The sequence below is a fragment of the Miscanthus floridulus genome, chromosome 4 (genome assembly GCF_019320115.1).
Source record: "Miscanthus floridulus cultivar M001 chromosome 4, ASM1932011v1, whole genome shotgun sequence".
Classification (NCBI taxonomy): domain Eukaryota; kingdom Viridiplantae; phylum Streptophyta; class Magnoliopsida; order Poales; family Poaceae; genus Miscanthus; species Miscanthus floridulus.
This window is the reverse complement of record NC_089583.1, coordinates 119,553,165-119,623,853: the sequence shown is the minus strand read 5'-3', so window position 1 is coordinate 119,623,853 and position 70,689 is coordinate 119,553,165. Positions and strand designations below refer to the sequence as shown.

The following is a 70,689-nucleotide window of genomic DNA, read 5'->3' as shown; positions in this document are numbered from 1 at the left end:
GCTTTTAGTGTATTCTTGTCATGTAGGAACTATTTTCTCAAAACTCTAGTACTGATATTTATTTGTTTTATCATTTATATGCCATGATGAAATAACAGTTTTCAGTGAATTATAGCAAATTCCATTTTGAGTTTACCTAGAAATTTCTCTAATTATTCCAAAACTTGACAAGTGCCCTGTTCGCTTGGCTGAAAGTACCGTTGGCTGATTTGTTGTGAGAGAAAAATACTAGCTTATAAGTCAAGCCAACAGGCCACTTGACTTCACATGACCACATGGGAATTTATATTCTGGTTATCTGTCCTGTAGACTGTAGTTAGGAGTATCTTTAAGTCCTTTGGGCTCTGATGAAACTGCCCTTGCTTCAGAGTTCAGTCGTAGAGTTACACATCTTGCTTACTGAAGAGACTATTGTGTTTGTCCCTTCCCTTCGATGAGCAGAGCTGGATGACAAGACCAAGCAAATGCTGAAGCTGATCGACCAAGACGCGGACTCGTTCGCCCAGCGTGCTGAGATGTACTACAAGAAGCGGCCGGTGCTGGTGGACATGCTGGGCGACCTGTACCGCACGCACCGCTCGCTGGCGGAGCAGTACGACCTGCTGAAGCACGGCAGTGGCACGCGGCACACGGTGTTCGGCCTGTCCTCCTGCACACAGAGCCGGCCTCAGGCGTCCTCGACCAACGGCAAGACCACGCCTCGCTCCTCCAGCTCGGCGTCCATGTACGACTCGGAGTCTGAAGTCGATGACCCCGAGCTAGATGAAGACAAGGCAGAGCAACTGGCGTGTGCGGGGATCACCAAGACGGAGCCGCCGTCGTCGCCGGAGCAGCAGCAGCAAGAGCGTGAGCAGGTGGAGCAGCAGATGCGCGCGGAGATCGAGAGTCTCAAGGCGCAGAACGCGGCGCTGCAGAAGGCTGCCGAGGAGAACGCGGCAGCGCTCAGGGCGGAGCTCGCCGTGAAGGACGAGGAGAAGAGGGAGGTGATCAGGCAGTTGGCGTCGTCCATGGACGTGATGAGGCAGGAGAACCTGACGCTGCGCGAGCACATCGTCAGGGGATCATCGTCCAAGTATTCCTCATCTGCACCCCGCGCCGCGGCGTTCGATCTCAGGAAGGTGGCCAGGGGCCTCTTCACCGCGAGGCTCTTCACCGCGCACTGCAGGCCTACGGGCCCTATCGTCGCGCTCTGATTCATTCAGGATGTGGCGCGGCGCGGGGCTGCAGGATCGAATCGTGAAGAGAGACAACATAACTGCATGTGGTTGATCATGGTATGATATGCATTTGTTGTAGGTGAGTGATGTGCATATAAGATGGCATCGGTGTCTCTCCCCACTCTGATGCTCAGGTTTATAGCAATAGCATCTAAAACTGGGAGGAGCACTCGTTTTGTTGACTAGTAGTGCTGTAGTAGTAGTTAATTATACCCAAATATTTATTAGCCATATGGATATGCATGTTTGTGTGATGGCGTTAATTATAGTTAAGTATTCTTTTGTAAGTTCCTCCTGCGCTGTGACAATAATTGAACTAGGTTCAACATATGCCCTGGCTTAGCTTATAAGCCATACTTTTTTAGCCAATGAATAATATTTTTCTCTCATAACAAATCAGCCAACAGTCATAGCTTATCAGCCAAGCGAACAGGGCAATTTCAGTCAATGAATAGTATTTTTCTCTCACAACAAACCAGCCAATGGTACTTTCAGCTGACTTATCAGCCAATCGAACAGGGCTTTGCTGATAAGCCATGACTAGAAGTACTGTTGGTTGATTTGTTGTGAGAGAAAAATAATGTTTGTTGGCTAAAAAAATACGACTTATAAGCCAAGCGAACAAGGTGTGTGTATTGAACCTAATTCAATTATTGTCACAGCATAGTCGGTCTAGTGGCCACAGCCCACAGTAGTCTGATCTCAGGCCCTGTTTAGTTCACCCAAAATCTAAATTTTAGCACTATGCAAAAAGAAGATTTTCCATCACATTAAACTTGCGGTACATGCATGGAGTACTAAATGTTGACGAAATCAAAAACTAATTGCACAATTTGGTTGTACTTTACGAGACGAACGTTTTGAGCCTAATTAGTCAATGTTTGGACAATTATTATCAAATAAAAACGAAAAGCTATTGTAGGTACAGTACCTCCATTAAATCTGGCGGCGCTGAATTGGGGACCAACTAAACGTGGCCTCAATCTTAAAAGCATTAGGGCCTCCGCAACGGTGCTAGGTACTAGCTACGTAGCTAGTTTATGTGGATATGAGAGACAAAAGAAAAAATTATTTTATACATGTTTATTTTTCTAGGTACTCTTGGACCTTGTTGACCTTGTTAGACTATTGCTGCAGTTGTCTTCCTGTCTTAGAAGATTAGAGCAGCACCTTGCAGAAGCTGCCAAGTTAAGAGTACCTTTCGCCTGAGGTACACAGAAACCACGAAATCCTAATTAGGGTTCTAATCGTTTGTGGATCGAGCAACCCAGCAGCTACTGCTGCATCTTTCACCTCTGTATATGAAGCCCATTCACATGGTTCCTGCACCAACACATATATTGTTCTCACGGCAGAGCTAGCGTCCGGACATTCAGCCGGACACCCATGTCCGAACGCCCACGCTTGCACTCCATTTCGCACGCACACATGGGGGCCCGCATTGTCCGAACGCCGCCCACGCCTCCTGACCCCACACGGAGACTGCTCGCGCCCCCTCTACTTCCCCCGCTCAGACGCTTGTTAAGGTAGGTGGGTCCCCAACAGCAACACCCGATTCGTTTTTGATACATACAAATGAAACATTTTGCAACATACATATGAAGATAGATGAAACACTTGAAACATACGTCAGAAACACTTGCAAAAACACCTGAAAATACTTAAAAAGCCATTGAAAAACATATCCAACATCAAAGTAAAACACTTACAACGTATGTGTGCAATATTTGCAACATCCAGATAAACACACTTTTAACATACATTTGAAAATTTGATGAAACATTTGGAGTACACGCTTGTAACATACATGTACAACCATTGCAACATATGAACTATCCCGATCTACTTTTGCAACAACCATATGAAACACTTGTAACATACCTCTGAAAATATCTAAAACACTCAAAACATACTCTTGCAACATTCGATTTCAAGCATAGCATCTACTTGCTGCTTGTACGAATGGAGGTTCGGTGTAGGGCCGGCCGCGCATACCAACAACATGCCAGAGGCGGCACTAGCGGCGGCGATGTCCCGGTAGATATCCACCCTGTCGAACGCGTGCAGGGGATGGAGGGAGATGAGGGGAACGCGGAGGTAGCGTGGCTAGTTGGGTAGAGGGCCACCACGGTTACTGTCCTATGGCCGCGACGAGCAAGAAAAAGGGGGCGACAGGGGATTTGCTCGGTGAGCATACATAGGGGAACTAAGAGCCTAAGGCGGTGTCGGTGGAGCTAGGAGTGGGGCGCGAGATGGCGAGAAGGAAACGGAGCAACGACAACTAGGGAGCTCCAGGCTCGACCGACCCTATCTGCGTGTGCAAGCAGCTACCAGAGAGGGAGAGAGAGCGACCCGACGAGAGAAGGGAGCATGAGAGAGAGGGAGGTGGGAGCAGGCATATTGGGCTCCGTAGGCCTAGGAAGGTTGGTGAAAGGACCTAGGATGCCGCCTAGAGAGGGGTGAATAGGCGTTTCTGATAATTAACACCTTTAAATGTGGAAACAATTAGAAAGGGGAGTTTCCAAAATGGAAACTCTAAATTAAGAGTACTACCACCCCTCACAAGTTAGGCACAAAGTAAACAAGGTATACAGAATATATCTAGAAGCTACAACCCTGCAACACGAAGTTAGAACAGAGAATAAATATTTTCAGTGCAGGCAGGAAATACCGGACGTGTCCGGTATGAATACCGGATGTGTCCGGTATACACGATTTCAGCAGATCGGCCCCGAACGTGCTCCTTTCGATTTCTATCTTCAAACCAAACAGCAGGCACCTAATGGAGATGACAATATACACAGAGAACCTGCAGAACAGCTAGAGCAACACAAATATCAAATGAAATGCGAATTTAGACACGATATTTGTTTTACCGAAGTTCGGACTCGTTTGAGTCCTACTCTTCGTTGAGGGGGCTACGGGCGACCCAGCGAAGGTCAGCCCTAAAGGGTACCACGAAGGTCACTCTAGCTGGAGTCTTTTCCAACTCCTTTTTCTCCTTCCACTAATTTGATTCCGAGGCGGCGGAATCGACCGTTACAAACTTTCCGAAGCAACCACAATGTCTCGGTTGCTCTCCGACGACGCCTAGCCGTCTAGGACCGAAGAGTCCAAGAGTAACAAATGCGAATCACGAGATTGACAATATGCACAAGTGCTCAAGTGGTGGCTTGCTCTCTTTTTCAAATTCTTTCTCAACCCACAAATTGATTTTGCAATTTGGATCACACACTCACTAAGAGAGGGTTTAGGAGAGTTGGCAAGGCTCAAAAACGTGTGTCTCTCACGACAGAATTAGCAGCCTCCAAAGGTGGAGGCTTGGGGTATTTATAGCCCCCTTGAAAAACTAGCCATTTTATAGCCGTTGCAATACCGGACACGTCTGGTATGACTCACACTGCGCCAACGGTAAATAAGTTACAGTGATGTTGTGAGGCGTCGGAACTCCCGAAGAATGCTGGGACTTCCGACCGTCGGAACTCCCGACTCAAGTCGGAACCCCCGACCCTCAGCAATTTTGAAAAACATGTAACTGAGTTAAAGTTAGTGAGGTGTCAGAACTCCCGACGTATGATGGAACTCCTGACCCTCAAGGCTTTTAAAAACTAGCCATTGGCTTCTGGTCATCCATACCGGACACGTCCGGTATGAATACCGGACACGTCCGGTATGACCAGGATAGTGAAACCTCCAAGTCTGTCGAAGTGCGAGACGTCGGAACTCCCGACCCATGCTGGGACTCCCGACCATCGGAACTCCCAACCTACGTTGGAACTCCCGACGAACCAACCCGAGAACAACAATTTTACAGCTGCTGGACAAGTACCAGACACGTCCGGTATGAATACCGGACACGTCCGGTATTGCCAGACCAGCAAGAAATCAGTTAGCACTTTTGTCGCTCAAATAATCAAACCTCACATGGGTTGGCTTGAGCACTTATGAAACATTATCTATCAACATGATGCATCTCTCTTAGTAGTACGGCATACCTATTAAACTCAAGATCAAAACAAAAATGAATTTATACCACTTGAGTTGATTTCTTTTTGAATTGATGCCGTCCCTTCCAATCTTCATCAAGTAAGGGTGCTTAACATGTTGATGTTGATCTTTTCACTTGAGCATAGCCATCTTGAGCATGTGACTTGATTCCATTCATCAAATTTGAATAATCCCAAATGTATCAAGACACTTCCATCAAATACTTCATTATAGATTTGATTCTTCACATTAATATGACCATCTTTAGCTTGATTAGTACCTCAACTAAATGCAAGTACTTTCTTCTTCACCCTAGCTAGGTTCTTCGGCCGCCAAGCCGTCGCTTGCCCTTCACCCTTGCTTAGTACCTTGAAGCCTTTCCTTGCTATCTTCACCATCTCAAGCCATCAAGTCACATCTTGTTGTTGAATCATCCATTCATATGTATTGTTATCTTTTTCATTTTAATTTAGCAAGCTTCAAATATGAGACCATTCCATATGCAATCCCTCATGTCTCATTAACTAATAATCACGAGCTTGCTTTCACATAGTACATGGAAATCTCACAATAAACAAGTCTTCACATGAATTTCATTTGCATTGTTGTCTTGTGCTTGAACTAGATTGTTTATGCAACAACACATCATTTTGGCTTTCACTAAGTACTTATGAGATAACCTATTACCTGTCCACACTTAGCAAACGGGTTAGTCCTTTTAATCACGTTGTCATACAATCATCCAAAACCCACTAAAGGGCTAGATGCACTTTCAATCTCCCCATTTTTGGTGATTGATGACAACTTGATTAAAGCTTATAAAATGATATGAACATTTAAACTTTTGGGTTCAATGATTTATGAGAGGCTCCCCCTTAATATGTGCTTATGATTAGAATTCACAAACTGACCTCAAATGTCAATTGCACATACTAAAACAAATAGGAGACTCCCCCTAAATCATTACATCCGTGGGGTGTATGTGTGTGTGACAAAGAGAAACCGTGATGCATATGACAAGATATATCATACAAGAATAAATATAAATATAAAGGCATCACATCAAATATTTCATTCTAGCATGCATAGTCCTTATGAAAATAAATATGACACATGTAATTCACACATAGCACTCATTACAAATTTTCTCAAGTCCAGAAACCACTGATATATAGATATAGATCATGTCTCAAGAGATACATAGATAAAGCAAAAGTCTCATCTCTCACAATATATAATCAATGAAGCTCAAAAACAAACTACAGCCTGTAGTACATATCTTTAGGTACAAAGATAAGCAAATGAAACTATCCTAAAGCTTTAATCAGTCTCTCTCCCCCTTTGTCATCTATCACCACAAAGGTCCAACAATGACATACTAAGGACAAAGGGGCTACAAGCTGTCACGGAAAGCTGAAATCACTCATCATCATCATCATCATCTCAACCAGCATCCTCATCATCTGAGCGTGCAACACCGGCTGGACGAGAACCACCCACACCAGATGGGTCATAGCCACTAGACCCGTAGAAGCCACCACCACCTGTCAGGTCACTCCACCAATCTGTAGCATAGTGGTCGATAGTGCTGGGATGTGGCTAAGAGTGAGTAGGCACACGAGCCTGAAGTGGTAGAGTGTCAGGGTGCTCAGGTGCCTGCTGCTGCTGCTGTCACTGTATGAACTCAACATACTCTCTATCATATCTAGCCTGCTGCTACTCCTCAGTCTCAGGCTCACTAGCTGCCTCATCTGATAGAGGAGACCTAGGAGGATCAAGCTCAAGATTAGAAGCAATTTGCTTCAAAGTTTGAGTGTCCTTCCTCCTAGCCTTCCTCTCCTTCTGCTGCCTAGTCTGGATGTCATGGCACATCCTAAATATGGAGCTGAAAAGCCTACGGATAGGCGAAGGAGGACTGCCATGGTGTGAAGTAGAATGTGAGGGAGCACGTGGTGAAGGTGAAGCTCCTACTGGTGCACCACTCCCAGGTGCATCTGCCTCTGGTGCTGCTGCTACTCCTAGTCCTACTGGAGGTAACCCTGTCTCAGGCAGATCTGCAATAATCTTCAGGGCCTTGTGAATCTTATCATACTCGAATGTGTGCCCTGTCACCTGCTCAATCATATGCATGATATAAGGAGCAAAACCACAGCCCTTGAGGGGCCTCTCTCCAACACTCCTGATCTCGGACCAAATAAAATCAAACACGTTGAAGGGCTGAGCATCAGGTGCCATCCTGTGAAGTAGGTTCCTGGAATAATCTGCAATGTTGCCCTTGTCTCCACCCTTGCAGTCAATAGTCTTCCTGAACATCCGGTCTAGGTATCTGTAGGTAGGGTGAAGACCTAGAACCTTCCCCACAGCTCTTCTCTCACCACCTGGAGGATACATATATGCGAGCTGCTCAGGGGGTAACACCTGCTCGGTGTGGATCCTGTCCCTCTAGAGATCATCCTCTGAGAAGCCAAGGTGGGCGGGAAAAACATCATAGTCAACATTGTACCACTGGCCCTCAAGCATCGAGTGCATCCACCGCTCATCCTCCTCAACAAACAGAGTAGCATAGAACTGAGCTACTACCTCTGTGTTCCAGTCATGCTGGAACTCCATGATCTCATAAACCCCAGTGCGCTGGCAAATAGCAATGGCATGATCAACTAAGGCCTTCTGCAACTCTCTGACGTACTGCTAGTCAATCCACTGAGACCTGGCAATCATAGGGTTCCTAGTGAGAATCACACTGGAGTAGAAGTCCAGGTGAAAGGCTATCTGGAAGCGGTGATCGTACTGAACCTTAGGTAAGCCTCTCGAATCAACCCTTCACTTATCTCTAGCTCTCTTGGTCATACCCTTTCCTCTGTAATCAACCCAGGAAACATAGGAGGGTACATTGGGCAGACATGTCTCAAGAAGACCATAGTGCATCCCCTGACTAGGCTGGTGCTGAACTGGAGGAACTGGCTCCTCCTCAATCTCCTGCTCCTCATCTGAGCTATCACCATCTGATCCTCTGTCAGTGCTCTTCCTCTTTCTTTCATCTCTAGACTCCACTCTGAACTCATCAGTATCTGTGTCAGAAGAAGAGCTCCCGGACCCCTCTGCATACTGAGCTGCTGCACTAGAGGCAGCCCTGGTAGGCCTCCTGTTGCTCGGCTGGAATCCAGGATGCATATCCTGTCTCGCCTTCTTGTACTTCTCAAGTGCTGGATCATGCCTGTGCTTGGACCTCGGCTCCTGTCGTCCACTCATGGCAGCTGTCCTATATCCAAAGATTTCCAAAGAATTTTAGATACATGCCCATAGCTTATTCTTGAATTATAATTAGACATAGATTCATTTATCCAAGGTTTTACAATCACCTCGACACACCATTATCACAAGGTTTACAAAACATAGATACAAAAGAAACTAAGCCTAACAAACCATTCAGATAGGATTGAGTCAGAGATCAGCAGGGAGTCTGCTCTGCTAGGCCATACCGGACACGTCCGGTAGCATACCGGACACGTCCGGTATGGGCGATCAGCAACCCTAACTGGGGTTCCTCGATTTAAACCACCACGGATCAATTCCAAACTTTGGGCATTGCTTCTATATCACCAATGTAGCATATTGACCAAAGAAATTTTAAAATCATGCATTGACCATGTAGATCGAACAAGGTCCGTGATTAGGGTACCTTGAGAGGAGAGAAGAGAGAGCGATGTGAAATCCAAATCCATGGGCCTTCAATCCTTAATCCAAGCCTTCTCCAATGCAATCTCCCTCTCTCTCTTTTCCTTGGTGAAATCCTTGGTCGCCCTAGGTGGGAAGAAGGGCGTCGGCTGGTTGATTTGGAGGAGGCAAGTCTGTTTGGGCCAAAGGGGTATGCTCTATTTTTATAGTCACGCTCATACCGGACACGTCCGGTATACGCGGACTGGCCCAAATAATTCCAAAATGTGTTCTCACTCTTCCAATCCCTTTTCTCTATTGTTGCTCAGTCCAAAAAGGTGTATGATCTTGATCCAAACCGAGTACTATCACTTTTCTTATTGAATGCCATCAATTTATTTTCTCTTTTCCAAATATATGGCATAATCAATAATTTGCTTGCTTGAGAGAGATAAAGTGAGACAAAGTAGATTGTGGACTTAAGAGAGCCATGTCATGTGTGATTAGCTGATCAAACAATCAAGGAGAGCTATAATCATCACATGGCAAGGCTAGGTCACAAAGACCAAGATTCAAATAGTTTTTCAAATTCACACTTCTTACTCATGCTAGTTAGGGGTTTTGAAAAACATCTCTCCTATGTCACACAAATGCACATTCTAACATATAAAGGGCCTTAGATGCACTTACAATGTATGTATGTAAACACATACCTTTGCTTTGAGCCCACAAGAATACCACTAAGAAGATACATGGCATGATAATCTTTATGTTGACCTTGATTGCCAAGTAATCATGCTTGATACAAATTCAATTTTTCATCCAAAGGACTACAAAGAGTGCTAGATAAATTTGTTAGTCCACAATGGTGCAAAATAGAAATTTAGCTCCCCCTAAATAAGTGCTCCAAGTAATTTGAATGACTTTCAACAAGCACATTGTTCTATTGAGAATTGGGAGTCAATTTTCTATTTTAAACCACAACCAAATAATTTGCCATATTTATATTTGAGTTGAAGAGATGCTCACAATCCACTTAGATTTGGTAAACCACAAACCTCTGAGTAAATTGAGTATATATGAAAATTTATGAATCCAAAAACTCAGTTGCTTATTCAATTAGTGTTCTGATTCCTACAATACCGGACACGTCCGGTAAGTGCAGGACAGACACAATTAATTCGCTACTTATGATTCTTTGTTTAGCTTTATTATTTATTGTATACTAGCATCTCAACAAATAAATTACTCTACTAGAGAGCTAATAAAAGCATCATATGGCAAATATGATAAACATCAAGTAAAACTTATTAACCACTTTCAAAATTTCACAAATATGTCTATTTGTGACCTTTTGTACACAAACCGAACAAAGTGGCTATGATATAAAGTTTAGGTACTTGTACCAATGATGAGGATGAAATATATGATATGTTCTTTGAATTATCTTTGGGTCAACCATATAAGAGATTATTATGAGAATTGGTTGATAGATTGAGTGAATATTGTCAATTTGCTTGCTCAACCACCCTGAAGCTTTTATCTCACCACCAAGTACCTACATTATCAACCTAAGCACATTTTGGTACCCAACTATTGTTGGGTCCTTTTGAGTTAGTTAACAAGTGCTTAGGTACCCAAATGGCTTTAGCATTAGTTAGTGGTGAATACATCACCTTACTAGTGCTAACTCCATTTGTGGTCTTCCTAAGTATATCATTATAAACAAATGTGTTTGGCTTAGGAGTTTTACCGTTTGGGCATTCATAGCTTAGATGCCCCTTTCTTCTACAAGCATAGCATATGCGGCCTTTGTGTGCTCTAAGCTTGCTTTGCTCGTATGGACATCTATCAACCTTGTGGCCCAACTCATTGCACCCATAGCATCTTCTAGTTGCAACTTGGGCTTCCTTTCTTGTTTCTTGGTACATTGAGCATTTCTTGGTAGAATGCCCCAATTTCTTACTCATGAGACAAGCACTTTGTCCATGACTCTTCATTTGCTTGGCCTCCTTGGTAGAAGCCTTTTGATTGGCGGCTTCAACCTTATCGGCCCAACTCTTGTGTGGACACATAGCCCACTCATGTCCATACAATCCATAACCATAGCACATCCTTTTTCTATGTTTCTTGCTTTTGGTTGTATTGGCCTTGCTTGAGATGTGATTTTTTTATTGGGCTTTGGAGGAAGTAAGGTTTGAACCCTTCTCAAGCTTCTTCACCATGTTATCACGGTTATCTTGAGAAGGTTGTGCTTTCTCCTTACCCTTCAACCGAATCACATCTTTCTTTAATCTTTGCACTTCTTCTTTGAGCTCTATGTTTTCTATAAGATTTAGCTCAATCAAAGATTGGCTAGCTTGAGGAGCACATTCATTAGTACATGAAATATTTAATTGAGATGGTGTACTAGTGAGTGGATATGTGAGAGGTTGAGAGAATTTTACCGATGTAATCACAACCTTATGAGCCACCTCAAGCATGATACTTGATTCTACTACTTCCTCATGAGAGCACTTTAGATGAACATAATCTGCTTGTAGCTCATTATACTTGCTTGATAGTTCATCTAGCCTTGCCTTGAGCTCAAGGTTTTCCTTCTCTAGTTGTGAAACACTAGAAGAGGAGTTAGTAACTAAAGCATGCTCAATTGACAATTTTTCATACCTCTCATTTATTGCCTTTAGCTCTTGCAATTTGGAGATGAGAAACTTTTCTTGATTTTTAAGCGATTGCTCTTGCTTCTCAATCTCTTCTTCAAGCTCATCATTCTTTTCAACTATCTTCATGATGATGAACTTGTCTTTATGGTTGAGATGATCAAGGTAGTAGTTGTCTTCAACTTCAATATCACTCTTATCTTGATCATCCACTTGAGCCTTCTCCTTTTCTTGATCTTTCTTGTTACTCTTTTTCTTGCTTTTCTTGGCCATGAGACACAAGTGATGAGTATCATGAGATACTGAGATTGACTCATCACTTGATTGCCACTGGGCTTGAGCATCGTTGTAAATAGCTGCTTGCTGGTCTGCTGCCTCGGCCATACCAGACACATTCGGTAGGCATACCGGACATGTTCGGTATGTGCAGGCAGACAGCTGGTCATGCGCTGCTTGCACTTCTTGCTCTGGCTCGGCGCTCTTGAGGTTTTGTGAGGCTTCTTCGCTGTATGATGACACAATGGACATACTTTCCATTGACTCGATCTCAAGTGCATCATCACATTTGGATTTTCCATACAAATCAAAAAGTCTAGTCCAAATGAGATGAGCACTCTCCGGAGGTGGTTGTCCATTGAAGATTGCCTCATCTTGAACCTCTACACTCAATGTACTCAAAATAATATTAATAGCTTGAGCATTGAGTTGCACGCATATCGCTTCCTCTTTTGACAAATTTTTGTAGTTGCTCCAATCAACTAAAGAAAGAGGTGTTCTTACATCCACAATATGCTCAACAAGAGGACTAATATCTCTAAAAGCATTGAGTATATGTATTGACCAAGTTAGAAAGTTTGAACCATCATTTTAGAGAAGCACCGGCTCCAACTCGATAGGCGTCGACATCCTTTTCTCACGGCGGTGAAGCTTTATGTGAGAACCTTTCTTTGATACCAATTGAAAGGACCTAGGATGCCGCCTAGAGGGGGGTGAATAGGCGTTTCTGATAATTAACACCTTTAAATGCGGAAACAATTAGAAAGGGGAGTTTCTAAAATGGAAACTCCAAATTAAGAGTACTACCACCTCTCACAAGTTAGCCACAAAGTAAACAAGGTATAAAGAATATATCTAGAAGCTACAACCCTGCAACACTAAGTTAGAACAGAGAATAAATATTTTCAGTGCAGGCAGGAAATACCGGACGTGTCCGGTATACACAATTTCAGCACATCGGCCCCAAACGTGCTCCTTTCGATTTCTATCTTCAAACCAAATAGCAGACACCTAAGGGAGATGACAATATACACAGAGAACCTGCAGAACAGCTAGAGCAACACAAATATCAAATGAAATACGAATTTAGATACGATATTTGTTTTACCGAAGTTTGGACTCGTTCGAGTCCTACTCTCCGTTGAGGGGGCTACGGGTGACCCAGCGAAGGTCAGCCCTAGAGGGTACCACGAAGGTCACTCTAGCCAGAGTCTTTTCCAACTCCTTTTCCTCCTTCCACTAATTTGATTCTGAGGCAGCGGAATCGACTGTTACAAACTTTCCGAAGCAACCACAATCTTTCGGTTGCTCTCCGGCAACGCCTAACCGTCTAGGACCGAAGAGTTCAAGAGTAACAAATGCGAATCACGAGATTGACAATATGCACAAGTGCTCAAGTGGTGGCTTGCTCTCTTTTTCAAATTCTTTCTCAACCCACAAATTGATTTTGCAATTTGGATCACACACTCACTAAGAGAGGGTTTAGGAGAGTTGGCAAGGCTAAAAAATGTGTGTCTCTCACGGTAGAATTAGTAGCCTCCAAAGGTGGAGGCTTGGGGGTATTTATAGCCCCCTTGAAAAACTAGCCATTTTATAGCCGTTGCAATACCGGACACGTCCGGTATGCATACCGGACACGTTCGGTATGACTCACACTGCGCCAACGGTAACTAAGTTACAGTGATGTTGTGAGGCGTCGGAACTCCCGAAGAATGCCGGGACTTTCAACCATCGAAACTCCTGACTCAAGTCAGAACCCCCGACCCTCAGCAATTTTGAAAAACATGTAACTGAGTTAAAGTTTGTGAGGTGTCGGAACTCCCGACGTATGTCGGAACTCCCGACCGTCGGAACTCCCGACTCACGTCAGAACTCCTGACCCTCAAGGCTTTTGAAAACTAGCCGTTGGCATATACCGGACACGTCCGGTATGACCAGGACAGTGAAACCTCCAAGTCTGTCGAAGTACGAGACGTCAGAACTCCCAACCCATGCCGGGACTCCCGATCGTCGGAACTCCCGACCTACGTTGGAACTCCCGACGAACCAACCCGACAACAACAATTTTACAGCTGCTGGACAAATACCGGACACGTCCGGTATTGCCAGACCAGCAAGAAATCAGTTAGCACTTTTGTCGCTCAAATAATCAAACCTCACATGGGTTGGCTTGAGCACTTATGAAATATTATCTATCAACATGATGCATCCCTCTTAATAGTACGGCATACCTATTAAACTCAAGATCAAAACAAAAATGAATTTATACCACTTGAGTTGATTTCTTTTTGAATTGATGCCGTCTCTTCCAATCTTCATCAAGTAAGGGTGCTTAACATGTTGATGTTGATCTTTTCACTTGAGCATAGCCATCTTGAGCATGTGACTTGATTCCATTCATCAAATTTGAATAACCCCAAATATATCAAGTCACTTCCATCAAATACTTCATTATAGATTTGATTCTTCACATTAATATGACCATCTTTAGCTTGATTAGTACCTCAACTAAATGCAAGTACTTTCTTTTTCACCCTAGCTAGGTTCTTCGGCCGCCAAGCCATCACTTGCCCTTCACCCTTGCTTAGTACCTCGAAGCCTTTCCTTGCTATCTTCACCATCTCAAGCCATCAAGTCACATCTTGTTGTTGAATCATCCATTCATATGTATTGTTATCTTTTTTATTTTAATTTAGCAAGCTTCAAATATGAGACCATTCCATATGTAATCCCTCATGTCTCATTAACTAATAATCACGAGCTTGCTTTCACATAGTACATGAAAATCCCACAATAAACAAGCCTTCACATGAATTCCATTTGCATTGTTGTCTTGTGCTTGAACTAGATTGTTTATGCAACAACACATCATTTTGGCTTTCACTAAGTACTTGTGAGATGACCTATTACCTGTCCACACTTAGCAAACGGGTTAGTCCTTTTAATCATGTTGTCATACAATCATCCAAAACCCACTAAAGGGCTAGATGCACTTTCAGTTGGCGCTTACGGTAGGGCATGGTGGAGAGGGTGGCCGGCGCCGGACGGCGAGTAGTAAGTCGAAGCGAGCTAAGCCAAGTGAATGCGAGAGAAAAGCGGACCATTAATATGAATATTTAGGAGATAAGCTGATACTGTACATCCCATGGATAAAGAGATATGAGGCTATTAGGACAGTCCCAATGCTAGAAAACTATATGTAGTTTCTATACGTATTAATTTCTATAGACACTACATATAAAAACTATGGTCTCAATGGATATTTTCTACAAAACAATTTTCTATCCAATCACATACATTCTCTACCAGTCACATCCCTCCATGTCTTGGCTTTTGTGTAGAAATGGTTTCTAACTTAGACCCAGTTTTTATAATTTTTGCTCTCTCTCTTCAATAACTACCCTACTACATCAGCAAAATGTTTAAGTGACAGTACAATTAATGTCTATAGAAACTATAGTAGTTTCTGCATTAGGAGTGCCCTTAGACCGCCACGTTGCATCCAGACGGCCTAATCCTATCAATTCCGTTGTTGTCATGGTCGTTCTCGACATCGGCCTAAAATGAGTCGTCGAACATTATTATTCGATGGGCGTGATGACGATAACATGGATCTCATCCATCCTTTGCCATTATTATTACTCTCACTCACTGCAGTACATAATACCTTACCAGGTCATTAATTCACCACGATGGGCCAACATGAAGTGGCGGTGGTGGGCCTCCAGCGTGCTAGGCCCCTTAGGCAGCAAGTCTCGTCCTCTCTAAGACTGTCTCCAATAGAAACAACCCAAACACGATACCCATTCAATAGTATATGTCACCTACAGTGAAAGGGTCACGGGCCCAAATCTTGCCTTCTTCAATAGTGAAAGTGCATCTAGCCCTTTAGTGGGTTTTGGTTGATTGAATGACAACGTGATTAAAGGACTAACCCGTTTGCTAAGTGTGAACAGGTAATAGGTTATCTCACAGGTACTTAATGAAAGCCAAAATGGTGTGTTGTTGTATAAACAATCTAGTTCAAGCACAAGACAATAATGCAAATGGAATTCATGCTAAGGCTTAATTATTGTGGGATTTCCATGTACTATGTGAAAGCAAGCTCGTGATTATTAGTTAATGAGACATGAGGGATTGCATATGGATTGGTCTCATATTTGAAGCTTGCTAGATTGAAATGAAAATGATAACAATACATGAATGGATGATTCAACACAAGATGTGACTTGATGGCTTGAGATGGTGAAGATAGCAAGGAAAGGCTTTGAGGTACTAAGCAAGGGTGAAGGGCAAGCGACGGCTTGGCGGCCGAAGAACCTAGCTAGGGTGAAGAAGAAAGTACTTGCATTTAGTTGAGGTACTAATCAAGCTAAGATGGTCATATTGATGTGAAGGATCAAATCTATAATGAAGTATTTGATGGATGTGACTTGATACATTTGGGATTATTCAAACTTGATGAATGGAATCAAGTCACATGCTCAAGATGGCTATGCTCATGTGAAAAGATCAACATCAACATGTTAGCACCCTTACTTGATGAAGATTGGAAGGGATGGCATCAATTCAAAAAGAACAACTCAAGTGGTACAATTTCATATTTCCGTTTATCTTGAGTTTAATAGGTATGCCGTACTATTAAGAGGGATGCATCATGTTGATAGATAATGTTTCATAAGTGCTCAAGCCAACCCATGTGAGTTTTGAGTATTTGAGCGACAAAAGTGCTAACTGTTTTTTTGCTGGTCTGACAATACCGGACGTGTCCGGTATTTGTCCAGCAGCTGTAAAACTGTTGTTCTCGGGTTGGTTCGTCGGGAGTTCCAACGTAGGTCGGGAGTTCCGACGGTCGGGAGTCCCGGCATGGGTCGGGAGTTCCGACATCTCGCACTTCAACTGACTTGGAGGGTTCACTGTCCTGGTCATACCGGACGTGTCCGGTATTCATACCGGACGTGTCCGGTATGGATGACCAGAGGCCAACGGCTAGTTTTCAAAAGTGGTGAGGGTCGGGAGTTCCGACATCTCACTAACCTTAACTTAGTTACATGTTTTTCAAATATGCTGAGGATCGGGAGTTCCGACATGAGTCAGGAGTTCCAACGGTCGGGAGTCCCGACATTCATCGGGAGTTCCGACACCTCACAACTTCACTGTAACTTAGTTACCGTTGGCGAAGTGTGAGTCATACCGGACATGTCCGGTATGCATACCGGACATGTCCGGTATTGCAACGGCTATAAAACAGCTAGTTTTTCAAGGGGGCTATAAATACCCCCAAGCCTCCACCTTTGGAGGATGCTGATTCTACTGAGATAGGCACACATTTTTGAGCCTTGCCAACTCTCCTAAACCCTCTCTTAGTGAGTGTGTGATCCAAATTGCAAAATCAATTTGTGGGTTGAGAAAGAATTTGAAAAGGAGAGCAAGACACCACTTGAGCACTTGTGCATATTGTCAATCTCGTGATTCGCATTTGTTACTCTTGGACTCTTCGGTCCTAGACGGCTAGGCGTCGCCGGAGAGCAACCGAGAGATTGTGGTTGCTTCGGAAAGTTTGTAACGGTCAATTCCGCCGCCTCGGAATCATTTAGTGGAAGGAGGAAAAGGAGTTGGAAAAGACTCCGGCTAGAGTGACCTTCGTGGTACCCTCTAGGGCTGACCTTCGCTGGGTCGCCCGTAGCCCCCTCAATGGAGAGTAGGACTCGAACGAGTCCGAACTTCTCAAGATAACCGTGATAACATGGTGAAGAAGCTTGAGAAGGGTTCAAACCTTGCTTCCTCCAAAGCCCAACAAAAGAATCACATCTCAAGCAAGGCCAACACAACCAAGAGCAAGAAACATGGAAAAAGGATGTGCTATGGTTGTGGATTGTATGGACATGAGTGGGCTATGTGTCCACACAAGAGTTGGGCCGACAAGGTTGAAGCCGCCAATCAAAAGGCTTCTACCAAGAAATGCCCAATGTACAAAGAGGCAAGAAAGGAAACCCAAGTTGCAACTAGAAGATGCTATGGGTGCAATGAGATGGGCCACAAGGTTGATAGATGTCCATACAAGCAAAACAAGCATAGAGCAAACAAAGGCCGCATATGCTATGCTCGTAAAAGAAAGGGGCATCTAAGCTATGAATGCCCAAATGGTAACTTACCTAAGCCAAACACATTTATTTATCATGATATGCTTAGGATGACCACAAATGGAATTAGCACTAGCAAGGTGATGTGTTCATCACAAACTAGTACTAAGGCCATTTGGGTGCCTAAGCACTTGTTGACTAACCCAAAAGGACCCAACAAGAGTTGGGTACCAAAATGTGCTTAGGTTGATAATGTAGGTACTTGGTGGTGAGATGAAAACTTCGGGGTGGTTGAGCAAGCAATTTGACTATATTCACTCAATCTATCAACCAATTCTTATCTTAATCCCTTATATGGTTGACCCAAAGATAATTCAATGAACATCTCATATATTTCATCCTCACCATTGGTAACAAATACCTAAACCTTTTAGTATAGCCACCTTGTTCATTTCATGTTCTATATAGTTCACAAATAGGTACATTTATGAAATAATGAAAGTGGCTAATTAATTTCACTTGAGATTTATCATGTTTGCCATATGATGCTTTTAACGGCTCTCTAGTAAAGCAATTCATTTGTTGAGATGCAAGTTTACAATAAATACTAGAGCTAAAATTACAAGCAGTGAATTAATTGGTTCTGTCCTCAACCTATCGGACGTGTCCGGTATTACTTCCGGACGTGTCCAGTATGGCCAGGGACAGAAAGTTAGTGTTTCTGTTCTGTGTATTCCGGACGTGTCCGGTATTCTACCGGACATGTCCGGTATTGCTTGGACCAGAACACTAATTGTGTTTCAACTGAGTATTCGATCCATACATTTTTTTATATATCCCTAACTTACTCAGAAGCTTGTGTTTTATCAAATCTAAGTGGATAGTGAGCATCTCTTAAACTCACTTTTAACTATGGCAATCTTATTTGGTTTATGGTCAAAATGAAAATTGACTCCCAAATTCTTAAAAGAATAAAAGTGCTTGTTGAAAGTCATTCAAAATACTTGAAGCACTTATTTAGGGGGAGCTAAATTTCTATTTTGCACCATTGTGGACTAACAAATTAATCTAGCACTCTTTGTAGTCCTTTGGATGAAAAATTGAATTTGTATCAAGCATGATTACTTGGCAATCAAGGTCAACATAAAGATTATCATGCCATGTATCTTCTTAGTGGTATTCTTGTGGGCTCAAGGCAAAGGTATGTTTTTACATACATGTATTGTAAGTGCATCTAAGGCCCTTTACATGTTAGAATGTGCATTTGTGTGACATAGGAGAGATGTTTTTCAAAACCCATAACTAGCATGTGTAGGTGGTGTGAATTTGAAAAACTATTTGAATCTTGGTCTTTGTGACCTAGCCTTGCCATGTGATGATTATAGCTCTCCTTGATTGTTTGATCAGCTAATCACACATGACATGGCTCTCTTAAGTCCACAATCTACTTTGTCTCACTTTATCTCTCTCAAGCAAGCAAATTATTGATTATGCCATTTATTTGGAAAAGAGAAAATAAATTGATGGCATTCGATAAGAAAAGTGATAGTACTCGGTTTGGATCAAGATCATACACCTTTTTGGACTGAGCAACAACAGAGAAAGGGTTTGGAAGAGTGAGAACACATTTTGGAATTATTTGGGCCAGCCCACGTATACCGGACGTGTCCGGTATGCTACCGGACGTGTCCGGTATGAGCGGGACTATAAAAACAGAGCGTACCCCTTCGGCCCAACCAGACTTGCCTCCTCCAAACCAACCAGCCGATGCCCTTCTTCTCCCCTAGGGCGACCAAGGATTTCACCAAGGAAAAGAGAGAGAGGGAGATTGCATTGGAGAAGGCTTGGATCAAGGATTGAAGGCCCGTGGATTTGGATTTCACATCGCTCTCTCTTCTCTCCTCTCAAGGTACCCTAATCACGCACCTCGTCCGATCTACATGGTTAATGCATGATTTGGAAATTCCTTTGGTAAATATGCTGCATTGGTGATATAGAAGCAATGCCCAATGTTTGGAATTGATCCGTGGTGATTTGAATCGAGGGACCCCGGTTAGGGTTGCTGGTCGCCCATACCAGACGTGTCCGGTATGCTACCGGACGTGTCCGGTATGGCCCAGTAGAGCAGACTCCCTGCTGATCTCTGACTCAATCCTATCTAGAATGGTTTGTTAGGCTTAGTTTCTTTTGTATCTACGTTTTGCAAACCTTGTGACAATGGTGTGTCGAGGTGATTGTAAAACCTTGGATGAAAGAATCTATGTCTAATTACAATTCAAGAATAAGCTATGGGCATGTATCTAAAATTCTTTGGAAATCTTTGGATACAGGACAGCTGCCATGAGTGGACGACAGGAGCCGAGGTCCAAGCACAGGCATGATCTAGCACTTGAGAAGTACAAGAAGGCGAGATAGGATATGCATCCTGGATTTCAGCCGACCAGCAGGAGGTCCACCAGGGCTGCCACTAGTGCAGCAGCTCAGTATGCAGAGGGGTCCGGGAGCTCTTCTTCTGACACAGACACTGATGAGTTTAGAGTGGAGTCTAGAGATGAAAGAAAGAGGAAGAGCACTGATAGAGGATCAGATGGTGACAGCTCAGATGAGGAGCAGGAGATTGAGGAGGAGGAGTCAGTTCCTCCAGTTCAGCACCAGCCTGGTCAGTGGATGCATTATGGTCTTCTTGAGACACGTCTGCCCAATGTGCCCTCCTATGTTCCCAGAGTTGACTACAGGGGAAAGGGTATGACCAGGAAGGCTAGAGATGAGCGAAGGGTTGATCCTAGGAGCTTACCTAAGGTTTAGTACGATCACCGCTTCCAGACAGCCTTTCACTTGGACTTCTACTCCAGTGTGATTCTTACTAGGAACCCAGTGATTGCCAGGTCTCAGTGGATTGATTGGCAATATATTAGAGAGTTGCAGAAGGCCTCAGTTGATCATGCTATTGCCATCTGCCAGAGCACAGGAGTTTATGAGATCATGGAGTTCTAGTATGACTGGAACACAGAGGTAGTAGCTCAGTTCTATGCTACTCTGTTTGTTGAGGAGGATGAGAGGCGGATGCACTGGATGCTTGAGGGCCAGTGGTACAGTGTTGACTATGATGTATTTGCCGCCCACCTTGGCTTCTCTGAGGATGATCTCCAGAGGGACAGGATCCACACCGAGCAGGTGTTACCCCCTGAGCAGCTCGCATATATGTATCCTCCTGGTGGTGAGAGAGGAGCTGTGGGGAAGGTTCTAGGTCTTCACCCTACCTACAGGTACCTAGACAGGATGTTCAGGAAGACTATTGACTGCAAGGGTGGAGACAAGGGCACCATTGCTGATTACTCCAGGAACCTACTCCACAGGATGGCACCTAATGCTCAGCCCTTCAGCGTGTTTGACTTTATTTGGTCCAAGATCAGGAGTGTTGGAGAGAGGCCCCTCAAGGGCTGTGGTTTTGCTCCTTATATCATGCATATGATTGAGCAGGTGACAGGGCACACATTTGAGTATGATAAGATTCACAAGGCCCTGAAGATTATTGTAGATTTGCCTGAGACAGGGTTACCTCCAGCAGGACCAGGAGGAGCAGCAGCAGCACCAGAGGCAGATGCACCTGGGAGTGGTGCACCAGCAGGAGCTTCACCTTCACCACATGCTCCTTCATGTTCTACTTCACGCCGTGGCAGTCCTCCTTCACCTATCCGCAGGCTTTTCAGCTCCATATTTGGGATGTGCCGTGACATCCAGACTAGGTAGCAGAAGGAGAGGGAGGCTAGGAGGAAGGACACTCAGACTTTGAAGCAAATTGCTTCTAATCTTGAGCTTGATCCTCCTAGGTCTCCTCTATCAGATGAGGCAGCTAGTGAGCCTGAGACTGAGGAGCAGCAGCAGGCTAGATATGATAGAGAGTATGTTGAGTTCATACAGCGACAGCAGCAGCAGTAGGCACCTGAGCACCCTGACACTCTACCACTTCAGGCTCGTGTGCCTACTCACTCTCAGCCACGTCCCAGCACTGCAGACGACTATGCTACAGATTGGTGGAGTGACCTGACAGGTGGTGGTGGCCTCTACGGGTCTGGTGGCTATGACCCGTCTGGTGCGGGTGGTTCTTATCCAGCCGGTGTTGCACGCTCAGATGATGAGGATGCTGGTCGAGATGATGATGATGAGTGATCTCAGCTTTCCGTGACAGCTTGTAGCCCCTTTGTCCTTAGTATGTCATTGTTGGACCTTTGTGGTGATAGATGACAAAGGGGAAGAGAGACTGATTAAAGCTTTAGGATAGTTTCATTTGCTTATCTTTGTACCTGAAGATATGTACTACAGGCTGTAGTTTGTTTTTGAGCTTCATTGATGTATCTTGGATTTGAGATAGATTGTATCATGTGAGAGATGAGACTTACTTATGCTTTATCTTTGTATCTCTTGAGACATGATCTTTATCTATATATATCAGTGGTTTCTGGACTTGAGAAAATTTGTAATGAGTGCTATGTGTGAATTACATATGTCATATTTATTTTCATAAGGACTATGCATGCTAGAATGAAAATATTTGATGTGATGCTTTTATATTTATTCTTGTGTAATATATCTTGTCATATGCATCACGGTTTCACTTTGTCACACACACATGCACCCCACGGATGCAATGATTTAGGGGGAGTCTCCTATATGTTTTAGCATGTGCAATTGCCATTTGAGGTCATTTTGTGAATTCTAATCTTAAGCACATATTAAGGGGGAGCCTCTCATAAATCATTGAACCCAAAAGTTTAAATGTTTATATCATTTTGTAAGCTTTAATCAAGTTGTCATCAATCACCAAAAAGGGGGAGATTGAAAGTGCATCTAGCCCTTTAGTGGGTTTTGGTTGATTGAATGACAACGTGATTAAAGGACTAACCCGTTTGCTAAGTGTGAACAGGTAATAGGTTATCTCACAGGTACTTAATGAAAGCTAAAATGGTGTGTTGTTGTATAAACAATCTAGTTCAAGCACAAGACAACAATACAAATGGAATTCATGCTAAGGCTTAATTATTGTGGGATTTCCATGTACTATGTGAAAGCAAGCTCGTGATTATTAGTTAATGAGACATGAGGGATTGCATATGGATTGGTCTCATATTTGAAGCTTGCTAGATTGAAATGAAAATGATAACAATACATGAATGGATGATTCAACACAAGATGTGACTTGATGGCTTGAGATGGTGAAGATAGCAAGGAAAGGCTTCGAGGTACTAAGCAAGGGTGAAGGGCAAGCGACGGCTTGGCAGCCGAAGAACCTAGCTAGGGTGAAGAAGAAAGTACTTACATTTAGTTGAGGTACTAATCAAGCTAAGATGGTCATATTGATGTGAAGGATTAAATCTATAATGAAGTATTTGATGGAAGTGACTTGATACATTTGGGATTATTCAAACTTGATGAATGGAATCAAGTCACATGCTCAAGATGGCTATGCTCATGTGAAAAGATCAACATCAACATGTTAGCACCCTTACTTGATGAAGATTGGAAGGGATGGCATCAATTCAAAAAGAACAACTCAAGTGGTACAATTTCATATTTCCGTTTATCTTGAGTTTAATAGGTATGCCGTACTATTAAGAAGGATGCATCATGTTGATAGATAATGTTTCATAAGTGCTCAAGCCAACCCATGTGAGTTTTGAGTATTTAAGCGATAAAAGTGCTAACTGTTTTTTTGCTGGTCTGACAATACCGGACGTGTCCGGTATTCATACCGGACGTGTCCGGTATTTGTCCAGCAGCTGTAAAACTGTTGTTCTTGGGTTGGTTCATTGGGAGTTCCGACGTAGGTCGGGAGTTCCGACGGTCGGGAGTCCCAGCATGGGTCGGGAGTTCCGACGTCTCGCACTTCAACTGACTTGGAGGGTTCACTGTCCTGGTCATACCGGACGTGTCCGGTATTCATACTAGACGTGTCCGGTATAGATGACCAGTGGCCAACGGCTAGTTTTCAAAAGTGGTGAGGGTCGGGAGTTCCGACATCTCACTAACCTTAACTTAGTTACATGTTTTTCAAATATGCTGAGGATCGGGAGTTCCGACGTGAGTCGGGAGTTCCGACGGTCGGGAGTCCCAACATTCATCGGGAGTTCCGACACCTCACAACTTCACTGTAACTTAGTTACCGTTGGCGAAGTGTGAGTCATACCGGACGTGTCCGGTATGCATACCGGACATGTCCGGTATTGCAACGGCTATAAAACGGCTAGTTTTTCAAGGGGCCTATAAATACCCCCAAGCCTCCACCTTTGGAGGCTGCTGATTCTGCTGAGATAGGCACACGTTTTTGAGCCTTGCCAACTCTCCTAAACCCTCTCTTAGTGAGTGTGTGATCCAAATTGCAAAATCAATTTGTGGGTTGAGAAAGAATTTGAAAAAGAGAGCAAGACACCACTTGAGCACTTGTGCATATTGTCAATCTCGTGATTCGCATTTGTTACTCTTGGACTCTTCGGTCCTAGACGGCTAGGCGTCGCCGGAGAGCAACCGAGAGATTGTGGTTGCTTCGGAAAGTTTGTAACGGTCGATTCCGCCGCCTCGGAATCATTTAGTGGAAGGAGGAAAAGGAGTTGGAAAAGACTCCGGCTAGAGTGACCTTCGTGGTACCCTCTAGGGCTGACCTTCGCTGGGTCGCCCGTAGCCCCCTCAATGGAGAGTAGGACTCGAACGAGTCCGAACTTCGGTAAAACAAATATCGTGTCTTAATTCGCATTCCATTTGATATTTGTGTTGCTCTAGCTGTGCTGCAGGTTCTCTGTGTATATTGTCATCTCCATTAGGTGCCTGTAGTTTGGTTTGAAGATAGAAATCGAAAGGAGCAAGTTCGGAGCTGATCTGCAGAAATCGTGTATACCGGACACGTCCGGTATTTTCTGCCTGCACTGAAAATATTTATTCTCTGTTCTAACTTGGTGTTGCAGGGTTGTAGCTTCTAGATATATTCTTTATACCTTGTTTACTTTGTGGCTAACTTGTGAGGGGTGGTAGTACTCTTGATTTGGAGTTTCCATTTTGGAAACTTCCCTTTCTAATTATTTCTGCATTTAAAGGTGTTAATTTTCAGAAACGCCTATTCACCCCCCTCTAGGCGGCATTCTAGGTCCTTTCAAATAGACCCCCGAGCAGCCAAATCCCACCTCCCTGCATGCGTCGCCTGCCTCCCTTCCCGCTGAGCGCCGAGCCTTCCTCCCTGCATGTGTTGCCTGCCTCCCTCCCCGTCGAGCTTTGGCCCTATCGGAGAGCTCTAGACCCTCGGCCGACGAGCTCTAGACCCCCGGTCGGCGAGATCTAGGGCAACCTTGGACTCGCGGCAGGCGAGATCCAGGCCAACCTCGGTGGCGCGGACTAGCGAGATCCATGCCAGCCCCGGTGGCGCGAACCGGCGAGCACGGGCGAGTGCGGACCGATGAGCAGGGCAACCTCCGTCGACGGTGCGGACGCAACCTCTCCCGCGCAGAGCTTCCAGGTGTAGGCACGCCTCACCGTCGTCGTTCGCTCTACCCGACGCCTCCTACGTGCCCACTACAGTGTTTTGCGTCGTGGAGAGAGACGACACTTTTTTTTGTCTTCCGACTCGACTGGTACGCAAAATGAGGTGCTTTGGTTGCGTCCTCTGTTGGAGCGTATTTTTAGAACACAAAACACTGTGCAAGACGTGGATACCGTATAAAATATGGAAAACTAGTTTTTACTATAATACTCTCTTTCTCCGATTTTAGATTTAAAGCAATTCATTTTTAAAAAGTTTAATTAAATGTATATAAAATAGTATCAACATTATGCCTTCAAATATATTTATTATGAAAATATACTTCGTTACTTAGTTTAATACTCCGACTTATTTGGTTCGTTAATGTTTTTTATAGATTTTCATCGGAAAAACGAGAAATACACCGCGGGATAAATGGAGTAGGTGTCAGTGAAAAAACAACAAAATTATAAAAAGGACGGGTAGGTGGTGATCCAGTGGTTGCGTCTGGCAGCCTGCAAGCCGCCGGTGAGAGTATCTCCAACAAACCCCACCTAAAAATTAAGATACATTTAATGAGCCTGTTTCTTTATTGGTTTCTAGATGGATAAACTCGGTTGATACTGGTTTATTGTGAGAGAAAAATACTATTGGCTAACTGATAAGCTTTGACTGAAACCAATAAACGAACGTGCTGAACATTTAGGTAGTGCTACAGATAAAGGGTTCAATATCATTCCATATCTTCTTCGATAACATAGTCCAAAAGAGAATCTTGTATGTAAATAAGTTTTAGAGAGATGATATTTATATTTAGATAATGTTTCTCGGACAACCTAAAATAAATCTCAGACAACCTAAAATGAATCTTTATATATATATTTTGTTATAGATTAATTTTAAATCTCCTATTATTTATTTTGGGTTTGTGTACAGATCACAGACAGTCTGACAGTTTTTATTTAAGGCGCTTCCAGTCCAACGCGGGACTGGCGAGGTTGAGCTGTCAGTCCTCGGTTCGCGAGTCTTCCACAGGAGCAGGGCTCGCTTCTTCTCCCATCTCCTCATCTCATCTCGCGCCGGGGGTCGCCTGAGGTATCGATCAATCACCCGAACCACCGAAACCCTAGGGTTCTAGTCGTTTCTTCTGTAGGTGCGCCCTTCTCATCTGCAGTAAACCCGAATCCTGATTAGGGTTCTATATAGTCGCTTCTCTTTGCCTGATTGATTGGTACCCTATATCAGTGGTCGCCGATTCTGCCTGGTTAGCCGGATTAGCCGGATCTGTTGCTCCTCAGTTCGTGTGTGGTACCGGATTTGGGGTATGTTCGAGTTACTTGGTAGATTTATTTAGGGAAAATTGTGTGCATACCATTGAAAGATCTCATCTTTTGCCATGTACCATCAAAAGATACATTCTTAGCTATGTAGCATCAAAAGATGACTTCTTTTGGAAATTTACCATTTTCCATCAAGTTAGCTAACACCGGCTGCTCACTGTGAAGGGCTGCGTTATGTGGCCATCACCGTGATGGTGGCTCCTCGAGGTCTGGCTGCGTCAACGACTACGCGTGGTTGCATCGCGGCGGCGGCGACGGCTCCCGACCGTTAGCGTCGTTTGACAGGAGGCTCGTCGAGGATAGCACCGGATAGACCATGACGCTGCCGCTAGAGGACCAGAAGTCGATCCTGCTGGCATGGCGCGGACGACGACAAAGACCCTGCTCCTCCTCCGCCCCCGCCTGTCACCTCCTTTTCCTGTTCGTCGTCATCGTCCTGTCCTGCCTGCTGGCGAGCCCGGCTGAGCTGGAAGATGGGGAGCCCGCCTGCTGCTGTCCCGTCATTGGAAGAGAGGATGGGATTGGGTTCGGAAGTTGGGTTCGGAAGTGAGGAGGTGGAAGTGGTAGTCACTCCGCTCCGCAGCAGGGTAACGAGTAGGAAGGAGCTAGGAGGAAGAGTTGGAGAGGACCGCGTCTGGCCTGGCTGGGGTCGTCGGAGCTCAGCCATGGCATCCCTATCTGCTGAACCAAAGTAGCGAGCGATGGATAGCCTGGCCATAGCACAACAGTCCTTCACGGTGAGCAGCCGGCGATAGCTAATTTGACGGAAAGTGGTAAATTTCCAAAAGAAGTGATCTTTTGATGCTATATGTAGCCAAGAGTGATCTTTTAATGTTACATAGCAAAAGATGAGATCTTTCGATGCTATGCATCCAATTTTCCCATTTATTTATGTACATCAGTTGCATAGAAGATCTGGGTTTACTGAGTAGACTGTAGTAGTAGTATTGCCTACAGCATACACATGATTTGTGTATGACTGCGTAACGGGCGTGTTGATGCTTAGTATTAGCGCGTTGCTGAACCGAGTGCCGCAGCATACTAACTGACTACAGATGCTTTGATTCTTCAGCACTTCCTAATAGCTCGCCTCCATGTCCTCTTAGCCTACTGATGAGATGAACTTTATTCCTTTGGGGTTTTGGTGGCAGATCACAAGAGACAATGGTGAAGGCAGTTGCAGTCCTCGCTGGCCCTGATGTCAAGGGCACCATCTTCTTTTCCCAAGAGGGAGACGGTAATTCCCTTCACATGTTGACTTATGATGAGGATCCCTGTGCTGTATTCCTCTGTGCACATTGACTGGCTGGTTGCTAACGAGAGTATCTGGTTCGTGCTTAGGTCCGACCACCGTGACTGGAAGTATCTCTGGCCTCAAGCCGGGGCTCCATGGGTTCCATGTGCACGCGCTTGGTGACACCACCAACGGCTGCATGTCCACTGGTACCTACTGCATCTCTTTTCCTCTATGTTATGTGTGTATGATCAGGGATGCAAGTGGATTGTGCTGTGCTTACGAGGGGAATTTTTTTTTTTTTTTTTGTGCTCTAGGGCCACACTTCAATCCTGCTGGTAAGGAGCATGGCGCACCAGAAGATGAGAACCGCCATGCCGGTGATCTTGGGAATGTGACAGCGGGAGAGGATGGTATTTTGTCTCACTGCCTTGTGCCTCTGTTTGGTTCATTTGTATTGGAGCAACCTTTATAGTAGTTGGCTGAAATGAGTAGATTTCTTTTTTTTTTTTCAAAGTGATTTGTTGCATTGAGACTGCAGCGCATATCCCACTGACAATTTACTTGTTGGCTTCCCAGGTGTTGTTAATGTCAATATTACTGACAGCCAGGTTAGTGATACTCGCTTTCTCTAAGTAGTAACCATGTTGTCTGTTTCCTTTGCATTTTGGTTTGAACTTGTTCATTTGACATGGAACACATATTTGAATGGCAGATCCCTCTCACTGGGCCACACTCGATCATTGGCCGAGCTGTAGTTGTCCATGCTGATCCTGATGACCTTGGCAAGGGTAATTCTCGGTAAACACTTCGATCATGCATTTCGTGGCTTGATCTTTGTCAGATCTTTATGGTTTCTCCAAAGCAGTTTCTGTTATGCTGTTTGTACATTTGCAGTTTGCACTATCCTTTAAAGAGTAGGTAAAGTTCATAATATTTGAGGTAATGTGAAAATTTGGGGGATATCTAGCCTTAGCTGCATTTCTCACTTTGCAAACAATTTTCACATGCTTTTGGATCAATCTGTTGCCTATCAGTTAGTTTATGTAATGACGGCAGACATAAAAGGTGGATGCATTACTGTGTTAGGGGATTTTTCTTGATTTTAACTACTTTCTGAATGTGTACTATTTGAGTCTGGTTATCAATTATTCCATGGATGTTTCTTTTGTAACAAAAGTTTGTTAAGTCAACTCTAGTGTTTATCTGTTAGCCTCTTTTAGGCAGCACTTTTGTGCTGATTTTTTTACACTTTTATTGTTCTAAATAATAGGTGTATGATTGCTATACAAGGCAATCCTATATAAAATGTGTTCATATAACAATACTCTGGTTCATCAGGTGGACATGAGCTTAGCAAGAGCACTGGAAATGCTGGCGGACGTGTTGCCTGTGGTAAGTTATATGGTGAAATCTTCTCTGTATCCTGGTTTAATCCACCATTGTTGAGCTCTGTATATAATGCGGCTCGATTTATTTATCACAATACAATACTGTGGTTTTTCGTGTTAGAAATATGCACATATATTCTGTTTTAACTTGTGCTCCACATTTTCCTCATCTTATCAGGTATCATTGGGCTCCAAGGCTAGATGTTAACCTCCGAGGCAAAACATTATCGAAGCGAGCACCTCAGGAGTTGATGCTCTATATCCCCTGTATTGGCTCCACAATTTGGTTACTCCAAATAAGCGCCTGATCCATGATCAGAGCACTATTCATGCCATTTTATGTATGAACAATATTGCACATCTGCTTAAGTTTCTGTACCAACAAATGCTTGTTGATTATATTTGATTGATGAGCTCTCGCGTATAAGCTAGATGTATCACTACCAGAAGTAATTCCCTCGAGGTGGTATTGGCGTATTGCCAGATTAGCCCATGAAAGAATTGATACAATACAATCGACATATCAGATAGTCAGAGACGATTCTCAAAAATAAAATTAAAAAATAAAATAAAAATCAGATAGTCAGAGACTACCAAAAGCCAGGCGTAAACATGACATGTAGATGCAGGCATCTGTAGGCTGTAGGCTGTTCGGCAGGACCTAAAAATAAGCTAAAATACTGTTCTGGCTGATTGTTTGTTGTGATAAAAAATACTGTCACTGTGAGTGCACTGGCCAGCCGAACGCGCAACTAGCCTAGATAACACCGTCGTTGCCAATATGGAAATTCAGGGAATGGTAATGCTCACAGGCAGCCATCCGATTTGACGCCGCCTTCCTGGGCCTACGCGGTCCACCAAGCCCACCTCCTCCATTTTACGTCTCTTATATCTCTCTTTCAAAAATATCTACTCACTTTTTCGTCCATCGCATGCCTCACGGTGCCATGCGGCCGTCCGTCCGCCTCACTCCGCACTTGCCACCGTAGCCATCTCCCCACACGCGCCCACCCTATGTTGTTAGCTTCTCGCTCCTGCCCGTTTCCCGCACCCACCCACGCCTCTCGCTCCTTGCTCCCGCAGTCCCACCTGCCGCGCGCCCACCCGTGCCGCTCGCTCCTGTGCCATCAGGCACGCTGCCTGCCTCTGCTAATGCTTGTGGTGCCATCGCGCACCTCAGGCCGGTCCCCGGCCGAGCCAAGGGCATCCATGAGCGCGGCCCGTGCTGGTGGTGCTCGCGCCTCGAGGCCGAAATCAACCGGCCCTGATCTCCCCTCCCATATGTTGCAAATATATGGTTTAAGTGTTTCAGAGGTATATTGCATGTGTTTCGTATGGATGTTGCAAAAATAGATCGGGATGTTGCATATGTTGCAAGTGTTTCGGAGGCATGTTGCAAGAGTTTGTTCAAAATATTTCATCTGTTTCAAACGTATGTTGCAAGCCTTTTTTATCTGGATGTTATACATGTTTCACACCTACGTTGCAAGAGTATGTTCGAAATGTTTCAGTTGTTTCAGTCTTATGTTGCAATAAGTGTTTTCAACTTTTTATGTTGCAATTTGCAAGTGTTTTATTTGGATGTTGCATATGTTTCACACACATGTTGCAATTGTATGTTCCAAATATTTCATCTACTTCATTCGTACATTGCATCCAAGTGTTTCATGCTTCAGAGGTAGAGCGTCATGGGGGGCATGGCCTGGATGCTGGGGGATGGGGCGCGGCGATCCGTGGGCCGACGATCGGGGCGCGCAACGCATCTAGGATCCCATGGACGGGGCGTGCTCTTCCTGATGCCGGCTCTCGGGTCCCACCCGCCTAGAGATAGAGGAGGGGGTTAGGGGGAAGGTTCGGCATTTCCCGTGGACGCGTGGGCATCCAGAATCGCGATCGCAGAGAGAGTAAGGAGGTGGCCAAGGGGGAAAGCACGGCAGGTGCAGTCTTTTCCGTGGACACGCGCTTTTGTCTGGACCTACGAATTGCCAGTACTTCCGTTCATACAAAGGTCGCAACAAGAAAGAAAAAGAGGGCCAAAGTAGGGACAAACTATTACAGTCTGTTAAAAATCTTCTGAAAAAGGAGGAAAACGCTGTCCTATTATAATTTCGGAGCAGTAGCTTTGACATTATCGGTATTGGGGATGGTTACAAATATACAATCACTGATTCACAGAAGCAAATAAAAGTTCGGACCAAATCATGACATCGAGGTATCTTTGAGGCAGAAATTCCTTGACCATTCAATATGTTTTTCACTACTCCACATTATATTGACGATTGCATCAAGCAACTGAACTTTTACATGACTCCACCATGTACTCTCTGTGATGACTTTCTAAACTATCTATAATAGTACCATCTTAAAACTAAGTGAAGGGACCGTGACGCCTAAGAGGGAGGGTGAATTAGGCAACTTAAAAATTCTAACTCTAAACTATGGCCTCTTTTTCTAACCCTAGCAAAACATATGCAATAGATAAACTATCTAGATGTGCAACTATGGTTTTGCTAGTATGTTGCTATCTCTACCGCAAACGTAGTAAAGTAATCAGTGTAAATGCGGAAGCTAAAGAATAAGATAGAGATATGCAAACTCCCGTCAACGACTCTGGTATTTTTACCGAGGTATCGAGAAGCGCGTAAGCTTCCCCCTAGTCCTCGTTGAAGCCCCTCGTAAGGAATCCCTCGCAAGGGCCAAGCTCCTGGTCGAGTAACTCCGTGGATAGCTTTGGGCCTTCCCCACGCGCAAGTGGGTCTCCGACGTGCCTCTCGGCAAGCCTCTCTCGGATGCTCCCCGCCGTCTTCACTATCAAGCTTCCGGCCGAAACGCCGCGAGCCTTGTTCCCTCCAATACACGGTGGCGGCCACACCATAAACGCGGTTGGTGTGATCTTGCGAGACTTTAAGTCCCTCCGATGTACAACAATGGTGCTCGCAAGCACCGAGTGGTAAGAGGTATGCAAACCTCACTAAACACTAGGCCTAAACCTAGAGCAAGTGCATAAGCGGTGGTCTAATCAACCTAAGCACTTCGCAAAGCACCTACGCTAATCACCTGATGAATCACTACGCACTATGCAAGTGGAGATCACTAAAATGGTGTATCAACACCCTTGGTATATTTTCTCAGCTCCACACTACTTAAATGGCCGGTTGGGGTTGTATTTATAAGCCCCACAGAGAAAGTAGTTGTTGGGGTCGAATTCCCGTGCAACTGCTACTGATCGGACGCTGAATCGTCCTGACCGGACGCGTCCGGTCGTCCTGACCGTTGAGCCGGCAATATACTGAGCGGACGCTGGCTAGCGTCCGGTCACTTGCCACCGGACGCGTCCGATCGCAGATTTGCCGCTCTGGAACCTTACTGTACTTGATTGGATGCTGCTGTCCTACGTCCGGTCGGTTGCCGCCAGCGTCCGGTCAGTGTCCGGTCGCCTGTCTGCCGAGCCATTTTATTAGTTAGCTCATCACAATGTTTGCACATGGTTTCCATTTTAGCAAGCAAACTATTATATGCTTCTTGTGAGCTAGCTAACTTTTCTTTCAATTTTTTATTTTTCTTTAAGAGTTGCTCATCATTGATTGTGCATGCATTTGTTGTTGCACTAGTTTCAAGTTTCTCAATTTTAGTAGATAGTTCAACATTAAGATTAGCAAAATTCTCATATTGTTCAAGTAAGGTTTTGTATGCTTTTTGTGAACTATCTAGCTTTTTTTTATACTTTTGAGCTTCTTTTGTTGACTAGTGCAAGTTTTAGCATAATTAAGATTTTCTTGCACAAGTTTATGATAAGAAGGCATATCATCATCACTATCACTCTCACTAGAGGAAGAGCTTTTGTTACCTCATGCCATAAGGCACGCACGAGAAGAGCTTGATGATGAGTGCTTGCGGCCTCGCATCTTGTGATGGAGTTCTTCTTCACTTGAAGAATCATCCCATGATCTTATTGATGTGAGGGCTTGGTTCTTGCATGTCTTTTTTGTCTTGGGTGTGGGCTTGTTTGGACAAACTTTCATAAAGTGCCCCAACTCGCCGCATCCATAGCATCCTCTCTTTCTTTGCTCATTTCTTTGATTTGTGAAAACGAAATCTTGAATTTGGATGGGCACACCCTTGACATTTAGCCTTTGGATCATCTTCTCCACCTTGTTGATCACTTTGATTGATTTTTTATCAAGATCGGAGGTGGAGGAGGAAGATTGATCATCATGACTTGATTCTTGTTCATCATCATCCTCATCCTCATCTTCTTCTTCACTTGAGGAGCTTGAGCTTGAGCTTGACTCAACTTTCTTGCCCTTCATCTTTTTCTTCTCGCTACAAGCAAGAGCTTTGCCTTTTCTTGATGAAGATGCTTCTCCTTGACCCATCTTACGTGACATTTCAAATGCCACTAGCTTATCAATGACAATGCCTGGGGTCATGGTGCTCAAGTTCTCCATGTTGTGAAGGATGGTGACGATGCTTGCATATTTCTTTTGTGGTAGAACGGAGATGATCTTCCTCATGATGTCTGCATCATCTAGCTTTAATAATCCTATTGAATGGAGCTCATTGATAATTAGATTCAATCGAGAATACATATCATGAACAAGCTCATCATCATTCATAGCAAAGGAATCATAATTTTGCTTGGCTAGACAATGTTTTTGCTCACAGATATTACTTGTGCCGTCATGGAGCTCTTGGAGTTTTAACCAAATTTCATGTGCCGTATTTAAGGTGAACACTTGGTTAAACACATCCATGCTAAAAGATTCAAATAAGCAATTCTTAGCTCTAGCATTGAAATATATTTCTTTTTCGTCACTCTTTGTGGGCTTTTCAGGATTCTTAATGAGTTTCATCCCGTCACGAGTGACTCTCCATACACCTAAATCAACCGCCTCAAGGTGTCAAGCCATTCTAGCTTTATAGTAGAGAAAGTTAGTGCCATCAAATTATAGAGGCCTAGCGGTATCCATCCCAACCACTCTATAATAACGTCGACTCAATGGTGGATAAGCCAAAGGTCCAAATATGAGCCAACCGGCTCTGATACCAATTGAAGAGACTGTGACGCCTAAGAGAGGGGGTGAATTAGGCAACTTAAAAATTCCAACTCTAAACTTTGGCCTCTTTTTCTAACCCTAGCAAAATCTATTCAATAGATAAACTATCTAGATATGCAACTATAGTTTTGCTAGTGTGTTGCTATCTCTACCGCAAATGTAGTAAAGTAATCAGTGTAAATACGGAAGCTAAAGAGCAAGGTAGAGATATGCAAACTGCCATCGACGACTCCGGTATTTTTACCGAGGTATCAAGAAGCGCGCAAGCTTCCCCCTAGTCCTCGTTGGAGCTCCTCGCAAGGGCCAAGCTCCCAGTCGGGTAACTCCATGGATAGCTTTGGGCCTTCCCCACGCGTAAGTGGATCTTAGACGTGCCTCTCGGCAAGCCTCTCCTAGATGCTCCCCGCCGTCTTCACTATCAAGCTTCTGGCCAAAACGCCACGGGCCTTGTTCCCTCCAGTACACGGTGGCGGCCACACCACAAACGCGGTTGGTATGATCTTGCAAGACTTTAAGCCCCTCCGATGTACAACAATGGTGCTCGTAAGCACCGAGTGGTAAGAGGTATGCAAACCTCACTAAACACTAGGCCTAAACCTAGAGCAAGCGCATAAGTGGTGGTCTAATCAACCTAAGCACTTCGTAAAGCACCTACGCTAATCACCTGATGAATCACTAAGTACTATGCAAGTGGAGATCACTAAAATGGTGTATCAACACCCTTGGTATGTTTCCTCAGCTCCACACTAATTAAATGGCCGGTTGGGGGTTGTATTTATAAGCCCCACTGAGAAAGTAGCCGTTGGGGTCGAATTCCTGCGAAACTGAGACTGACCGGATGCTTAATCGTCCTGACCAGACGTGTCCGATCGTCCCGATCATTGAGCCAGCAATATACTAATCGGACGCTGGCTAGCGTCCGGTCGTCTGCTACCGGACATGTCCGGTCGTAGATTTGCTGCTCTAGAACCTTACTGTACTCGATCGAATGCTGCTGTCCTGCGTCCGGTCGGTTGCCGCTAGCGTCCGGTCAGTGTTCGGTCGCCTGTCTACTGAGCCACTTGCCCAGCGTCTGGTCACAGTGTCTGGTCGCTTGTCCAGCGTCTGGTCTAGCGTTCGGTCACCACAATGAGCTCATTTCTTTATGATCTTGCATACGGCTTGGTTCCAATCTTTATGCTTGGACTTTGCTTGATATCTTGGGTCTTCTCTTGTGCTTCTAAGGTCTTTCTTAAGGTGTTGATCATCGGATCACCACGTCGCCTTTGTCCAAGTCACGTCTTGCACCCTATTAAACTACAAAATAAATACTTGCAAATTCATTAGTCTAATTTGGTTGTATTGGTCATCAAACGCCAAAATCCAAAGTAAATAGGCCAATGGTCTATTTTCCTTACACTAAGAACCTATCTACATCATCAAAACTGCCATCTACAGTGACACTGAAGGAGGCATCATCGGCGGCTCTGCTGTGGTTGGAGGCATTGTTGGTGGCACCTGATGCGCTGTCAAATATTGTAAGAAAATGGACCCAAGGCCAATTTACTTTGGATTTTGGTGTTTGATGACCAACGCAACCAAATTGGACTAATGAATTTGCAAGTGATTGTTTTGTAGTTCAATGGGATGCAAGACATGACTTGGACGAAGGCGACGTGATGATCCGATGATCAACACCTTTAGCAAGACTTTAGAAGCACAAGGGAAGACCCAAGATATCAAGCAAAGTCTAAGCATGAAGATAGAAACCAAGCCGCACGCAAGATATCGAAGAAACGAGCTCACAAAGGTGACCGGACACTGGACCAGACGCTGGAAGAAAGTGACCGGACACTCCGATCAGTGGCTCGGCAACAGCAGATGTCAGCAGCAGCGACCGGATGCTGAACAAGTGAATCGACCGGACGCACCGATGGCACTATTCATCAGTCCAGCAACACACTCAACAAGTGACCGGATGCTGGCGGCAAACTGACCGAACGTAGGACAACAACGTTCGATCGAGTACAGAGAGGTTCTAGAGCAGCGAAAATGCGATCGGACGTGTCCAGTGGCAAGTGACCGGACGCTGGCAGTGTTCGATTAGTTGTTCGCGACTTCAATGATCGAGACGATCGGACGTGTCCGATCAGGATGACTCCAGCGTCCGTTCAGTAGCAGAAAAGCAGAACTTCGTCCCCAACGGCTACTTTTCTAGTGGGGCTTATATATACAACCACCATCCGGCCAAATGACAGGGGTGGACCTGAGGAAACATACCAAGTGTGTTGATACACCATTTTAGTGATCTCCACTTGCATAGTACTTAGTGATTTATTAAGTGATTAGCGTAGGTGCTTTGCGAAGTGCTTAGGTTGATTAGACCATCGCTTATGCGCTTGCTCTAGGTTTAGGCCTAGTGTTTGGTGAGATTTGCATACCTCTTACCACTTGGTGCTTGCGCGCACCATTATTGTACATCGAAGGGGCTTGTAGTCTTGCGAGATCACACCAACTGCGTTTGTGGTGTGGCCGCCACCGTGTACCAGAGAGAATAAGGCCCGCGGTGTTTCGGGCAGAAGCTTGATAGTGAAGACGGCGGGGAGCATCCAGGAGAGGCTTGCCGAAAGGCACGTCGGAGACCCACTTGCACGTGGGGAAGGCTCGAGGCTATCCATGGAGTTACCTGACTAGGAGCTTGGCCCTTAAGAGGGATTCCTTGTGAGGGGCTCCAACGAGGATTAGGGGGAAGCTTGCGCGCTTCTAGATACCTCGATAAAAACATCGAAGTCATCGAAGGAAGTTTGCATATCTCTACCTTACTTTCTAGCTTCCGCATTTACATTGATTATATTACTCCTTTGCGGTAGAGATAGCAACACACTAGCAAAATCGTAATTGCACATTTAGATAGCTTATCTTTTGCATAGGTTTTGCTAGGGTTAGAAAAAAAGACCATAGTTTAGAAGTTAGATTTTTAAGTTGCCTAATTCACCCCCCTCCTCTTAGGCGTCACAGTCCCCCCTTCAATTGGTATCAGAGCCAGTTGGTTCAATTTGAACCTTTGGCTTAACCATCATTGAGCCGACGCTATTTAGAGTGGCTGGGATGGATATCTCTAGGTCTCCGCACTTTGACGGCACTAACTTCCCTTATTATAGAGCTAGAATGGCTTGCTACCTTGAGGCGGTTGATTTTAGGGGTTTGGAGAGTCACTCGTGATGGGATAAAACCCATTAAGAATCCCGATAAACCCACAAAGAGTGATGAAAAGGAAATTCATTTTAATGCTAGAGCAAAAAATTGCTTGTTTGAATCATTTAGCATTGATGTGTTTAACCAAGTGTTCACTTTAAATATGGTACATGAAATATGGTTAAAACTCCAAGAGCTTCATGACGGCACATCTAATGTTCGTGAGTAAAAACATTGTCTAGCTAAATAAAATTATGATTTCTTTCCAATGAATAATGATGAGCTTATTCATGATATATATTATTGGTTGAATCTAATTATCAACGAGCTCCATTCAATAGGACTAACAAAGCTAGATGATGCAGACATCATGAGGAAGATCATCTCCGTGCTACCACAAAAGAAATATGTAAGCATCATCACCATCCTTCACAACATAGAGGACTTGAGCACCATGACCCTGGCCATAGTCATTGGTAAAATAGTGGTATTTAAAATGTCACACAAGATGGGTCAAGAAGAAGCTTCTTCATCAAGCAAAGGCAAAGCTCTCGCATGTGGCGAGAAAAAGAAGATGAAGGGCAAGCAAGTTGAGACAAGCTCAAGCTTAAGCTCCTCAAGTGAAGATGAAGAAGAAGATGAGGATGATGATGATGATCAATCTTCCTCCTCTACCTCCGACCTTGATGAAGAATCAATTAAACTAATCAATAAGGTGGAGAAGATGATCCAAAAGCTCAATGTCAAGGGTGTGCCTATCCAAATTCAAGATCTTATTTTCACAAATCAAAGAAATAAGCAAAGAAAGAGAGGATGCTATGGATGTGACGAGTTGAGGCACTTTGTGGAAGTTTGTCCAAATAAACCCACACCCAAGACAAATAAGAAGGCATGCAAGAAACAAGCCCTCACATCAATAAGGACATGGGATGATTCTTCAAGTGAAGAAAAACATCATCACAAGAGGCGAGGGTGCAAGCACTCATCATCAAGCTCTTCTCGTGTGTTCCTTATGGCATGAGGTAACAAAAGCTCATCCTCTAGTGAGAGTGATAGTGATGATAAAATGCCTTCTTATGATGAAATTGTGCAATAAAATCTTAATTATGCTAAAGTTTATACTAGTCAACAAAAGAAGCTCGGAAGAATAAAAGAAAAGCTAGATAGTTCACAAGAAGCATATAAAACTTTGTTTGAACAATATGAGAATTTTGCTAATCTCAATGTTGAACTATCTACTAAAATTGAACGACTTGAGGCTAGTGCAACAATAAATGCATGCACAATCAATGCTGAGCAACTTATAAAGAGAAATGAAAAATTAAAAGAAAAGTTAGCTTGCTCACAAGATGCTTATAAAAGTTTGCTTGCTAAAATAGAAACCATGTGCAAATATTGTGATGAGCTAACTAATAAAGTTGCTAATCTTAAAGCCATTAGTGCAACCCCTACCAAGGCATCTAAAAAGAAAAGTTCTAATATGTCTAAAAAAGATGTCTCTACTTCTTGTAATGATTTATGTTTAGACTCATTCTTGTGCAACCAAGTTTATGTTGAGAAAGTTGTTATAGATACATACACACAAGAGGTTGCAAAGGAAAAATGAGCAACTCAAGCAAGAAGTAGCTCACCTCACCAAGGACTTGACTCAAGTGAAAGATAAGGCGAAGCAAGCACAACTTCATCAAAATAACACTGTCAAAGGAGTGAAGAAGCTTGATGAATGACAAACCATGGTTTGCTACGTGTGCCACAAGGAAGATCATAAGTCCTATGAGTGTAAGGTGAAGAATGGGAGAGGAGCAAAGAAGAACGAGAAGAAGCAAATAAGTAAGCTCTCCAACACCTACACCAACAAGGTGGACAAAAGGTCTCCACACCTTATCTAATGAAGAAGAAGAAAAATAACAAGGTGGTGGCCATCAAGGTGAACAAATAAGCCAATAATAGGGTCAAACACTTTTAGGTGCCAAAGGAGATCATTTCCAATATGAAGAGTACCAAAAAGGTTTGGATCCCGAAAGGGAAGTGAGAAGTCCGATGGACTTCGGAGAATTTGGAGACTTGGTAAAGTATGGGTGCATTTCATAGGGTGCATCATGATGGACAAAAACATTGCCAAGTGGGTTAGTGAATACTATAGACCCAAATTCCCCTTTTCATATTAGGTAACTAGATTATATTTGCTTTAATTGGTATTAGATTTAACTTTCTTACAAATTGGTATCTTTAAGCATCTAGTTACTCTTCATGCCTAGGTTTGCATTTGCATGCTCATATCTTTTGTCATGCATACACTAGGTATATCATATGGTAGGCTTGCTCGGTTTTATTCTTAACCCTTTGAGCAAACCTACATTGTTTAAAAATGTTTAGGAGCATGACACATAGCTTGTCTTTTGATTATTCATCTAATATGTGCCAAAGTCCAAATTGTAGATAATCTCTCCCGAATATCACCATCAAAATGACTCTCGTGTTTATGTGATGTCATCTTTCATGTGGTATTTTTTATTCTAAAATCAATGTGCATGTTTTCTACAAGTATTTTATACTCGTGTGCTCAAATTTAGGGAGAGGTTACTCTACAAGTTGGATGCTTTGAGACAAACACATTTTTTAAGTTTATCATATGTAGTAGTCTCATTGTAAGGAAAATGGAGTCTCCGAAGTTAAGCATCATACTTCAAATATCCACCACCTATTGCAAGTGGTAGAAATCAAATTGGTTTCCACATGTGGTATTTCTAAACCGATATCATCATATTGATGTCATTTTGATATTTATATGATTTCTCCATGCATTATATAGATTAAATTTTCTTGAGCAAAGATTTGCCAATTATACACATGCTTTTGTCTTTTATCATATGTATGCATATATTTGGGGGAGCTTAGTCTATATAATGTGAGAGTCAAATTTTGTGATCTACTTTACTCTCTACACAAAGGATCACAAAGTTTGACCCTCCCTTGTGCTACTAATATCTTCCTTTTCGGTGTTTGATTCCAAAGGGGGAGAATTTAGAGGACCAAAAGCAAGCATTAATAAGTAGGACCAAAAGCTAGATCATTTACAAGTGGTAATAATCTACAAATGGTGTCTACAAGTGGTAATGGTCCGAGAAAGGGAGGATAGTGAATTATGGATTAGCCTATGTAATAGGGAGAATTTGTAGGAAGCAAAGCTTAAATCCATAATACCACGTGGGAACATTTGCAAGGGCAAGATAAGTTTTTATATAGTCTTACAATTAGTATCTTTTAGCATCATATAATCTTGCCCCTTGCATTGTATCCTAGCAAGTAGATAGTTTTTAAATTCTAAATTTTTATTATTTGCTTGTTTTAGTCGTGTTGTCATCAATCACCAAAAAGAGGAAGATTGTAAGAAAAATGGACCCTAGGTCCATTTACTTTGGATTTTGGTGTTTGATGACCAACGCAACTAAATTGGACTAATGAATTTGCAAGTGATTATTTTATAGTTCAATAGGATGCAAGACGTGACTTGGATGAAGGTGACGTGATGATCCGATGATCAACACCTTTAGCAAGACCTTAGGAGCACAAGAGAAGACCCAAGATATCAAATAAAGTCCAAGCACGAAGATAGGAATCAAGCCGCACGCAAGATATCGAAGAAACGAGCTCACAGAGGTGACCAGACGCTGGACCGGACGCTGGAAGAAAGTGACCGGACGATCCGATCAGTGGCTCTACAACGCAGGTGTCAGCAGCAACGACCGGATGCTGAACAAGTGAATCGACCCGGACGCACCGATGCACTATTCATCAATCCGGCAACACACTCAGCAAGTGACCGGACGCTGGCGGTAAACCGACCGGACGCTGGACAACAGCATCCAATCAAGTACATAGAGGTTCCAGAGCAGCAAAAATATGACCGGGCACGTCTGGTGGCAAGTGACCCGACGCTGGCAGCGTCCGATCAGTTGTTCGTGGCTCCAACGGTCGGGATGACCGGACACGTCCGATCAGGACGACTCCAGCGTCCGGTCAGTAGCAGGAAAGCGGAACTTCATCCCCAACGGCTACTTTCTCAGTAGGGCTTATAAATACAACTACAACCGGCCAAATGACAGGGGTGGAGCTGAGGAAACATACCAAGGGTATTGATACACCATTTTAGTGATCTCCACTTACATAGTGCTTAGTAATTTATTAGGTGATTAGCGTATATGCTTTACGAAGTGCTTAGGTTGATTAGACCACCGCTTATGCGCTTGCTCTAGGTTTAGGCCTAGTGTTTAGTGAGGTTTGCATACCTCTTACCACTTGGTGCTTGCGCGCACCATTGTTATACATCAGAGAGGCTTGTAGTCTTGCGAGATCACACCAACCGTGTTTGTGGTGTGGCCACCACCGTGTACCGGAGGGAACAAGGCCCGAGATGTTTTGACCGGAAGCTTGATAGTGAAGACGGCGGGGAGCATCCGGGAGAGGCCTGCCGGAAGGCACGTCGGAGACCCACTTGCGCGTGGAGAAGGTCTAAGGCTATCCACGGAGTTACCCGACCAAAAACTTGGCCCTTGCGAGGGATTCCTTACGAGGGGCTCCAATGAGGATTAGGAAAAGCTTGCGCGCTTCTTGATACCTCGGTAAAAATACTGAAGTCGTCGACGGGAGTTTGCATATCTCTACCTTGCTTTTTAGCTTTCGCATTTATATTGATTATATTACTTCTTTACGGTAGAGATAGCAACACACTAGCAAAACCGTAGTTGCACATTTAAATAGCTTATCTTTTGCATAGGTTTTGCTAGGGTTAGAAAAAGAGGCCATAGTTTAGAAGTTATATTTTTAAGTTGCCTAATTCACTCTCACTCTTAGTGTCACGGTCCCCCCTTCAAATATGAACATGTATCACCAGATTAATCTTCTTGCGATGGATCGAAATCGAAGCATGTGTAAAATCTGTGGAATCTCGTAACTTAATGCGAGACATTGTGACTTACAGTTGCAGGCGAAGAGCGTCTGGATGGGCAGCATGGTGCCACAGGCGAGCTGGAGGATGGTCATGCGGATGCGGTCGACGGGTTTGGGCAGGAACTGGTCCATGTCGCCGTTCATGCCGTGGCAGAGGCAGATGGGCGCGTCCCTGATGATGGACCTGAGCCCGTTGCAGCACTCGCCGGGGGGGCGTCAGCACGGTGATGTTGGTGAGGTAGTCCGAGCACGACAACATGCTAGCTAGCGGTGTCATGCACTCCGTCGGTTGGGTGCCGGTGCCGGCTTGGAGAGGCGGAGACGACCCCGGCGGCGGGATCAGTGGCTGCAGCAGGCCGATGATGGTGCCCAGTGGCGGGAAAAGCAGGCCCAGTATGGCGGGCAGTAGCTATGGAGGCAGGCCGGTGGGGATGCCTGTCGCCGGAGGTGTCGTCGATGGCCGTGGCACTGGCACGCCGCCGGCTGCTGCTTGGTCGGCCAGGGCCACCTTTTCTGCTAATTCTTGGCCTGCGGTGGCCGTGGGCTTGAATGCTTGCTGGGCTTGTATCATCCTCACCGCTTTCGAGGGCTGCAGCGTCGCCGCCGCCGCCTTGGCGAAGGCCAAGAACAGGGCGATGAGCTTGGGCGAGGCCATGTCGAATAGTCGAACTGCAAGGAGGCTTGGGAACTAGGACGATGATATGCTATGGCCCTGATCGGCTTGCTGAAACTTGGCTGAAACTGGCTGAAAAACACTGTTCTGGCTGAATTGTTGTGAGAGAAAAATACTATTCCAGCTGAAAAAAGAAGCCGAACAAGTTGATTTTAAGGTAAGCCGAACGGGGCCATATGTCGCTTTGCCTGGTATGTTTGTATGTTGGATCGGAGGTTTGGCCTTCAATTTATAGTCTGGATGGATGGATGGATGGATGGATGGCGTCGAGATAACAAAGAATTCTAACATTTCGTGTAACGAGATTGGATTCTTAATCTCTCGTCATCCATTATTATTACTGCTTCCGATTAATTTGTCTTTCAAAGGATTAAACGTTTGTCCAAGGAGTTTGAGGGTCTGTCTCTATTTGTCATGTCTGTAAGATATAAGACTAAGAGAGGGTGAAAGGCTGCCTTCTCCTTCTGATCTTGCACTCGTAAAGTGTATGTGTATATACTTTTTTGGATAAAAAAAAGTTGGGCGCGACACGATGGCCGTAGTAGTCCAGATAATTTACTTGCTGTTCGAGTTTTTTTCCGTTTTTTTTTTTTTGAGAGGTATTTGCTGTTCCGAGTTGATCGGAACAATGGTGGGTGGGCTGCATCATCGGGCACCAGAATGGGTCTGATGGGCCGTTTTCTTCTTCAGGCCAGTTTTGGTGGACGTGGGATGATCTTAAACAATGGGCCCGTGGGATGTCCTCCGAGGCTCCGAATCCAATGCAGCCTGCGAGACCTTCCCTCCGCCCGGCAGCAGCACCAGGCGCAGTGACCGGCGGACGGCGGTGGGGAGCGTTGCCTGGGCGGACGCACGGCTGACGGAGGAGAGGTGGAGGTGAGAGTTGCAGCTTGCTGCCAAAACCCACCTGAGTTGGCTAATAATTACCAGCTCGATTCTGGTTGACCAGCTGCCCGTGTTTCCACGAGAGCAACCTTTGCCGGGTCGCACTGTGTGCGTCGGAGCTCGCCGTTGCCTCCACTAGCACTCCTTCGCTCCACAGTCCCCAGACGCCCATTCGGCCCTCAGCGCTCATGATGCCCAGACAGGCCTGCCACTCCACAATCCGCACAGGTGCCATTCGATTTGACCCTCTGGTTGCGTCCTGTATGTGTTTGATGAAATGCCTAGCCATCTGCTACCCACTGTTTGAGCAATTTTCCTGTCCAGAGCGTAACAGTGCCCTGGGTACCAGTACACAGCTGCGATTTTCACCTCGAACCATGTTGTGGACTGAAATTAATTCCCTCTACATCTTTGGCAGGCACTCTCGTTTCCTGTCATGTGCTGTGAAATGAGGCCACAGCTTGGAGCCGCGCGGCGTGCCGTCTGGACAACCTGGCCTGTCCTGTGTTCGCAGCACAAATCACCCTCCTCTTTCCGCTCCGCAAAGAAGATCGCCGCAGCGGCGACCGCCCCTCTGGCGCCGAATCATCAAAGGAAGAAGAATACGGTCATTGTCATCTCCGGACCTACTGGTGCCGGGAAGAGCAGGCTCGCGTTGGAGGTGGCCAGGAGGCTCGGAGGAGAGATCATCAGCGCGGACTCCGTGCAAGTCTACCGTGTCCTTGACGTTGGTTCCGCCAAACCGTCCGCGACGGAGATGGGCATGGTGCCACATCACTTGATCGACATACTGCACGCGTCAGATGATTACTCGGCTGTAGGCAGAATGGAGGTGAAAGCACCACACAGGAGTTCCTCGAATTTCTGGCCAAGTTTAAAAGTACATCTAGGAACTTCGCAAGGCGGCAAATTACATGGTTCCGCAATGAGAAGATCTACCAGTGGGTCAATGCCTCACAACCATTTGAGGCGATTGTTCAATTTATCTGTGATGCTTACCATGGCTGCAGTCCAAGGATGGTCCCTGAATCACTTGAAATGAAAAGGGAAAGTTGCATGCTCGAAAGTCGTGATCTCAAAACCTATCGCTCAGAGAACAGGGTGTTTGTTCCTTGGAGATCATGACTGCTCTCACGTTTTGAATTGGATCAGGAGAACGCAGGGCAAATGAAGTGTAGCCCTACTCTCTTATCATCTTTCTGCAAACTGGAGAATCTTCCAGCTTTTGGGTGCTGACCAATGAGCACATGAGGTTTTTAGAGCAATACACAATAACACAGGGATTTATTTTATTGGTTTTAATTTTTGTTTTCAATCATAGTAAAAATGTCTTTTCAAAGTGGCTCAATGGAATGAAAAGTCATATTTCTTCTTTGGCGTCTTCCTCTATGAGCTATGTGAGGAGCTTGGTTCCGTTTATTGTGGTACATACACCTGATTTTGTTACTTTTAGGCTTCAAATGAGTAGTGTGATTCGTGCAGAATTAAGCTGAGATGTGTTGAGGACTATCCTTTCATTTGAGCTGCAACTGTACCGTATATGCTGTTGTTTGTTATTTTGCTGTAGTGCACTGCAGCTACGTAAGCTGTCTACCATTGCTATTATTGTCAAAGTATGCTGCTTGCTCGCTCCTGTCTGGCAAAAGTCTGATATACTAGTCAAGCAGTCTAAGACAGTACATGTTTGATTATTTGTTCTGTACTGGTTACAGAAGAAATGCAAAGCGAAACTTTTAAGTAGAGGTTCCTAGGAGAAGCAGTGATGTGTGCATATCAAGAGCATGGAAGTTTTGGGTGCTCTGAGATTTCCTATATTTTGAATGATGAACCCAAACTTATTTTTCCTCTTAATCATTATACATATTTCCAAATGTAATTTTAAAAGGAAGAGGCTTCATTGGGATATGATTATATGTAATCTTCCCTGATTGCGTACAGATGCTGAAGGTGGAATTTTCTGTCATTGGACTGCTCAATGGGTCGTGATCCCTGGTATGTACTGATTATTGAGTACTGACATTCTTCTTTCTCATATCTTGCACTTTCTGAGCACGTCTCAGCATGGTCTTTTGATTGGGTAATGTTTGTTACATTAGGAACATAGGATGCATGCACCTCTAAGATAATTGGTAAGCAAGTATGATGTTCTCTCTTTTGCAGGAGTACTGTACCTACCTATAAACTGCATTAGTAATTTGTTCTGTGACTAGACAGTAAGATCGTTTTGCTAGCTATCTGGATCTGGAATGCATGGCCAAAGGAGCCGCCCGATTCACTGATAGGTGCAGGATGCTATCTACTGGACCTACACAATTATTAGAGCTTGCTGTTTCACGTTTATTTTTCCTGGGGGCATAGGTTGGTGGGCTAACCTAATCATGCAACGCCACGCCAACATGCACAAAAAAAAATGTCTCAAATAAGTCTGTTTAAATGTCACATGAACCGTGCAGGTACAATACTCCCAGTAAACTTAAAAAAAGTATAATGCAAATCACACTCTGTGCACACATAACTATATATATTTAACCTATATAAAAAATGTACTATAGTAATTGATCATAAATTAAAGATCATTGAAAGAAAGGTAAACACTAGAGTAAACAAAAGAGATTATGGTTGTGTTTGATTAAGCTTATGAGAAATGTTTTTGCTGTCAAAAAACAGAACGTCAATCTTAGACCGTGCCTTGGACCTGCTTTCGGCTTTTCCAAATGAATGGAAGTATAGAGATGATTTATAGTTGTTTTTAAGAGAGAGAGAGAGAGGGGGGGGGGGGGGGGGGGGGGGGGGGGGGAGGGAGGGAGAGAGAGAGAGAAGGGGTAGGTTTCATAGTTAGCTACAATAGTTTTTTCATTGCTTATAATACTTTTTTCATAGCTCACAGCCGAAGGGCATAGACCCTCCATTTGGAAATGTAGCACTTGTTATGATAGGATATGAAAAAAAATCAGCATGGCCTAACCAAAGTATTTGTATGTTGCTATCCAAATGAGGATGATAACTAGAAAAAACCCGCGGCGTTGCCGCGGCATAGGACATATGGACCAGTTCATTTAGATGTAGCACAAATATGTAGTTGAGGGCATGTCTAGTTTTAAAATAGAAACAACGCGCTATGAGTTCTCTATGTCTGGCATGGGGTTAATTGAAACACAAGTAGCTAGTATAGTATTCAGAAGCAAAGGCGCACTATACTTAGTGCCAGGAGTGTATATTGCAAACTATGGCATTTAAGTGTGTACAAGTACAAAGTCATATGTACAAGCTAGTATAGTAGAAAGGCTTGACTGGTAGCAAGCAAGTGGCATTATGATATAGATTAAGGAAATGGTCATATCACCAAAGTTTGTAATAGACCATTTCTAAATCTATGTACATTTGGTTTATATCAGGGAATATGTAATGCAAAATATCCTGATATACTTTGCAATGTTAGCATGCTAAACATTGTAAACTGCATTATGTAAATCAGCAGGGTCTGTTTGTGATGATCCATCTCTTGAACAGCCTATTTAATATGAAAACAAAGTAGACATTAATATAGCAATTCGTTCACTTGTGAGCTTGGTACGGGCAAATAAATTCTTAAAGTCTTATAATATATTATACCTTAGTATTGTCTCCATCCTTGTGAGCTACTCTGAGCATTGTTTCTTCACTTTATTTTCTTGCTCAAGCGGATGGCGGCGTGGCGGTGTTCGGATGCAGGTTGTGGCGGCAGGATGTGGATGGGCTCGCGGCGGCGGACGGCAGACCAGGCCAGTGGCGCACGGATTGGTGGCGACAGCATGGGAGCAGTGGTGATTTTGGGAAGAAGATCGCTAAACATTTCAGTTTAGGTTATGTTAAAAAAAAATTACCTGCTGGATGTATGGAAGCTGATCTCCTCCCAGGTTCGGCGCTATACAGGCCCGAGCGGGAGGCAGGCCGGCCCATTTAAAAGGAGTGGATTGAGCGGTGTTGCCGCGCTCTTCGCACCTAGGGTTTCATGGAGCACAGGAGAAGCCACGGCATTGCAGGGCGACGTCGAGGAGGATGGGGGAGCAGAGTGGCTGCATTAGCAAGCATGCAATGGTTAGAAAGCAGATAAGAATGAACATAGGCAGTATAGAACAATTAGTGATATAGATTAGCATATTGCAAACTCGAAAGGCCTCATGACATGTAGGACATGGATATGTAGGGAGCAGAATAACGTGATTAATATAGTCCTGAAGAGAAATAGCAAAAATGGCATGGTGATAATGGTACCAGCGGACTGAGTAGGTAGAACGGTGATTCTAGATAATGAAGGCAACATGGATCAAGAGGCTGTATTTTTGGAGAACAACTAAGATTTGAGCTGAACATGATGGAGGGCAGACCTATCAGCATAATATGAGAACTGCAGATTCCAAGTATCTGTCTTTTAGTTGCTGCTCTTTGAATGTCCACTCTCAGAACAATGTCACGACCTTTACCCATGTAGTGATGAATCTAGATGGAAAATGTAACATGTATGAGAACTTTATGCAGGGTGACGACATCTTCAGTTTTGGGAGAAAAAAAAAACACTTGGTCAGACCTTTTCTAGAATTTTAGACCCCAAATACAGACAAATTCTTGGGCTCCACTATGTAGGCAGACTACGTTCATTCCATTGTGATTTTTAACACAAAATACACAATTATCATTTCATTTTTAGGAGAACTATGAATTAGTATCAATAGATATTAGCAGATTCTTTCAATCAAGTCAATGTAAAGGGGAATTGAGTAAACAACACATAGCACTACAGAATGCCAGAGATATTGAAGCTTGAAAGTCAGTAAGCAACATTTTTCCACAAATCCATAGAATTAAAGCAATACTACATAAGATGTTGGAAAGCTGTGTACTTATCCTGCTGGAACCGAACAATATACCTTCTTGGAACAGAGGTTTCATCATGCTTCTTGTCAGCTGTAGCAGGAGAAGAAGCGTTCGTTAGCATTGGTTGAACCGACGTTGCAAAGAAATGTCAGTGAACAATGAGCACAAAGAAACTCATAGGAGCAAAAGGGAAATATCCATTTATTTTCTGCAGTGAAAGCATGAAAACTCTCCGTTTTCGGTCCTGGAAGCTGCAAACAGTCTTCGCCTGGTGCGCAAAATCGGCGGGTTGCTCAGATTGAAGGGGAATGTAACTCTCGCAAGCTGCAGGCACGAACACGAAAGAATTTTAAATATGCTTAGGTGTAGTGATAAATCTGATCACTACTCCTTGTGTGTGCGTTTCACCAGCAGCAGCGACTGAGTTCAATTGTAAAGTACGCATCGAAAATATCCTGATTTATCCATACCTTGATGATAGATATGCAGGTCGTGGCCATTCCATGGACCTGCAATTAAAACATCCACGAACCTGCAGCTAAAAGGTAGTGAACATCATACCGTGAAATTTGACATTCTGTTGAGCACATTACATGCAGCGGCCACCAAGAACAAGAGAGGAAGCATACCAGGAGTCGTGTCTCTTGAACGGACAGCATGTTGATGGCCGCCAGCGATGGTAATCGCGTGGAAAAATGGATCTGCGGCCAGAGGTACCTGCCCACTGGGGATTAAAAGCTAAACAAAATAAGAAAAGAGGCGGAGGTGAAGCTCCGGTGGGCGGCACGGCAACGGAATCGGAGGAACCGGAGATCGAGTGAAGGAGGGATACACCAGTGGGCTACATCTACCTTCTCCTGCGAGGTCAGCAGTAGCATCGAGGGGAGGTACATCTAGCTTCTCCGGTGATGACAGCAGCAGCGTGCAGGCGAGCGCAGCCGCGGTACGGCGTGCGTGGGCGCGAGGACGCTGCGTGGGGGCGAGGACAGCGGAGGTGACCGTGGTGGTGTCGCTGTCGACGGCGCGGAGCGGGGGACGGTGGGTGGACGCGAGGACGCGGCGTGGAGCCGGGGACGGCGGAGGGGGCCGGGGCGGCGCCGCTCCCGATGGCGCGGAGTTGGGGACGGCGGCTGCGAGGACGCGGTGAGGAGGACAGGCTTGGGCGGCGGCGGAAGACGGGCTGCTGCGGTGCGGAGCGTGGGGCGCACCCGCCGCCGCATCAGGAGGGAAGGAGAGAGAGAGAGAGAGAGAGAGGGGGGAAGGGGAGGGCGAGATGGAGGTGAGAGGCCAAATTTTGGTAAAGTTTGAGGGCTTTTTCGAAAAAAAAATATGAGAGGAGGCCTAGACTGTGGGTTGATTCGACTAAAGTTCGATAGTTTTTTTTAAAAAAAAAGACCGCGGCTCGTCCGATCTGGGCCGTCCACGCGCCGGATCGAACGGCCAGGAAAAGCAGACGACGTGGCACGCTGCCTGGCCAGCTTTTGGACCCAGGATTTATATAAGAAGATTAGGGCGCGTTTGGTCGGGCTCTTGCTGGCTCTGGCTCCCACACTATAGCGCAACTGTAGCGCGCAGGAGCTGGAGCCGAAGGAGCAAAAAAAACGAGCTTCTCCGGCTCCGGCGCTGTCAGTGAGAGAGGAAAGGAGCAGAGAGAAAAACTGCTCCGGTGAACAGTGTCGCTACAGGAGATGAACAGAGGAGGAGTCAGAGGAGCCAAAGCCGCTCGGAGCCCGACCAAACGGGCTCTTAATATTACCCACGGGTGTGGGTACCCGAGGGTTTGTACCCTATGGGTGTGGGCACGGGTATGAAAGCTCACCCGTGGGTACACAAGGGTTAGGTATCCGCAAAGATGCGGGTAGGGTGCTTGTATCAAATTTTATCCACATATATATGCAGCCTATGTCACATGTATATCATGTCAATTGACCCATTTAACGTGTAATTTGTAGCGTATGTATAGCATGTCAAACTATAAAGATGATATTTTTATGTATGGCTGAACAAAGTGATTGCGTGAGTTGTTAACTTATCTATATCTCTTATAAAGCTAATCCCCATTACATGTTCTATCTCAACATGCAAGACATCCACATCATCTTTCACTAATAGCCATGCCATATCACTAACTCCAAACCTCTTAATGTAAGCTATCCACGTCATCTCAAGTCCTATCTCAACATGCAAGGCATCCACATCAATTTTCACTAATAGCCATGTCATGTCACCAACTTCCAACCTCTTAATGCAAGCTATCCATGTCATCTCAAGTTCTATCTTAACATGCAAGACATCCACATCATATTCCACTAATAGCTATATCATGGCACTAACTTCCAACCTTTTAATGCAAGCTATCAATGTCATCTCAAGTTCTATCTTATACATGGCCAAACGGGCCACCCAGGCACAGCATGGCACCGGCACGGACAGTCACGACACGACGGGGCACGAAGGTGCTGCCGTGCTGTGCCGCGTAGTGCAGTCATGTTGGCATCTCGGCCCAGACACGACACTATAGGCTAATAGTCGTGCCGTGCCGTGCCATTGGGCACGGCAGCCCGTGAGTGCCCATGCCGCCCCTGGCCCGACGCGGCGAGGCCATCGCGCCGCCGCTTCTTCGCAGAGGCCGTCGCGCCGCACGTCGAGGCCACTCTCCAACTTGTTAGCACAGAGGCCGTTGCGCCGCCGCGCCACCACACCGAGGTCGTCGTGTAGCTCCCCCACGCCAATGTCATCGCAACGCCAAGACGGCAGGACAAGCCACCGTGGGGAGTACTGGAGGAGGATCTGGGCGTAGGTCGTAGGATAGGAGAAGGAGTCAGCCGTGGGAGGAGGCCACGGGGAGGACCGTAGCCTAGAGGAGATGACCACGGACGTCGGGGGTCAGAGTCGGGGTGGAGGCCGTGGGAACGAAATTGGGGATTAGGGTTGGGGGTTGCTTATATATTCTCATCTAATGATTGGGATTCCCCTGGAGTCATCCAACGGCTAGAAAGTATCGGGCCAGATCATGCCGTCCCATTAACCGTGTCGTGCCTGGGCCGGCACTACGGGCCGATATGACGGCCCAGGCACGACACCGGGCCGTGCCAGGCACGGGCATGATGGGAGCTGGGACGTGCCGTGCTTGGGCCGTGCTTTCTAGTGCCGTGCCCATGCCGGTCCATAGTGCCTGGCCATCTGGCCAACTTTATTCTATCTCAACATGTAAGACATCTACATCATCTTCCACTAATAGCCATGTCATGCAACTAACTTCTAACCTCTTAATGCAAGCTATCCACGTCATCTCAAGTTCTATCTCAATATGCAAGACATTCGCATCATCTTTCACTGACTATTGTGTTAGTTGTGTTACTGTCCTAGTGAACTTTCTGTAAGTGAGATTGATATATTTGTATGTTGTTTAACTATAAAATTATGTCATATCACTGTGATTTTATTATTTGATCACTTGAATATACTCGATGGGTACTTGATACCTACCAGATACCCATTGGGCATAAGGAACCATGAGTATGCTCACGAGCGGATAAATGTTTTACTAACTCCTTACTAGACTCGCTGCCTCCTTAGTCTGAATTTCTTATTATCAAACCAGGGAGGTTCGGCCGCTCCTCAGGCCGTCCATGTCGTCCTAATTACTTGGACTGTCGGATTCTTCGATCAACGGTCCTAGTTCCTCCCACCGCCTTCTACACCACCCCCTGGAAATATCTACTCCCACCGCGTCCACTGCCTCTCGAAGCCTCCCGTCGTACCGTCTCCCTCGAACTCCGTGATGCTCGCCGCCCCCCTCTTCCACCCCTTCCTCTCTCTCTCCTAACACGGCGACGCCCTCCTCCTCCTCCTCCCCTCGCATCGCCGCAGGCCGGCCGGGTCAACGCTGCCGGCTCACGGCGCGAGCCTCGACCGGAACTGCAGCGCCATGCCACGGCGGTGGCCGCCCCTCCGCGCGTGCGTGGCCATACTCCTCCTCCTCCACCTCCTCCTCCAACACCACCACCACCACGCCGATTCCTCCTAGCCATGCAAGGCAGCGGGTCGCGCAGCCTAGGGTTTGGCCCCTCCGTCGCCGGTCGTCCCCATGGTCGCGCGGCCAGCCAGCTGAGGCCCTGACATGATGGCTGGCTCTAGCGGTGGAGGGACCTCCGTGCTGCCCGTTAATGACGATGGGGAGGTCGTGTCAGCAAACTCGGCAGTGGATCTAAAGCGGTCGCTCATGGGGCCCCCCCTGGACACGGATCTGAGGCTGTAGCACGGCGTGGGGCTCGCGCCGGCAACAGAGGCGCTGGATCTGTGGCAACCAGATGGATCCTAGACGGCAAGGTGTACAGGTACTACGCCGATGGCGAGTGGTGTAGCTCCGTCTCCGGCAACTCCGTCACCATCGTCAACCCCACCACCCGTAAGACCCAGTACAGGGTGCAAGGTGCGGGCTCTCTTGCCTCTGCTCCCTATTTTTACCAGGCTCCACGAACCTCGGGGAGCTAGCGCTAGTGTTGTCCCCTTGTTTTGGGGAAAGACGGTTTATAGGGATGTACACACCCGTGCTACCGTCGAATTCTATCAATGATCATGAGGTTAAAACTTGGACGAGAAGCGCTAGCCATTAATGGCTGGCTACCTACGCTGTCACTTTCCATAATTCTGCTGACCATCCCTGATAGTGCCTCTTACTTAACTACTGCCCCAAACAAATAGTCTCACTTTTGATGCTTAATTTCGTTGTCCCCCTAATTGAACCACTTGGCAGTCTATTCCAAGAATCTTTCGCCAATTAACCATTTCTCGAATTGATCAAAGTCCATAGGCTTTTGCTAGTGCTGATAGGTTCGGTGGTTGTATGTGAACTGCAAAAGGGAATGCCTTTCATTTCTGATGATCCGGATCCCTTGTGTGTCCAGCATGCACCCAGGAGGAGGTGAACAAGGTGATGGACATGGCCAAGGTCGCGCAGAAGGCATGGGCCCAGACACCACTATGGAAGCGCGCGGAGCTCCTCCACAAGGCGGCAGCGATCCTGAAGGAGCGCAAGGCACCCATCGCCGAGTGCCTTGTCAAGGAGATAGCCAAGCCGGCCAAGGATGTTGTTTCTGAGGTCACTAGCAGATGAAGAAATTCCTGTTAGTGTTTGGCTTTGATTCTTCAATTGGGCTTAACGGATAACATGTCTTGTTGTGTTTTCATTGGTTGTGCGGTCTGGGGATTTGGTGTCGTACACAGTTGAGGAGGGTGTGCGGATACTGGGGGAGGGCAAGCTGCTTGTTTCTGATAGCTTCCCTGGTAATGAGCGGAACAAGTACTGTCTGAGCTCCAAGGTATAGCTACATTACATTACTCTTGTTTGTTGTATATGCTCCACTGATTTCACTACGACATTGTTTGTGTATCTTAACTTATTCAGAAATATTGATAGAAATAAGCTAGTTGAACGTTTATGAAATTAGTTGATGGACCAGTTCATCCTGAGTGATGGAGAATGGAATAATAAAAGTTGGGGGTGAGCAATTAAGTTTAAATTCATCTGATTCCTTTTGCTTTGTTTTGCCTTTTCTTCGCTGATGTCATTGCCATGCTGCGACTGCTCAGGTTGTGTACTTTCTATGATTCTATCCAGTGTAAACTATTGCTCCGTTTGTCCATCCTATTTTCCCTGTGTAAATGATATTGTGTCTCGGCCAAACTCAACAAGGTCATGGATCTGCCTGACTCGACTGTTTCTATGCCAGATTGGCTGGAACTGTCCAGGTGCAACCATAACTCAAAGAAAACATAGCATCAAACCAGCGAGGATTAGTGTTGTGCCTCGAGCTAGGATTCTGCCATTATGGTTTTTGCTAGCCTTAATTCGCTGGTACAGTTGTACTAATACAGTCACTTCACTGTTATTCATTAAGCCAAGTAGTTGAGCTGGTTTTCCCCCTCAGTGTACTATCAAAATCATTGAGGTTGTTTCTTTATAAATGAATCTTTTCACCTTTCCTTTCTAAACCAACTATGCTGATCCTTGTACCACTTTACGTCTTAGAGGTGTTTCGAAATTAGGTTCATCCTATTGAGCAGTGCTACTTGCAGATGGCGGGGAAACATTCCGTTATGTTTGTTAGAATGAAACTCCAAACACCATACATTCAGTTATGAACTCATAGACCAAACAGTCAGTTATGGACTCAGAAACCATACAATGTTTGTTGCTGCCAAACATAGGTTTGATGATGTTAAGTTGTTTACCAACCAATATTCATGCATGTTGTAGCATGTAGAAATTTGTATTTCAGACAGTTTTTATGGTGCTAAGTTGCCATTGATGCTCCCCTGAACACTATTGGGTTCCCCAAAATTATTGATGCATTAATATTGTTTCCTTGCATATCTAATGTATCATCCTGTTAATGCAGATACCCCTTGGAGTAGTTTTGGCAATCCCTCCATTCAACTATCCTGTCAACTTAGCGGTTTCTAAGATTGGCCCAGCACTAATTGCGGCCAATGCTCTTGTGCTCAAGCCTCCAACTCAGGTATATGAGTTTTTTGGGTTGACCTAACTCCCTTCCTGAGTGTGAATTTAGTGCCTTTCAAACTCAAAATGCTTATGTGAAGTATTATTGTTCGAACAGGGTGCTGTGCCTGCACTTCATATGGTACACTACTTCCACCTGGCTGGTTTCCCGAAAGGTTTGATCAGTTGTGTGACTGGGAAGGGTTCTGAAATACGAGATTTTATTACAATGCATCCTGGAGTCAACTACATAAGGTAGGCATCAACAGCACTTGCCGACAGTTGAATTCTTCAGTTTTAGTGAGACAGAACCTTATTTGTTCCTTTGCTTCTTAGTTTTACTGGTGCCGATACTGGTATAGCCATTTCAAAGAAGGCCGGAATGGTCCCTCTTCAGATGGAGCTTGGGGGCAAAGATGCTTGCATTGTGCTAGAGGATGCAGATCTAGACTTGGTTGCAGGGAAATATAGTAAAGGGTGGTTTCTCTTACAGGTGCAGTACTTAATAATACTGTTTAATTTTATATCGCACTTGGATTTATTGAAAACTTCAAAAGGTGAAACCAAAAAATAGCATCAACAAAAACTTTTAGCTAATAGAACATGACATGTGGTATCTAAGCTGGTGTCATTTACACGAGAGTGTTGTCACATGCTTATCCTTGGATTTGGCTTCCATGCTTCCATCTTAAGTTGTGACTTATTATGAGTAAAACTGCACTACTATTTTTTTTCCAAGGACAGTATTACTATTTTGAATAAGGTACTATCCCATCTCTAATACTTCTTGGGCTTGTACTCAAATGTGTTGTGATCAATGCAGTGGCCAGAGGTGTACTGCTGTCAAAGTAGTGCTGATCATGGAATCAATCGCTGATATGATGATGATGTCAGGAACTGATCCACGTGCCCTACGAAGACAATTGTGTCATCTGCTGTCAGATTGGTAAACTCCTACCTACGTACACATTTTTAGTTGGTTTGTTTCTAAGGGCTTGTTTGGCAGGGCTCCTCTCCGGCTTCGGCTCCGGCTCCTCCAGAGGAGCCCTGCCAAACGTTTTCTTGGAGGAGCCGTTTTTCAGTAAAAAACAGAGGAGCCGGAGCCGTTTTGGAGGAGCCACAATTTGTGGCTCCTCCAAAACAGCTCCGGCTCCTCCGGAGGAGCCCCTCGGGAGGAGCCGTGCCAAACAAGCCCTAAATATTGACAAGGAAGTCACAAAGCTTTTGGTTTCCTGTGCATGAAATATCTACATTGAACTTCTAATATTGTTTCTATTCAAAGATTAAACCGTTTTTTTTCCTGTGCCTTAATCAGGTCATTTGCCGGCGCGGTGGCGCGCACGATGGACTAGTATATAAAAACCTCCAGACTCCGGTGACCAGCCACGCCGACGTGGCAATATCGCATCCGTAGAGCCGGGCGGCGTGGCGCCCAGCCTACCACAAGCCCGACGACCTCGACTCAGGGCTTAAAATATAGGGCCTTGTTCAAACTCTAAAATAGGTTCTATCAGCCTAGATAAATAGAACAATAATAGCATGTACATAGTATTGCGATAAATCAAGAATGGTACATATTCAATTTTTGGTAGCCTTCACTGTGTAGATGGAGAAATAGTCACTCGGCATCGCTTGCTTGATTGGACGCTTAGATGGGGAGACAGGCCGATACAGGCTAGATGGATTGCAACGTTGCCGACCAATCTATATAATCGGAACCGTAATTTTTTAGGCCCCCACGAATGGGAGACCCTGTACGGTCGCACGTCTTGCACATGCATGGGGCCACGGTCCTGGACTTCGATCCATGGCCCATGATGAGTCATAGCTGCCGAGAGCACGTGGTGCACGCAGTAGTCGCCGAAATAAAATGGGAAGGCAGGCCGAATTGAAGCCTCGCTGCACAAAACAAAGATCAGCTTAGCTGCTCCGATCCTGTGGCCAACGAGCTAGGAAGGAATTGAAGAGGCAGCAGGATGTTTAGAGGCCTGCAACGCGTTCTCAGACCAGCCTCGTCGGGCTTCGTCGTCAATGGCGGCTTCTTCTCCTCCTTGGCCGCCGACTCTCAGAGGTTCGACTCGGTTCGGTTCACTTCTCTCCGTCTCTTCTCGTGCCTTCTTTAATTTGCAGTTTTAGACGCTGCACCTTACCTTGTTGGTCGAATTGGTCTGTACGCAGGTTAGCTGGAAAGGTAGCGGTGATCACCGGTGGCGCGAGCGGCATCGGGAAGGCGACGGCCGCCGAGTTCGTCAGGAACGGGGCCAGGGTCATCATCGCCGACGTCCAGGATGACCTCGGCCGCGCCGTCGCGGCGGAGCTGGGCCCCGACGCCGCGCGCTACGCCCGCTGTGACGTCACCGACGAGACGCAGGTCGCCTCGGCCGTCGACCTCGCCGTCCAGCTCCACGGCCGCCTCGACGTGATGTTCAACAACGCGGGCATCGGCGGCGACATGGCGGCGTTCTCGCTGGGTGCCATCGACCTGGCAGACTTCGACCGCGTCATGGCCGTCAACGCGCGGGGCGTGCTGGCCGGCGTGAAGCACGCTGCGCGCGTCATGGTCCCGCGCCGCGCCGGCAGCATCATCTGCACCGCCAGCACCTCCTCCGTGCTGGGCAGCCTGGCAGCGCCAGCGTACAGCGCATCCAAGGCAGCGGTCCTCGGCCTCGTCCGCGCCGTGGCCGCGGAGGTGGCGCGCTCCGGGATACGCGTCAACGCCATCTCCCCGCACGCCATCCCGACGCCGCTGGTGATGGCTACCATGGCGCAGTGGTTCCCTGATAGGAGCGTCGAGGAGCATCGGCGGATCCTCGAAAGGGACATGCACGAGATGGTCGGGCCCGTGCTGGAGGCGGAGGACATTGCCAGGGCAGCGCTCTACCTGGCGTCCGACGAGGCCAAGTACGTGAACGGACACAATCTGGTCGTCGACGGCGGGTACACGGTGGTCAAAGCGCCCAACATGCCAGCGCCTGCAGCACGTTGAGTCTCTCGTTCTGAAACCAACTAAATAGTTTACTGTCTACGAATAATGAACTGCGTATGTGTATATGTGCGGATATGGAAGTCATACCTTCATTGTACAATAGCAATGCTAGCGTCCTGAAGTTTGGACGCCCGCGCCTGCTGCTGTGGCGTGCCCGCCTGCTGGTACACCTACGCGTGATTGCCCGCTTGCTGCTGCTGCTGCTGCGCATGCACGTGGGGATCGCCCGCGTCCGCTTCACTTCCCGCGCCTACAGGTACCGCCTTCGCCTGCACCCACTTCTCTCGCCTACTAATAAAAACATTTGTAACATGAAAGCACTTGCTGCAACATACATCTAAAACATATGAAATATTTCGGACATACACTTGCAATATATGTGTATAGCCACTGCAACATATGCAACATCTAGATAAAATATTTGCAACATACGTCCGAAATAGCTGAAACATACACTTGCAACATACATGTATAGACATTGCAACATATGCAACACCAGATTTACTTTTGCAATATTCAGATGAAACACTTGCAACATACGTCAGAAATAGCTGAAACACTTGCAACATACGTCTGAAACACTTGCAAAAACACCTGAAAACATATGAAAAGCCATTGCAAAAACATATGTAGCATCCAAACAATAACATATGCTTGAAACATAGCAAAATCTAGATAAACACACTTGCAACATACGTCTGAAAAATCGATAAAACATTTGGAACAGACGCTTGCAAATATGTGTACAACCATTGCAACATATGTAACATCGCGATGTACTTTGCAACATGCATATAAAACACTTGCAACGTACCTCTGAAACACTTGAAACATACATTTGTAATATGTGCTTTCAAGCGCAACATCCACTTGCCGCTTGGACGAATGGAGGCTCGTTAACGCGGAGCTCAATGCCGTGGAGTGGCACAGGGAGGATGCCAGCGGGCGAGCGGCTGCGCGGCTCCCGATGATAGGGCGGGTGGGTGCGGTCCCCCGCGGTGGAGGCGATAGCGCCGGGCGGTTGCATTGCCCGTGGGACGCAGCGAGCGTCCCCCGTGTTGGAGAAGGGGAGCGGCGGGCGGGCGGCTTGGTGGAATCGGCCGTGGTGGTCATCACATGTGCACGGTGGAGAAGAACGTGACGGCGAGGAGGAAAGGTAATCGACATTCATTCTTTTTCCTTTTTAATGGAGAAGCCGTGAGGGGTGCAGGTATATTGGGCTCCGCAGGCTCAGGAAGGGCGTGTCTGGACGGACGGACGCCCTGAGGAGAGCATTTTCGTTTTCTAAAACAATTCCTTATTTTGATTTTTTAGGAAAGTAAAAAAGCCTCCAACAGTTTGGTAAAAAAAGCTTCTTCCAACCTTTTTGTCGAGAGATCGGTAAATTAGACGCATGAGTAAATTAAGAAAATAAATAGTTCCATATAAGAAAGCGGTAAGAGATAAAGAAATTATTAAATAAAGGTTTGGTTGGTTAGAAATAGTTTAGGGTTCTCAATATGCAATATCGTTTAGCAAATTGAAAAAAATTACGGTGCTTGAAAATAATAAAAGCCATTCATTCATGTAGATCCAAAGGTTAAAAAAAATTAAAGAACCTAAGAGCATCTCCAAGAGTATCCCAAACAATCTCACAATCTAGGAATTTTGGCAAGATTGAAAAAAATACTCATCTCCAACAACCCACTTCCCAATCTTTTGGCACTTGGAAAAAACCACGCCATGCGCATAAAGTTACACGCGCGTATCGTCGTGCCAATCTGGAGACGGAAGGGCGTGGTGAAGAAAAAAAAAGTAAGGCAGGTTCTTGATGCAAATATACAAGAGAGAAATAAAGTATAAAAATGATTAGTGTGATTTAGAAATTATTTAGGATTACTGATGTAAAATTACATTCTATCTTTTAGGCGCGAGATTTTGAAAACTTTTAGAGTTGTAGCTTTTTTATGTCTCCCGATATACTTTGCAAAGGTTTGAAAACATGTTTTTAGGAGTATTTTTTTATACTGTTGGAGATGAACTAATGAGAGGAACCTAAGTTGTGGATAGAACTTTTTTTTTAGAATTACACAGTTCTGGACCAGGAACTAACTAACTCTGAATTTAATTCAAAGGGTATACTAGTATTTGATAGGTAAGATGGGGTCAATCTATTCAGTTGGACGGTTGCAGCGGCGTCGGCTCAACTGATACATCTTGCGCAATGGAACGACTGTTGTTGCCACAAATCATCTCCTCGTTGCAGGCATTGCCGGCCACCCTGCTATGGAGACAGCTCTGCAGTGCGCGCCGGTGAAGTGCAGGCACACCAACGCTCAAGCACACCTCTTCCAGTGAGGGAGCATCGTGAGTTGTCGAGTTTGACCGCTCTATTGAGATTTACTTGACCGTTTTTAACTTATTTTTTTTAAACAGAACAGTATTTTTCTTTTATAATAAATCAGCTGAAATAGTATTTCGACTTCGAAGCGAACGAGCATAAGACTTCTAATAAAACAACGAGTGCTCCTGAAGCCAGTAGCAGTTGTAGTGCTTTTATACGATAAGTGATCGAGGCCATGATAGCTGCTGTGGAGCACACTAGAGTAGAATGGTTCCACAACAGTGCTCAAGTTTTTTTTTGGTCATGGCAGTTTTCGTCTTCAGGAGAGCATGTTCAGATGATTTCGTCTCTAAATCCTTTAGGGCCTGTTTGGTTCCTGGGGCTTGGTGGCCTGAATCATTCGGGGCAAGATTGCTTCGATGATTTGTTCACCGGAAATAATTCTCTGGAGTCGTTACTCTTCAAACGAACGTGGATCTCTCTCTCTCTCTAAACCTGAGCCGAGCTCAGGCCGTTCATTGGGCCACGTCACCAGTTTTTCTCGGCCGTTCAATTACGCGGTGAGTTCAATCGAGCCGTCCGTGCAGGCACCATTTCTTTCGGCCCAGTTCCAGAGCCATCGGAATCGGGAGTTTTGCCTACGCGGCGCGAACTCGCAGGGCAGAGCCCATGCTAGATGCGCCTATGTACGCCACTGTCGCCGTCTTCATCCACAACGTTCCAGCTCCTCCGAGTGCTCCTGCTACGGCGGGTTCTCGTTGTCGGAGGCGGAGTCGTCGCAGCACCGCCGCCACGGCGGCCGCCGGGGTGCGAGGCGCCCACGCTGGAGAAGAAGAAGGCCGCCAAGAAGGCCGGCGCCAACATCTGCGCCAAGCTGAGGGACCTCCGCAAGCCGCCCGGCACGTGACTCGCAGGGTTCCTCAACACAATCTCCAACGGCAGGCGCGCGCCGTCGGCGGAGTTCGCGTGCTCCACGGCGTCCTACCGGTCCGTGCGGTTCCTGGACAGCCACGCCGAGGCGCCGGCCGCGGTGCTAGCTGCTGCCGCGGGGTGGGAGCTTGTGGTCCCCAAATGGAGCAAGTACTTCTGCTTCTGCAATATCTATGATCTCGAGTCTCAACGATGAGCTGTTCGTCATGGTGCACTAGCAGGCCAGCCTCTGCTCAAGCCCTCTTCGTCTACCTGCTCAAATCCCTTCCTGGTAACATGTTCTTTTTTTCATGTCGTCTTCATCTACCCTGCACGTCATGTGTTCGACACAATGTCTAGGCCACTTTGGTAACATGAACAGACAAGTTTTAATTTGAGGACTTGCGATGACAATTTATATCAGATGTTTATGTCATTCAATGGCAATTAGTCCACATGACTACATCTGGAATGCTCAACAAAAAAGACTTCACATGTCCTTTCCGTGTTTTTTCTTATTGCTTTGCATAATTATTGAGTACCCTACTGTTTTATAGGATTCTTCTAGCAATCATGGTTTGATCGAACTGAAACAGTTCTTTACAAATTACTATATGTAGAGATGGAAGAAGAGGAGGATTACTACATCGACAAGCGAGGATTACTATATGGACAAGCAACTATCGCCCTGTTCGTTTGGGCTGGTTTGGCTTATAAGCCATGGTTGAAAGTACTGTTGGCTGGTTTGGTGTGAGAAAAATACAGTTCGTTGGCTGATAAGCTATGACTTATAAGCCAAATACGACCAAGCGAACAGGCTGTATACCCTAGGTGCAGAAAATTACATCCAAGGAAGAAGCCTATTAAAATGAAATTTCTCTAATCAATACTTTGCTAAAATTCTCAATAAGAGATAAGATTCTCAACTATTAGTTGCTTTCGTTTTGTGCTTCTCATGGGCATTTACCTAAACTTGCAGGTGTTGTTTCAACCAAACAGAGCCTGGTCGAAGAGAGTTCAACGTGAATGCCTTTGGAGAAGGATATACCTGGTTAGCTATGAGGAATCAATCGTAGTTTCTTGATGTTAGCTCAGTGTGGCCCTTTTTAAGTTAAACTAATCTTCAGAACATGGCTTCTTCATGTTTGCCCACACCTATAGCAGCTGCCCATCTTAGTTTCCTCATTCCACACAAGCTTAACTCTTTTCTTTAATTTTCAGCTCATATGTCAGTCTATACCTGCACATATATCTCTTTCCCATATTATAACAGTTCAGTGTTCGACCTTTCACAGTACCTCAGAAAAAAGAACCAGCTATGGTGTCGTAGACTAAAGAATATTATTCTTTCCTCCTTAAATGCAAGGCAGAGCTCCTGCCCTTTTTCTTTTAAAAAAATAGACTAAAGAATATTTCTATTTACTGAATTAAGTGTGATTATACTGAAAACGTATTTCCTTCAATTCATCGCTGCCTGATAGTATAAGATTACCACATTAATCTTACATGTATCTACAATCCTTGATGCTTTGATGTGAAGTGGAAACACGATTTGTTATCATCATGGGGATCAAGAGATTAGCCTACTATCTACCTGAGTACAGAGCCTCATTAGTCATAGCGCTTGCTACTAATGATACATGTAGGATTGCTGGATTAGAGGTGATGACGATTACCAAGGCGTCCATTAAGCCCTATTTTGATTCTCTGTAAATCTGGAGTATTGTACTGATATATACTTTATCAAAAATTCTGAGTTCATAGCGGTGCTGGAAACCAACGATGGATGATCACTTTGTTGCTTCAAAAAAGGTGCTCGAAATTTGTGTAAACATCCAATATAATCCTGTGATGAATGAAAATAATTTCACCATAGATTCAGGTTCAGTTTCAGTTATATAAGTTTCCTATTATTCTTGCATCATGAGCTTGCTCCTTCTCAATTTGTCTCCCATTTGTTCAATACCTACATACTGTCACATACATAATATGGTACTTTGTTCTTTCATAAGCAATGAGAAAGCAAGCTGTCTATTTCACAATTGCACACGTTTTGTGCAGCAGCACAATAATAAATCTTCCTCGCACTAATTATATTTGTTTTGACAATGTATTTTGCTTCAACTTCACCTATACAGACGTATATGTTTTTACAAAAACAAAACGGTAAGACCTGTCAGCACTAAAACCGTGTAATATGTGAAGAATTCAGAATGTCTTGAACTGTTGAAATTTATTGCACTTTCATTGTTTTCCAGTCAGCCTTGTTGATGCACAGTTGCAAACTACCGCTCTATGTATAGTAAAATCTGCTTTATATAAAACCTAGCCGAATACCTGGTACCGGTCTATTCTTTTCTACATTAATTGTTACATGAACTTTTTTTCATTAGCTTAATCGACTACTATCAGCCTATCAGGGTGAAAAAGCTAGAAATTAAGTTTGAGGGAAGCCAACTTAATGCAAATGCTCAATATTCAAGCAAGACACATCTACTTGACATCCCTTTTCTACTGCAAGGTGCATGGCAGGCCCAAGATTGATGTTCAGTGGAAAAAACACCCTGACCTGGACGATGTTCGGTCTGTTCGCTGGTTGGTTTCTGGGCTGGTTTGGGCTGGCTGGTGCTGGTTTGTTGTGAGAGGAAAACACTGTTGGCTGGCTGGTTTGGGCTGGTTGAAACCAACAAGCGAACAGGCTGGCGCGGCTGGGTTTCTTGTCTCTATCTCTCTAAACCAGAGCCAAGCTGAGTTTTCATTGGGCCACGTCGCCCGTTTTTTTGTCAGCCGTCTGATTCACGTGCCAGCGTGGATCGAGCCGTTGATCCTTAAACCTTCGCGAGAGATCGCCGTCACTCTGGCACGCTTCTCATCGTGCCGCGTCGCCCGTGTTCCTCCACTCTCCACACTCCACTCGATGGCACGACCCCTCCCTCGCCCTAGCCATCGCGACAGGCGAGCAGACCGCCCATTCCTCCGGGCAATAGGCCTACTGCCCTACTCACGCGCCGCCAGCTCCCAGACGGCCGGACCCATCCACGACTTCGTCCTCGGTCGCTTTGATTGACCTCCGGCGTGCTGCAGCTTCGGCCCTCGCCGGCACCACGTTGGTCCGCGACTGCGTCGACCGCATCAGACACCTCCCCCATCAAGGACGCAGCACGCACCGTACTGCGCGTGCCTCCTCTCTGGGGCAGCGGTGGTGCAGCTGGTCCCTTCCACTCGCCGCAGCTGCGTTCTCTAGCTGCATCCATCTTGCCTGTGCAGCACCATGGACGGCCACCGAGCCGAGATAAACATGTGTGGTTGCATCCAGGAATTGGTCCAGGAACAGGACCGACCAGGACACTCGCGCTGCTGCTGAGTAACACTTGCACACTGTGTGCTCGACGGATTGCCTGTGAGAAGTGAAGATGGCCGAAGAGTGTGAAAGGACACGGTCTAGCTGTTGGCATGCGGACACGGCAATGGACCTGCTAAAACGGCTTTCAAGGTGCCACACTAGGCACACTAGGCCACTAGCAGATCATGCCCATGCTATCCTTATTTCCAAATCCTGTCATTGGCTGATCTCCTTTGAATATCTGTTCTGAATGATACGATTGACAAACTATGGAACCAGGCTCGCAATAGTCCTAAATCTGTATAATACTAAGCATGGTACTGTGATCGATAAATTAGCCCTTACTCGTTAAGATATAAAACAAAGGTATATTAGCCTGACCGTGATTCATCCACTCGCAGGATCAAAGCAGGCCGCTCTCAAATGCTGCACTTCTATCTAGAAATAGAATAATATATGCAAAATTTTGTGGCCTGTTCGCTTAGCTAATAAGCTATGACTGAAAGTACTATTGGCTGATTTATTGTGAGAGCAAAATATTGTTCATTGGCTGAAAAAGTACGGCTTATAAACGAAGTAAACAGGGCGTTGGTCTTATAATTGTCGATCTCTGATTAATAAAATACTACTCATGTCTCATGGTACCATGGCCCCGTTCGCTGGTCTAAATCTTGGCTGAAACTGACTGAAAACACTATTCTGGCTGAATTGTTGTGAGAGAAAAACATTGTTCCGGCTGAAAAAACAAGCCGAATATAGGGTAAGCCGAACGGAGCCTGTAATCAGTAAATTAGCCCTTAATAAAAGGTAATATAGTTGAGATATAAACAAGGTATATTAGCCCAACCTAACGTGATTCATCAACTAACACGATGGCGAAGCCACGCCAGTTTTTCTAGTCGTCTATTTATTATTGATCTATGTGGATTTATTTATAACTTTACAAGTAGGTATCATAGATACTTTGGATCTAATTTTTTTATAAACTACCCACATTTGCCAGTTTATCCAAATTAACTCGTTACAGCTATTGAATTGCACATATGTACAAGTATAAAAAGATCAACTACAACACCCCTGATACCCGCTTAAGTTACTCATGTCTACCGTTACCAAAAAAAAAAAAAATCCACATGTACTACTGAAAAAATAACTTAAAATGACGTTATCTTCCATCCTTCCTTATACTTTTTATGCTGCTGAATGTTACTCGGTGAAGTCCAAAGACTAAATAAACCAAAAAAGAAAGAAATTCTATGGTTTGACATACATATTAAACACACCAAGTATAGCTTAATTGGTTTGATTCCTTGTGGTAAAATCTGTCCACCTAGGCTAAGTTTTTGACTTGCATATGTGCTCAACACCCATGCTCCTATGGTACGGTTACTTTGTCAATGTCGAATTAATCTGTTGGCTTAAATTTTTGTGGACGTTCATAAACTTAGTATATGTGCGTGTTCATTCATAAGGAAAAGAAACATAACAATAACATGAAGAAAAGCCAAGAAACTATTTTTTGAAAATTACACAGTACAATGCACGCACACTCACATCAATGAACGCACGCATGCAAACCTTGCCCTATCGACGGAAACATCGCCTACCATTGAAAGCACAACGCCATTAAATCCTAGAATACTCGCTCCCATGGAGAATCGAACCCAGGACCTAAGATGCTACCAAGGCTCTTGTAATCACTAGGCTACATGTCCTAGCAGCCAAGAAACTATTACCTTTGTACATGAATCAGATTTAGTAATTAAAGTAACTAGCCAGAAACCCGCGGCAATTGCCGCGGTCTAGGCACAGTCAGCTAACATAATTGTTTTTTTTTTCCCTCTAAAGCATATATGCATCAATTATTTGTGGCGTGCATAGGTAAGTGTAGCAAAAGGTAAATTCTCTGAGATACGAACATATGAAAGTTGATTCTCTCCATAGTAGCACTCTAAAAAAACATTTATAGATAGGAAGCATGGCAAATTCTGTAACAAATACTCACTTAACCTTTTCCAGATATATCTCGAGCTGAGAAAATGGTTAATCAACCAATCTCACCATTCAACTAACAGTTCATGCTAGGGGCAGCTTGCATTTTATATCGACAAATACATTAAATACGTAGGAGTATTACATGCTGGCAAAAGGAACAGCACCATTGACGAAAGAATTCGAATGTTGCCGTGCATGTTCAGACACATAGCCACGTTCAGGAAGGACACTGTAGGTGAGCTTTTCCCTGGACTGGTGTTTGCTATGGGCATGCAAGCTGCTGTGGATTGGCACATAAGGAAAATGTTTTAGAAGGTAGATAGAATAACATTTCTCATTAAAATGGTAAGCCACAGATAATCCTAGTCGTACAGCTAACCACTGTAATAATTGAATTAAAACGATTGTATTACATAGCAGAGTACTCCGTAGGAAGGAATGGTTAATTCCATGGTATGCCACAGATATTCATATAAATCCACTAACTAAAGAGGATGTATTGACATAAAAAAAAGGCTCATGTATTTCAGGGGAGGGCCCAGAAAACGTAGAAAATCTAGGTTCTATTGTTCTACAAATGGCTCACATGTGCTTTAGGCAACATAAGCCATATGTGCCACCTAGATGCAAATTAATATGTAGGCATCGAACTAAGAAGTAGCATAAACCAAATCAATAAGAACTCATTAGTTTCATGGTATGTCACAGATATGTCAACCTAAATTCACCAACTATAAGTCATGGAATAATTATGAATGTCACGAAACATGTATCATGTATTTCAGAGCAAGGCATGGGAAATGTGCAGATGTCAGGTTTTATTGTTTTGCAAATAAGTGCATATGTTTTAGGTGATATATGGAGGCTATGACACACTAGCTAATGCACTAATTTGATGATCAAAGAGTTCACCAGATTAACCGCTATGCTTTATTTTGTTTAAGAATACTTTCATAATAATACTCCCTCTGTCCCATTATATGTGTAGTTTTAGTTTTTTACCAGGTACAACAAAGATTCTTTAAACCTAAACATACGTTGTGTCCGGATACATGAAACATGTTGTCAATCTAGACACCGCCAAGATGACAGATATAGTGGGGACAGAGGGAGTGGGTCCTATGAGAATATTAATGTGGAGACTCTAGAAGTAGCATGCAATAGTTCATCCCTCGAGGCCTTGAGCCCTTGACGCGTAATGAAACGTAACTCTGCGAATTTGTGATTAATAACAGTAAGATCGTTATAACATGACTTCACTTAAACAATCACAGTAGTGTCAAGTTTAAATCTATCTTGATTCCTTATAGGTGAAAGGAGAATTTTAGGTACTGTTTTTGAATAGATGGATCCATTTTGGCATGAGTCCATAATAATATCGATATATTATGCTTCCTCATTCCAAATATAAGTCGTTTTGACCTTTTTTTTATATCAATTTTGCTAGGTATCTATGTATATAGCAAAATTTATGTATCAAAAAAGTTAAAACGACTTATAATTTAACATCAAGTGTGGGAGTACACATACTTAGTCACTCGTAATATAGTTTTGTAATAGTAAACATTCTACAGAAGAACAGAGTGTGCGACACATATAACTAGCGCTAGCTAGCAGGCTAACTAGCGAGGGAAGAAGAGCAGAGAGGAAGCAAAGACACATGCATGCATAAACGATCATGCAGCAGCACGCCGCAAGTACATCTCGAACAGTAAACCAGAGCAAGGCGCAGGGCCGATCTTTTACGCGATGGCTATGCGGTCGGAGCTGTCCGTCTCCATGGACTTGAAGGCCTCAAACCGTGGCTCCTTGGCCTCGAACTTGTGCCGCACGTACAGCTTCATGTAGTCCTCGAACACGAACCTGGGGTACGCCCCCGCGGGCGCCTCGTCGGCCTTCACCAGCGCCGGCGCGGGGAAGATGACCGCGTCGCTGCCCGGGTTGTAGAAGGACGCGATGGACATCCTGTTGCCGTTGGGCTGCGCCACCACCCGGTGCATCACGCTCTTGTACCTGCCGTTGGTGATCACCTCCAGCTGGTCGCCCAGGTTGACGACGATGGCGTGGCGCAGGGGCGGCACGTCCACCCACTCGCCGTCCTTGAGCAGCTGGAGCCCGCCCACGCGGTCGTCCTGGAACAGCAGGATGATGCCGCCGGCGTCGGTGTGCGCGCGCAGGCCGCTCACGAGGTCCGGGCGCGGGCACGGCGGGTAGCTGCTCACCTTGGTGCCGAACGTCGGGGCGCCCGTGCTGGGCCCGCGGAACGCCCGCGCGAGGTAGCCCCTGTCCAGGCCGAGGTTCTCGCACAGCAGGTTCAGCAGCCGCTCCGCCAGCGCCTCCAGCTCGCCGGCGAACCGCCTCATCGCGCGCCGGTAGTCGTCGTCGAGGTCCGGTATCTCGGCGAGGTTGGATTCCGGGAGGTGGCGGACGAAGAAGGTGCTCTCCCAGTCCAGGTTCTCCGCCGCCTTGACGTCCTGCGCGTCCTTGAGCGTCTTGCTGGCGAACTCGACGAACCTCTGCTCGCGCACCCGCTTGTAGTGGTCCTTGGTCAGCTTCTCGACCTCGTCCATCAGCTCCGTCGAGATGCCGTGGTTCAGAATCTGCACAGCAAGAAGGAATTGCAAAATTAAACAAAACGGATATATAGAGCATTAAAACCCATCAACGACGATTATATACTTGTGCAGCTTAATTGTGTGTTCTACCTCGAAGAAGCCCCAGTTCTCGCACGCATCGCGCAGAAGCTCCATCGCCGCCGGCCTCTCCTCCCCGCCGAGCAGCCCCATGTCGATGGTTGGGAATGACAATGCAGGCGCCATGTCTACTGTCTCTGTTTCTCTCGAGGAGCTCGCCGGACTACTGGACTTGCTAGACAGGAGCTCTCTCCGGCTACTGTTTCTTCCTTGCGCGTGTCTAATGCTGAACGCTGGACTGGAGTGAGGTGAGTGGAAGTGGCTGGGGTCGGTCGCCATTTATAGGCTCGATCGGCAGCCAAGCCCAAGCTTTCTAGCGGAGTGGACGACCTTACCGCCGACTTGTCACCAGCAGAGTTTTTTTTTTTTAATGCTTGTTGCTCTTGCTGATAGACAGGGCATTGACCTGTGGCTGTGGGCACCCACGCCCATGTGAGCGGCGCGTGTTGGCCCGTCTCATCCCGGGCCCTCAGCATGCACGCAACCCTCGCAACGCACGGGATTCTCTTGACGCCACCATCCGCTCGCGGCACGGCAAAATACGGAAGCCGCGTCGAGCACTCCAGCTGGCTGGCCGTCTGTAGCTTAGGCAGCCGTCGACGGTGGTGGATGGGGGCGAGCGAGATACAGATACAGATACAGATACGCTTCCGTGATCGAGTACTCGAGTTGGGGATGGCAAGCCATCTGACGCAGAGCGTCGTAGCCGTCTCGATCGCGGGACCGCCGTGCCGCCACCGGCCACCGCCCGCACACCCGGGCGTGTGGCGTCTGCACAGGAACCTCATTCTCTTGGTTGGACGCCGATGCCCGATGGTATCCGGTTTAGAGAATGTATGTATGCCATATTGCTACAGAAATGCTATACAACGCATATGTGTTTTAGCACTGGGGCTCACATATCATAGCGAACACATAAACATATCTACGATCTGTGATTTGTCCTTCTATAAAAAAATATTTCTTGTGATATGTGATCTTATGATTTGTGATTGT

General features: G+C 45.4%; 4 protein-coding genes and 3 pseudogenes across 14 annotated transcripts in view; 5 read left to right on the top strand and 2 right to left on the bottom strand.

Annotated features, from left to right (window-relative positions):
• LOC136552879 (protein NETWORKED 3C-like) overlaps positions 1–1,507 on the top strand; it is a 3,050-nt gene extending 1,543 nt beyond the window's left edge. For all 6 annotated transcript variants that reach the window (XM_066544456.1, XM_066544458.1, XM_066544457.1 and 3 more), the window contains one exon: positions 442–1,507. In XM_066544456.1, coding sequence (XP_066400553.1) covers positions 442–1,193 — 752 coding nt within the window. In that variant the 3' untranslated portion in view covers positions 1,194–1,507. The remainder of the gene's footprint in view (positions 1–441) is intronic.
• Positions 1,508–26,318: 24,811 nt separating this feature from the next.
• On the top strand, positions 26,319–29,773 carry LOC136552878 (superoxide dismutase [Cu-Zn] 2). 4 transcript variants are annotated; one of them, XM_066544448.1, is made up of 8 exons: positions 26,319–26,476; positions 27,873–27,958; positions 28,063–28,164; positions 28,273–28,368; positions 28,535–28,566; positions 28,671–28,756; positions 29,297–29,350; positions 29,525–29,773. In XM_066544448.1, exons 2-7 carry the CDS (start codon positions 27,886–27,888, stop codon positions 29,304–29,306), a joined length of 399 nt encoding a protein of 132 aa, XP_066400545.1. In that variant the 5' UTR covers positions 26,319–26,476; positions 27,873–27,885; the 3' UTR covers positions 29,307–29,350; positions 29,525–29,773. The 4 variants fall into 4 exon arrangements, with proteins under 4 accessions (XP_066400545.1, XP_066400547.1, XP_066400548.1 ...); XM_066544450.1 differs by having other exon boundaries at positions 26,320–26,476; positions 28,671–28,746; XM_066544451.1 differs by having other exon boundaries at positions 26,475–26,534; positions 28,671–28,746.
• A 6,061-nt stretch (positions 29,774–35,834) lies between these two features.
• On the bottom strand, positions 35,835–43,182 carry LOC136549213 (non-specific lipid transfer protein GPI-anchored 23-like; annotated as a pseudogene).
• A 781-nt stretch (positions 43,183–43,963) lies between these two features.
• On the top strand, positions 43,964–45,849 carry LOC136552877 (tRNA dimethylallyltransferase 9-like; annotated as a pseudogene).
• A 7,216-nt stretch (positions 45,850–53,065) lies between these two features.
• On the top strand, positions 53,066–56,796 carry LOC136549212 (NADP-dependent glyceraldehyde-3-phosphate dehydrogenase-like; annotated as a pseudogene).
• A 474-nt stretch (positions 56,797–57,270) lies between these two features.
• LOC136550551 (momilactone A synthase-like) lies at positions 57,271–63,573 on the top strand. 3 transcript variants are annotated; one of them, XR_010782333.1, is made up of 5 exons: positions 57,271–57,515; positions 57,623–58,686; positions 59,361–59,586; positions 60,676–61,954; positions 62,283–63,573. XR_010782333.1 is itself a non-coding variant. In XM_066542157.1 (2 exons), exons 1-2 carry the CDS (start codon positions 57,421–57,423, stop codon positions 58,428–58,430), a joined length of 903 nt encoding a protein of 300 aa, XP_066398254.1. In that variant the 5' UTR covers positions 57,271–57,420; the 3' UTR covers positions 58,431–58,886. The 3 variants fall into 3 exon arrangements, 1 of the variants encoding a protein (XP_066398254.1); XR_010782332.1 differs by lacking the exon at positions 59,361–59,586 and having other exon boundaries at positions 62,283–63,572; XM_066542157.1 differs by lacking the exons at positions 59,361–59,586; positions 60,676–61,954; positions 62,283–63,573 and having other exon boundaries at positions 57,623–58,886.
• Positions 63,574–68,521: 4,948 nt separating this feature from the next.
• On the bottom strand, positions 68,522–69,953 carry LOC136552876 (1-aminocyclopropane-1-carboxylate oxidase 1-like). The gene is made up of 2 exons (XM_066544447.1): positions 69,706–69,953; positions 68,522–69,600 (listed from the first exon to the last, which is right to left on the bottom strand). Exons 1-2 carry the CDS (start codon positions 69,817–69,819, stop codon positions 68,743–68,745), a joined length of 972 nt encoding a protein of 323 aa, XP_066400544.1. The 5' UTR covers positions 69,820–69,953; the 3' UTR covers positions 68,522–68,742.
• Positions 69,954–70,689: the final 736 nt, after the last annotated feature.

What these genes read in the sequence shown, in the direction of transcription:
- LOC136550551 (XM_066542157.1), top strand. Translation starts at nt 57,421, where the DNA reads ATGTTTAGAGGCCTGCAACGCGTTCTCAGACCAGCCTCGTCGGGCTTC. An exon ending in TTGGCCGCCGACTCTCAGAG is followed by an intron (nt 57,516 to 57,622) that starts GTTCGACTCGGT and finishes GTCTGTACGCAG; the next exon opens with GTTAGCTGGAAAGGTAGCGG.
- LOC136552878 (XM_066544450.1), top strand. Translation starts at nt 27,886, where the DNA reads ATGGTGAAGGCAGTTGCAGTCCTCGCTGGCCCTGATGTCAAGGGCACC. An exon ending in CTTTTCCCAAGAGGGAGACG is followed by an intron (nt 27,959 to 28,062) that starts GTAATTCCCTTC and finishes GTTCGTGCTTAG; the next exon opens with GTCCGACCACCGTGACTGGA. An exon ending in CAACGGCTGCATGTCCACTG is followed by an intron (nt 28,165 to 28,272) that starts GTACCTACTGCA and finishes TTTGTGCTCTAG; the next exon opens with GGCCACACTTCAATCCTGCT.
- LOC136552876 (XM_066544447.1), bottom strand. Translation starts at nt 69,819, where the DNA reads ATGGCGCCTGCATTGTCATTCCCAACCATCGACATGGGGCTGCTCGGC. An exon ending in AGAACTGGGGCTTCTTCGAG is followed by an intron (nt 69,601 to 69,705) that starts GTAGAACACACA and finishes CTTGCTGTGCAG; the next exon opens with ATTCTGAACCACGGCATCTC.